Source organism: Gordionus sp. m RMFG-2023, chromosome 1 (genome assembly GCF_954871325.1).
Source record: "Gordionus sp. m RMFG-2023 chromosome 1, tfGorSpeb1-WG-v2, whole genome shotgun sequence".
In the NCBI taxonomy this organism is placed as follows: Eukaryota; Metazoa; Nematomorpha; class Gordioida; order Chordodea; family Parachordodidae; genus Gordionus; species Gordionus sp. m RMFG-2023.
In genome coordinates, this window is record NC_088775.1 from 60,309,069 (window position 1) to 60,381,157 (window position 72,089).

Here is a 72,089-nt window from a genome sequence, read left to right on the forward strand (position 1 = left end):
TAAATTTATATTTACACATGTTATTAATTCTTATTTTAACATATTTTCGTCAAAAAAATTCGAAAAACTTTAAAAATAACGATTATGACAATTGTCACTTTTCATTGGTACATCTTCACTAAATTTGTATTTACACATGTTATTAATACTTATTTTAACATACTTTCTTCAAAAAAATTCAAAAAACTTATAAAAGAACGATTATGACAATTGTCACATTAAAATATTATCCTTAAAAAGATCATATAAAATAACATCAAAAAAGTTTCATAAAATCCACCTCATTTAATAATAAATAGATAATTTTAAAAAAATGATATAAGATTTCACCTAAAAGATTGTTTATTTATCTAATAAAATTTACAATATAATTCCTCAATAAAAGATGTATTTACAAAGAAGATTGTGAAAATCACTAATAAATTATATTTAAAGAATATTATATTTTTACAATATAGCAGCATATTATTTTTTTTTATTAAAAAAACATCAAATAAATAAATTTATTTTCATTTCAAAATATAATAATATAAATAAAAAATATTAAATCATATCATGTTTATTTGTTGATAATAATAAAATATTTACATTAAATATAAATAAAATAAATTATTTTACTAAAATAAATTATTTTACTAAAATAAATAAATAATAATTAATGCTGCTAAGCATCGATGCAGAATTTTGAATAATTTATTTTAGCCAATTTTTAGGCTTAGCCCATTTTTAGGCTTAGCCAATTTTTAGGCTTAGCCTAATTAGGTTTAGCCGATTTTTAGGCTTAGCCTAATTAGGTTTAGCCGATTTTTAGGCTTAGCCTAATTAGGCTTAGCCGATTTTTAGGCTATACCTAATTAGGCTTAGCCGATTTTTCCACCTAAAATCTCGGCTAAGCCGTTTTTAGTCGGCTAAAATTAGCCGATTACGCAACACTAATAAGGAGAATTAAAATTTAGGAAATGAATAAATATATCTATAAAATAAATGGTGGAATGGAAGTTGATAATGGAAGTTGATAATGGAAGTTGATAATGGAAGTTGATAATGGAAGTTGATAATGGAAGTTGATAATGGAAGTTGATAATGGAAGTTGATAATGGAAGTTGATAAAATATGAAGATAGATATTTTTTTAAAAAATAATATTTTAATTCAATTTTCAAAATTTTTATTTTATTTATTGCTTTTTAAGTAAAAAAATAATTTTTAAAAAGATCGGGATCGAATTTTAAACAAAATGATCTCGATCCTCAATTTAAATCAGAATCATAAATCTCGTAAAATTGACAAATTTGCGATCGAATACAGGATCGTCGATCTTTTGATTCGATCTTTTAACAACTCTGAAGTTAATATAGTGAGTCTCATGGGTATGACTGCCCAGCATCTATTATTTGTGTGGGTATGTAATTTAAGATTATTATTACAGCTGCTGAGAGCATATGATTGCATATTTTATAAGCAATAATGGTCAACTGTGTAGTTGTTTATATATCATTAAAAATGGAAGATAATCTTTTAGAAATTTAATATCTCACTTTTTTCTCAATTACTTATCTAGCTTCCATCATTTCATTTAAGAGGAAGCTCTAACCACCATATAGTTTTATGATTTGGATTGTTCGTTTATATTCTCTTCTCCAAGAATTGTTGATTTGGTTAGGCCTATAAATTTTTCCTTATTAGTCCATTTTATAAAACATTGTCTAAATGGTAACAGAGTGTTATATTAGTTTCTTGATTTTCAATGTAAGTTGCTAATTTTATAATATATAGTTTTTAAAAACCATTATCAATTGAGGCATATGTATGAATTAATTAACCTTTTTTTATCACATGTAATTCCTCAGACGCAAATTTTTTTTATATCATCAATCTAAAATATTTTATTCTGTAATAAATAGATTTTGTATTAAAAAATAATATTTTTAGAAATGTCTTATATTGTTTTAATTATTTATATGCTATATTTTTGCATAATATAATAAATTTAGAGTTAGAAAATTTTTAAAAAGTATATTAATATAAAAACCCGGCATAAGGCCCGCAAAATGGGGGGTTTGGGGGGCGAAGCCACCCATAAAATTTTTTTTAGTTGAGCCCTTTGAGATTGTAAATCAGCGACGCCCCTGAAGCTTAAATTTAGGCTACTACATATTCTACAAAGTCATAACGAGTCCGACTCCGGGTCATCCGTCATTACTAAACCAAATATCAGCGGTATAGGGTGTAATCTACCATATCACCCTCAAAGTTAGGCATATCGACTGCTTAGATTCAGATATATAAGATCTTTTGAAAATAAATTAAAAATTTTTGGCAGGGGGTTTCGCCTCCCGTAGCCCCCTTTGCAATAGACTATTGATTATATTGTCTTTAAAAATATTTCTGCATTGCTTAGCAAATTATGTTATATATGAGTATATATATTAATATTATTATTCATTCATTCATGGATTTATCTTATATAAGCCCAACTTGGGCTGGAGAATTGAACCCGCTATATTATATCGAGACACTTAAGGGTGGAAAAATAATAGAAAATATACCTTTTACACAAAAAAAATTATTCTTAATTTTTGGAAGATGTGAGAACTCAGATATAAGACTTGAAAATCCTTCTATATCCAGATATCATGCAATAATTCAATATTGTAACAAGAATGTTGATAATAAATTTCCTGGATATTATATTTATGATTTGAGAAGCACTCATGGAACTTATTTAAATAAAAATAAATTAGAACCACAGAGATATTATCGACTCCATGTAGGTTATGTGATTAAATTTGGTGCTAGTTCAAGATTATATATTTTAAATGTAAAATAGTTAATTATATATCTAATCCTAAATAATTAACAGGGACCAAATGAAGATCAAGAACAAGAATATGATGTAATCATTTTTACTTTTAAAATTAAATTCAATTCTCATACAAAAAAATTTGGTTTAATTAGTTCATTGATTTATCTTAAATATTGAGATACCATGAAACAAAAAATTTTTTTGAGTTATTTTAATTTGAAATATCTTAAACACTTTAAAATATAATCCCAATGATTCTATTTTTAAATTTATGAAGATACTACCAATTATTAATATATTTGTCACTACTATATGTTGGTAAGAGACCTGCAGATGTCAAAATTATTTGCCTATGTTTTAAAAAAAAAATTATTTTCATTATATGAATATTTAAATCATTAAATATATTTTTTTTGGCAAACCAATATATTGAGAGATTATCTCTTTATCAATTTTAAGCAAAATTGAATTTATAAAATTAATTTAAATTACGTGTAAAAATTAGTGTCTGTTAAATGACTCAATTTAGTCAATTTTTAAAATGCCTAGATCAAGATTTTAGCAAAAAATAAATTAATGAGGCATCAAGATTCTGCCAGTAGATGATAATACACTAAATAATATTTAATACTTATTTTGTGAATTATATAAATGTTAATATTTATTTATTTTTTATGATAAAATGTGTTTATTTAATTTTTATTTATAATATTCATTACTTCCTTGTTAACATTTAAAATTGAAATATGATTTAATCATTACTGATTTTATACTAAATTATAAATAAGTTTTAATATGTGTTAGTCCTGAAAATGATTGTTAGAACAAGCACTTACAGGAATTGTTAATAGCATTTTAATAAATTTACTCTGAAAAAATCCAAATAATTTTTATCTAATATAGTTATTGGTTTGTTGAAACAATTTTTTATACTTGCCCTTATATGATCTAAAACTTGATAAAAAATATTCATTAACTGACCCAAAATGATTGTTAATATGAGCCTTCTTCAAATCTTAAAAACGTTTTTCCTTTTCCCCAAAACTTACCTATACTATATCTTGTCTTATTACAAATAGAATTTCGATCAGGATTTCTATTTTATATTTATATTTTGAAAATGTAATGAATAACTTTGAATTTCAATATTTAAAGATTCTACTTTCTCAAATATTGTTATCATTTAAAAAAAAATTCTAATTGAGCTTTATTTGGGGGTATAATAAATTTTTTGCCCTTGCACTATGAAATGTATTTATAATTTCTAATAAAAGTTTTATAATATTTCATAATTCTTTTCTATTGATTTTAGCAATATTATTACATAAACAAGTGTATAGGGTAAACAAAATATCTCCATATGTTTTGGAAAAATTTCCAAGAAAAGATTTTAAAAAATCTTTCATTGATTTATAAAACCTCATTTGCAATAATATTAAATGAATCTTTTGCAACAAGATTTAATGTATGACTTGCAAAATATGGGCATGACTAAAATAATACATGTCCCGGGTCAAACGGGTTTAATTTATATAATATTAATAAAAAATCTTATTTAGCTTTATAAGATGAGTTAAAAAATGTTTTTTATGATTTAAAAAAAAATGATAACTTAGTAAAATTTTTAAAAAATTATTTTTTTACATGAAAAAACTATGCGTCCCTGGTCAAGATACAATTTTTTTTAAAAATAAAAGCAGATTCATATTTAGCTCATTAAATGAATATAGAAAATGTTTTTTATGATTTAAAAAAAAAGTTAACTTAGTAAATTTTTAAAAAATTATTTTTTTAAATGAAAAACTACGCGTCCCCAGTCAAGATACATTTTTTTAAAAAAATAAAAGCAGATTCATATTTAGCTCATTAAATGGATACAGAAAATGTTTTTTTTTATTTAAAAAAAAAGTGGTAACTTAGTAAAATTTTTAAAATACTAATTTTTTACATGAAAAAACTACGCGTCCCCGGTCAAGATATACATTTTTTTTTAAAAATAAAAGCAGATTCATATTTAGCTCATTAAATGGATACAGAAAATGTTTTTTTTTATTTAAAAAAAGTGGTAACTTAGTAAAATTTTGAAAAAACACTTTTTTATTCATTTTTTGACTAAAATACGCGTCCCCGGTCAAGATAGATTATTTTATAAAAATGAATATAGAATCGTGTATAGTTTTTCAAGGAGATTCCGAAAATGGTATTTATAATTTTTTTTTTAAATTAATTTTCGAAAAAATTTTTTTTTGATTAAACTACGCGTCCCCAGTCAAGATACATTTTTTTTTAAAAAAAATAAAAGCAGGTTCATATTTAGCTCATTAAATGGATACAGAAAATGTTTTTTTTTATTTAAAAAAAAGTAGAAACTTAGTAAAATTTTGAAAAAACACTTTTTTTTCATTTTTTGACTAAAATACGCGTTCCCGGTCAAGATAGATTATTTTTATAAAAATGAATAGAGTCGTGTATAGTTTATCATGGAGATTCAGAAAATGGTATTAATAATTTTTTTTTAAAAAAATTTCCAAGCCAGCTTCATACACATAATAATGGTGTTAAAATTTTCTCAAGCCTGCCAAGCGGTAGTGGTAACAAAATTATGTATTAATACTAGTTAAAAAATATTGATTAAATTAAGTTAATTTTAATAAATCAAATATATATGAAGAATTATAACAAAATATAAAGTTAAAGGGGGCTGAATGGTAAGAACGTTTGCCTTCGTATCGTTAGGTCCTATGCCCGAATCCCAGAGTAGGAAAAAAAATATTTAAAAAAAATTTTTAACATTACACTATATAGTCTCCTTAAATTTTAAATACATTAAGGAGATAAGAAAACGTTCATTTCTTGATTACTACGATTATATATATCAGATGTAAATCGTTATCAATCCGCAAGATGGCGTTTATCAATTTAATATAATTTATAAAAATATTCTAATTTTTTTCTCATTCTAAATTATCAGTAAAAAAATAGGTAGGTTGAATAAATTTATTTTATTGTTTTCGAACTATTTAAATAATATATTAAGAAAAAATAATAATTAAAGATTGAATCGATACTTACCTACGAACAAACTTATGTTTTTTTTATCATCCTCAGGTTATTATTGCTATAAAATACACAAATTTCTTATAATTAAGACACTACATCTACTTAATAAATTTTTTACTTTTGCACGGATATTATAAAATCTTAATATATTGGGAATAATGTTTTTCCTCCTTAGTTCTATTTTCAATAACTTTCATAAAATTTTAAAACTAAATTAATTTTTTAAATGGTCAATTAAAACAGACTAATTTAATTTCACCAAATTTATAAAACAAATTATTTTATTATCAGATATATAAACCATTTATTATTTGAATTAAAATATCATTTATTAAATATAATATGATTTTATAACATATTATATTATGGTATAATTTAAAAAAGATATTCTTTCAATAAAGTTGATAATAAAAAAAAATAACTAAGTAAAATAAACAATTATAGTTACATTATATTGTATACATTTATAATATCCTATACATTATAAAGTAAGCATAATATGGTTAAAATTTTTTTGTAAAATAGTATTGGTGTTTCATTCCCGGTTGTCTTTAAAGATTGTTGTTAAAATTTTAATCGTTATCCAATGGATCATATGATTAAGGTTTCGTCTTACGAATGTTTGATAAGTGTATTATGTTTCTTGAATAATTATATAATTATTTTTAAAAATATTTATTCAATAAGAATGATTATTTTGATAATAATATTAAAATTTATAAATAACTATCTAACTTTGTATTAATTAAAGAAATTTTTTCTCTATGATGATTTTAGCCACAAAAAGTTGGAAATTATTTATTTACACATTTTTATGTTTCCGCTCTTAGCCACGTGGAAGCAACCATTTTTAAGAGCTTTTAGGTCTTAGTTTAAAAAACCAAGACCATGGATATATAGCGAGTTTAAAATTTTAAACCTGAAACATAACCATTATATTAGATTTAAAAAATTTAAAATTTATTAATTAAGAAAAAAAATTACTCCCCAAAATCTAATAACTCATCATCTGTATGATGATCATTATTAGACTTGGGATTAATATCTAATCTAAAAACATCCGACGCCAAGTCAACACAGGGTTCCTGGTTACTTGGTGTCGGCACCATTACGGGAATTGGCATTGTGAGTATCGGCGCCGATACGGGGATGGGGATTATGGGGACTCGGCGCCGATACGCGAGAGGGCACCGTGGAAATATCGGGCACGGCCCTCTTGACAAAATCAGACGATATGATCGCCACTGCATCTGTAGCATCCAGATGCACGTCGAGAGCCTCTCGAGGAAGATCCTCTTCCTCCGTACCAATAGATGGTACCATAGCCCCTCCTAGGGCTACGCGACCTGCGAGACCGTCTGTCTCTAACAGGCCTCACTATATTGAGCATTTGCCCATATAGTCGGGAAGCTTCCAGTCTAGCTTCTTCCAACAGGTTATCTGACTCGATCGAGCCATCAATCATGCGGATTGATATCGTTATTACGTTACCGACCCGAAAAGTCGAACTCATCTAAAAATAATAAAATAAAGGGAAGATACAAATTTAATGTTTAAAAATTAATATCCATATGCTTTACTTTAATTTTTTTATATTGCGTTGGGTTTTTAGACCCTCTAGGTTTAACCAACTTTAATTGACCACATGTCGAAACTATATCATCATCATTTAAAATCCGTCCTTTCATCATTGCGATGAGACGATGACGACGTTCTTTATCACTTAATTTATCCCAATTTTTGCCTAAAATAAATTTCTTATAACTTTCAACAACAAAAAATTGGCCCAGTCCAATTACTGCCCGTTCAAGTTCTTTCTCTTGTACCCTATTCTTATTGGATATTTTTTCTATTAAAGTGTGTAATGGGGAGGTCTTTCTATCTACTAAAGACTTTAACATACTATTAAACGATTCACAATCGTTGTTCGACCATAAATTAATAATTATTTTTTTATGTAATGGCTTATAAATATAAGCAAATAAATAAATTATCTTCTAATTTTTTATTTAAATAATTCAGAAATAAATTATATCTTTTTTCGACGCAATATGATTTTTGCCAAAGATATTACGTAAAATTTTTTTGCGATGTTTTACATCAACTCCCTCTTTGTCTCAAATATTTAATAATATTTCTTCTCACATGCACGTAACATAATAAATGATCCGATGTTTTAAAATTATTTCTAATAGCAGCGATCATCGCGAATTCCTCATGGCTACCAAATATTAGATTATCAACATTTATATCTGTGCGGTAAAGAGGTGCTTTAAATGAGAAAAGAAATAATTAAACGTCTCGAAATTAGATTTACCGTGCAAAAATATAGGACCCATATATATCGGATGGTTTCCTCCTTGCTTTTTACAAACTGCTTTATGTTTGTATATAGTTGCCATAACAAATAATTCAGATAAATTGTAGGTTTTATCTACACCTAATATACAAGGTTTAAGTCTATGACACATATATTTCAAATTTTGTATCATAAAAGGTGTGTATAGGATTATGCTTACAACGTCGTTTGGATTTATATTTATATTGTTCACCATCGGATATTTTTTCATATCCTTAAGAATTAATAAAACTTGGTCAGAAAAATTAGCCATATACTCTATTTGATTTTTACATTTAATATTATACTTAATATTTCTAATTTGTTTTATATCTCTAGCAGACTCATTAATGTCTTCATTAAAAATCGAATCTTTATAAATATCTTGAACACCTTTATCTGTAATTTTCTCTTTTATAAGGTTAAGTGTATTTGTCGATGTTTTAGTATATACCTCATCATAATTTTTAACATTACCGTGACGAGTTTTTCCGGGATACACCCCAAAATATTCAACCATAAATATATCCTCAAATTTAATATTATCATTAGGCGACATACTTATCAGGTAAGATATTCTTCTTGCATAATTTTTATCTCGTTTTAAATGAGTATAATATCTATATAATATAATTATATTATCTGATAATGCATCGATATCTGTACTCAGGTTATTTTTATAACTATTATAACTTTTATAAAACTTATTTTCCATTAAAAGATACGGTCCTTTTATCGTATCTTCTATTACAAAATATCACTTGGTAGAAGACGTTTTCTTTCCAGTCCAAGCACCGCAATCATCGTCATATGATGTTTTATTTGTTTTTGTCTTAGTTTTCTTAATCGTAAAAAACACGTTATTTTTTATACCATTAGGTATACAATCCACTATCTTCCCTTTATTTTATTATTTTTAGATGAGTTCGACTTTTCGGGTCGGTAACGTAATAACGATATCAATCCGCATGATTGATGGCTCGATCTAGTCGGATAACCTGTTGGAGGAAGCTAGACTGGAAGCTTCCCGACTATATGGGCAAATGCTCAATATAGTGAGGCCTGTTAGAGACAGACGGTCTCGCAGGTCGCGTAGCCCTAGGAGGGGCTATGGTACCAACTATTGGTACGGAGGAAGAGGATCTTCCTCGAGAGGCTCTCGACGTGCATCTGGATGCTACAGATGCGGTGGCGATCATATCGTCAGATTTTGTCAAGAGGGCCGTACCCGATAATTCCACGGTGCCCTCTCGCGTATCGGCGCCGAGTCCCCATAATCCCCATCCCCGTATCGGAGCCGATACTCACAATGCCCATTCCCGTAATGGCGCCGACACCAAGTAACCAGGAACCCTGTGTTGACTTGGCGTCGGATGTTTTTAGATTAGATATTAATCCCAAGTCTAATAATGATCATCATACAGATGATGAGTTATTAGATTTTGGGGAGTAATTTTTTTTTTAATTAATAAATTTTAAATTTTTTAAATCTAATATAATGGTTATATTTCAGGTTTAAAATTTTAAACCCGCTATATATCCATGGTCTTGGTTTTTTAAACTAAGACCTAAAAGCTCTTAAAAATGGTTGCCTCCTGGCTAAGAGCGGAAACATAAAAATGTGTAAATAAATAATTTCCAACTTTTTATGGCTAAAATCATCATAGAGAAAAAATTTCTTTAATTAATACAAAGTTAGATAGTTATTTATAAATTTTAATATTATTATCAAAATAATCATTCTTATTGAATAAATATTTTTAAAAATAATTATATAATTATTTAAGAAACATAATACACTTATCAAACATTCGTAAAACGAAACCTTAGTCATATGATCCATTGGATAACGATTAAAATTTTAACAACAATCTTTAAAGACAACAGGGAATGAAACACCAATACTATTTTACAAAAAAATTTTAACCATATTATGCTTACTTTATAATGTATAGGATATTATAAATGTTTACAATATAATGTAACTATAATTGTTTATTTTACTTATAGTTATTTTTTTTTATTATCAACTTTATTGAAAGAATTTCTTTTTTAAATTATACCATAATATAATATGTTATAAAATCATATTATATTTAATAAATGATATTTTAATTCAAATAATAAATGGTTTTTTATATATCTGATAAATAAAATTATTTGTTTTATAAATTTGGTGAAATTAAATTAGTCTGTTTTAATTGACCATTTAAAAAATTAATTTAGTTTTAAAATTTTATGAAAGTTATTGAAAATAGAACTAAGGAGGAAAAACATTATTCCCAATATATTAAGATTTTATAATATCCGTGCAAAAGTAAAAAATTTATTAAGTAGATGTAGTGTCTTAAAGTTATAAGAAATTTGTGTATTTTATACCAATAATAACCTGAGGATGATAAAAAAAGCATAGTTTGTTCGTAGGTAAGTATCGATTCAATCTTTAATTATTATTTTTTCTTAATATATTATTTAAATAGTTCGAAAACAATAAAATAAATTTATTCAACCTACCTATTTTTTTACTGATAATTTAGAATGAGAAAAAAATTAGAATATTTTTATAAATTATATTAAATTGATAAACGCCATCTTGCGGATTGATAACGATTTACATCTGATATATATAATCGTAGTAATCAAGAAATGAACGTTTTCTTATCTCCTTAATGTATTTAAAATTTAAGGAGACTATATAGTGTAATGTTAAATTTTTTTTTTAATATTTTTTTTCCTACTCCGGGATTCGGGCATAGGACCTAACGATACGAAGGCAAACGTTCTTACCATTGCCCCCTTTAACTTTATATTTTGTTATAATTCTTCATATATATTTGATTTATTAAAATTAACTTAATTTAATCAATATTTTTTAACTAGTATTAATATCATAATTTTGTTACCCGCTTGGCAGGCTTGAGAAAATTTTACCACCTTTATTATGTGTATGAAGCTCCATGATAAACTATACACGACTCTATATTCATTTTTATAAAAATAATCTATCTTGACCGGGAACGCGTATTTTAGTCAAAAAATGAAAAAAAAAGTGTTTTTTCAAAATTTTACTGTTTCTACTTTTTTTTTAATAAAAATTACATTTTCTGTATCCATTTAATGAGCTAAATATGAATCTGCTTTTATTTTTTAAAAAAATAAATGTATCTTGACTGGGGACGCGTAGTTTAGTCAAAAAAAATTTTTTTCGAAAATTAATTTAAAAAAAATATATAAATACCATTTTCGGAATCTCCTTGAAAAACTATACACTATTCTATATTCATTTTTATAAAAATAATCTATCTTGACCGGGGACGGGTATTTTAGTCAAAAAATGAATAAAAAAAGCGGTATGACTAAATACTGAATTGCTAAAATGAATTGTTAAAAAGCAATTAATCATAATCAATCAAATTTTTATTATGTATTTATTTTATGTAATGAAAATTTTTAAAACTTTTTTTAAAATATACTTAAATTATTTATTTATTAAATGAAGGATACTGATTAAATATCATATAATATATAATTTTATTTTGAGTTAATATTATTATAAAAGAAATATTTTCATAGCTTATTAAAACATAAATAAATTTTTTTCAATTTTAAAAATTAACAAATATATATCCGTAAGAGGGCGTTATATGCGTAAATATGTAAGTATCATTTTAGGAAACCGGAATGATGATTGGATAGCGCTTTTTTTATATTTGGGTATATATACATATGAAAAACCTAAAAATTAAAAAAAAAATTTAGGTTTCATTGATGTTTTATTTATGAGTAGATTTATAATAGTAAAAAAATGGAAATTTTTTAATGTAAATATTGCTGGCGTTATTTATCAAAATCTCTTAATTTTTGTTTTATATGTGTATATTTACGTGCTAAACATTATCCTAAAAAATATTTTGATAATATTATGATTTGACCGAATGCCGAGCTTAAAACCGACCACTTACTAAATATTCGATTGACCAAATTTACTAGTAATATAATTTGAAAAATGTTGATTTTCGTTTTATATATCTATAAATACGTGTAAAACATAATCCCAAAAAATATTTTTAAAATATCGCTATTTGGCGGATAACCTTTTCCTTTAACCTATAATAAAATTTTAAAATATATTATTAAATATATATTTTACCAAAATAAAAACTTTGAGAACAGATCAGACATTTTAATAGCAAAAATATGATTTATAATTATAAAACAATTTTAAATTTTAACGGCTATTATTTAAAAGTATTTATTTATTTATTTGTTTATTATTTTTTATATACTTCTAACTCAAATTTTTTTATTTTTAAAATAATGCCAATTATTTTTAAAATATTCAGGAAAATATAATAATTTCAAATATAAATAATAAAGGAAAATAAAAAAATATTAGAAAGAATATAATCATGGTGATGGGGTTTAAACGCCCCTTTTTTGAATCTCAATTGCTTATCTCTTAGACAATTAAAATTATCTGAAATATTTGCACATAACACATTTTTAGAGAGTATTATAGATTTTATTTATTATATAAAAATAAAAATACTTTAGCATATAGTATTGCATAAATTTTAAGTGTTAATACAAAAATTATATAAATTTATAACTAAGAATTTATAGTAAATTTGGTCAATCGAATATTTAGTAAGTGGTCGGTTTTGAGCTCGGCAATCGGTCAAATCAAATTATTTTCAAAAAATTTTTTAGGATAATGCTTAGCACGTAAATATACACATATAAAACAAAAATTAAGATATTTTGATTTAAAACGCCAGCAATTCAGTATTTAGTCATTGGGTGGGCTACGAGTCGGTTATCCGCCAAATAGAGATATTTTAAAAATATTTTTTGGGATTATGTTTTATACGTATTTATAGATATATAAAACGAAAATCAACATTTTTCAAATTGTATTACTAGTAAATTTGGTCAACCGAATATTTACTAAGTGGTCGGTTTTAAGCTCGGCATTCGGTAAAATCAAATTATTTTCAAAAAATTTTTTAGGATAATGCTTAGCACGTAAATATACACATATAAAACAAAAATTAAGAGATTTTGATAAATAACGCCAGCAATATTTACCTTAGAAAATTTCCATTATTTTACTATTCTAAACCTACTCATAAATTAAACATCAAAGAAACCTAAAATTTTTTTTTAATTTTTAGGTTTTTCATATGTATATATATCCAAATATAAAAAAAGCGCTATCCAATCATCATTCCGGTTTCCTAAAATGATACTTACATATTTACGCATATAACGCCCTCTTACGGATATATATTTGTTAATTTTTAAAATTGAAAAAGATTTATTTATGTTTTAATAAGCTATAAAAATATTTCTTTTATAATAATATTAACTCAAAATATAATTAAAAAATAATATAAGTATATTTTAAAAAAAGTTTTAAAAATTTTCATTAAATAAAATATACATAATAAAATTTTGATTGATTATGATTAATTGCTTTTTAGCAATTCAGTATTTAGTCATACCCTAAAAAAAGCTGTGCATTTGACCGGTCAAATACAATTCGGTCAATTGACCGATATTTGACCGGTCAAATATGGTCAAATACGGTCAAATAGGGTCAAATTCAAATAAATGTTTTTTACACCAATATTAACTTTATTTTGCATTTATATAATATTATAATAAATCTATGTATAATAATAAATATCATAATATTTTATAATTCATTTTATAGTCAATGTTTCACCCTCCGTGGCAGAGTCTTGTTCCGATTCATATTCAATATCATTATTTTCTTTAATATTTTTAATCAATCTTAAACTATGATACACTCTTACTAATTTTCCTGCTGTAGAAGCCTTTAATCTATTTCTGTTTTTCGTGTGAATATTGCCCCAAACCGACCAATTTCTTTCAGAAGAAGAAGTCGAACTAGGAAATGTTAGTAAAATATTAGCGACTTCTCTTAATGGGCAAGGTGGGCAAAATGCATTCAACCAACTTGAGGCCGAAATTTGATTGTTTCTTATGGAAGTTACAACTTTCCACATATTATGGCTATTAAATATACCGCTTTTGCTTCTGAAATTTACTATATTACTCAAAATATTTTGATTATCACCACCTTGTAAAATACCCAATTCTTGTATTATATTACATGCTTCATCAAATTCAGTATTAGTGAGATGCCCCCCTTGATATTGGGGGTCCAATAAATAAGCAGCATTGTGAGCACATGTATTTAGATCAGTTTTTCTCTTTTCAAACATAACCTTAATTTTTTTTTCTTGAGATGGAGAAAATATAGAATCATGGCATGATTGTATTATGTGTTTTTCCAAATTAAGCATCTCGTTGGCCAAAGTACATTTATCCCCTTGCACTTTCAACAATGAGATAGCTAAAGGTTGGAGTATAGCTAAAAATTTTAAATTTTTCGTCCAAAATTCTTCGTTTAATATATTATTGGTAATTTCTATGGGACAAATATCACAAACAGCTTCTTCAACAACTGATGCTTTTAGAGCTTTCTTGCATATTTGAATTTGCTCCATTCATTTTATTGACGATGCCCATCTTGTTTGGCTAATTGTACTTAATGTAGATGGTATGCCATGAAGATTCTTATTACGGGAAAATACTGCAGCTGGTATGTGTTTATTCTTGAAAAATTTAACAATTTTTTTAATTATTGAAATATGGTCACTGAAGGCGTTCAATCGTTCAAAATCGTGAAAGAATAACTGCAATGTATGCGCTGCACAACCATAACATTGTATATGATTATAAATAGATTCAGATTTTAGAATTCTCCAGGCTGCTTTCATGTTAGCGGCATTATCAGTAACTAAAGAATATACTTTTACCGGATTCAATTCATGAATTACATTTTTAAATTGCCGTATGGCGATTTTCCTCAGTATTTAGAAATTTGTAGAACACTGGAACAGGCGTCATCACCATAAAATTAATAATACTCTCGTTTCTAATGTTGCTCCAGCCATCTGATACAATTGATAAGTAAGGAGCTTTATCTATTATATCTGCAACTCTCACCTCCATATCACCTGACGCTTTGTCTAGAAGATATCCAGCCAGCTGCCTTCTCCTGGGTAATGTGTAAATAGGACGTATTTTTTTAAAAAATTCTTGGATGTAGGGATTTTCAGTGATGTGGAAAGGTAAATTGCTCGCATTTACAGCCTTTGCAAACAATTGATCCAGCTCATTTTTTTCTTTGGGATTAATTCTATCTATGAAACCGGTTATACAAGATTGAGATTTATATTTAATCGCCTTGCTTGTAGATTGATTAGAAATAATGGAATCAAATTCTCCTGAGTCACAAGACAAAATATTGTTCATTTGATAATCATTCTCACTAATTTCACCCAATTCTTCATTAGAGTTAGACTTAGAAGTATTACAAATTACATTTGTGATATTTTTTGTAGAGGTTGATATTTTGGAATTTGAATAAAATTTTTCCTTAATTATAAAGGGGCACATAGTACAGCTGCTTAATAAATGTTTGACCATTCTATCAACGTGGGTGATATAGGACATCTTGCAAAACTTGCACACCGCTTTAACTGATTTACCATCGCGTACTTCTTGAAAATGTTTTCAAACATGATGCTTTGGTTTGACCATAATCCCTAATATATTAAAATTTAACAAAAAATGATTTTGATTATTGTAAAGTTAATCAATCTTAACTATTTTATAATTATCGACCAATTATTCCAATAATTTCTTAATATTATAAATATAATATAACATGCTTTTAATGCATACTAGTTAATTATATCAAAATATTTATTCGTCATTAATATTTTAGAGTATTTGACCGTATTTGACCGGTCAATTGACCGACATGCCAACCCTGAAAAAAAGTGTTTTTTAAAAATTTTACTAAGTTACCACTTTTTTTAAAATAAAAAAAAACTTCTGTATCCATTTAATGAGCTAAATATGAATCTGCTTTTATTTAAAAAAAAAATTGTATCTTGACCGGGGAGGCGTACATGTAAAAAATTAGTATTTTAAAAATTTTACTAAGTACCACTTTTTTTTAAATAAAAAAAAAACATTTTCTATATCCATTTAATGAGCTAAATATGAATCTGCTTTTATTTTTTTAAAAAAATGTATCTTGACCGGGGACGCGTAGTTATTAATATTATATAAATTAAACCCATTTGACCGGGGACGCGTATTTTAGTCATGCCCCAAAATATATATAGATTGCTCTAGATTTTAGCATAGCAAAATAGAAATGTACTAGGTTTATTTTTCTCTTTCTTTCATTTTGAGATGAGGTCTTTTTATTTTCATCTATTTTTTATGGTAGTTCATGAGAAGGGAGAGACCATAAAGAATAGCAATATATAAATATGATAATAATAAATTTTTTTCTCTTTGTTTAGCTTTTAGGTGAGATGTAAATTCACTTATGGGGATCCCCGATAGGCGAAAGGGAATAGAAATAAGATAATAATTAATTTCTTCCTCCTTTGTTTCATTTATAGATAATATAAAATTGTACGCAATAGGAAGAGGTATTAATCCTATCCCCACTCCCCCACCAAGAAACCAAGATGCTGACTGGAATACTTTTCAAAAATATTACTGTTTTATAATATTGTAAACGAACGCGAACAAAGTTCGTGAAAAATGATCAACGGCGTTCCTTTTATTTATGACGAACTTTGAACTTGAATGCTTTCCTTTTTTGACGAACGCGTTCGTTTTTTACGTTCGTTCAATTTTGGAAAACTTCTTATTTTTATTCATTTGAAAATAAAAAAATATATCCGAATTTTTTAAGGAAAATGCTATTTTTTAATCAGCTGCTTCCTTTATTACATTTGAATTTTTTTAACCAACCACTATTTTTGTCATATCATATATAGTTTATTCATTTGTATTATTATTAACATTTTATAGATTAGCGTAAGCATCATCTGATTCTTAAAATTTAAAATCAAATGAATTAACATTACTATGGCCCAAATATAATAAATACTTAACAGTAATCATATATTCAATATACTAATTCTATTCTTGCCAAAAATGTGTCTAAAAAGTATAATATCAGTTTCAAAATCTTTAAGTTCTAATTTAAAGGGAAATTTGATAGTAATATTTATTCTTTTATATAATATAACTAAATTTATTTTAGATTATTGTAATTCATAGGCTTATTAAATATGATTATCATAATAGATACATAAAGTAAAAATCATTAAATATTATTTACATAGATATAAAATAACTAGTTAATATACTTCAAAATTTATTTATTTTTAGTGTGATTATTTGAAATTTCGCTATTATTTTTAAATTTTTATCAAGGGTTTTATATTTTAATATGAACACAATTTAAAGTTTTATAAATTTATACATTTTATTAATAAATAAATTTTATATTAAAAATTAATATGAAATTTATAAATAAAAATAATTTTTTATTCACTTAAAACCAGGGTTAAGTCGGTCAATTGACCTAAATGTTAGTGGTTAATAAATATATTGATTTAATTAACTAATATGTATTTAAATCATGTTTATCAATCTAATTAGGTTACAATTTATTTAAAAATATATTTGTATCAACAAGGCATCGGTTTAATTATAACTTTTTATTAAAATAAGATTTTCATACTAAAATATTTGAACTTCATTAAATAAAAATAAAACAATTTTCTTATTTAAATACATATAATAATTTTTTAGCATGTTTTGAGAAAATTATTAATTTCAATTTTTATTACATTGTGTACAAATATCCAAACAAGATGGGCATTGTCAATAAAATGCAAGGAGAAAATACGAATATGTAAGAAAGCTCTGAAAGCAACCGTTAAAGAAGTTGGATATTTGTCCGAAAGAAATTACCAATAATATATTAAATGAAAAAATATTTAGGACGAAAAATTAAGAATTTTAGACTATTCTTTAACATTTTGCTATCTTATTGTTGTAAGTTCAGAGGGATAAATGTACTCTAGCCCGCGTAAAAAACGATATGCTTAATTTGGAAAACACATGATTCAATTTTGCCATGATTTTATAAATTCTCTATCTGAAAAAATAAATCAAAGATATGTTTGAAAAAGAAAAAACAATCCAAATACATGTGCGCACATTGCTGATTATTTATTGGATCCTCAATATAAGGAGGGTATTTTATGATGAAGCATATGATATAATCATTAATTAGGCATTTTACAAGGTGATGATAATCAAAATATTTTTAATGATATCATAAATTTAAGAAGCATAAGCGGCATTATATTTAATAGTCAAAATATTGTGGAAAGCAGTAACTTTCATAAAAACAATCAGATTTCGGCTTCAAGTTGTCGGAATGGGCTTTGCCCACCTTGAATATTAAAGGGTCTAATAACTAGTAATTATTAGTTATAATTCTTTTTCCGAAATAAATTGGTAAGAGTATATCATAACCTAAGATTGATTAAAAATATTAAGAAAGGGTAATGTTGAATATAAATCAGAACAAGATTCTGCCATGGAGAGCGAAATATTAATTATAACTTTTTAAAAAATATAATTTATTATTACATATATTCATTTTTTACTATTATATATAAAACAGGCATGAGAGCCCAAACCCTGAACCCTCTATATTTCGCTGAACCCAAACTCTAACCCTTTTTTTTTAAATTTAGGGTGGGTCCAAGCTTCCTTTTTTAAAAAAAATTATTTTTTTTTATTTTAAATTTCATTTTATTTATTTTAAATTATATGTTAGAAATAATATATAAAAAACATGTAATTTACGATTTTCATTTATAAAAGATTTCCTATTTAAAAAGAGTTCCTATTTAAAACAATTGTTTTTTTATTCAAAAAAAAATATTAATTTAAAAAAAACATTTTTTGATCATTTTTTCGTGGAATCATTTTTGTTATATTTAAGAATAGGCCATTTTTTTCGTAAAAATTTGTACATTTTATCCAGCAAAGCAGATTTTAAAAGTTTTTTTTTTAAATGATGATAATAAGATCTATTTTAGGATATTGTTGTTTGTGGATTATTAAATTGATAGTAAGATAAAGAAAGTACAAAATCACAAATATATTATAATTATGATGATAAATTATTTTTATGGCAATACTAATAAATTTAAAAAAATGATGCTTCTGTTATTTTAACCAATTTTAATAAATCATTATTGGTCTCCGAACCCTGAACTCGAACCGAGTTGAGATTTTTCACTGAACCCAAACCCATTTTTTTTAGAAGGAGGGTTCACATCCCTGTTAAAATAAAGTTAATTGTCTTAAAAAACATTTATTTGAATTTGACCGGTCAAATATCGGTCAATTGACCGAATACATTTTTCAAAAAGGAGTTTATACATTCGGAATAGGTTTTCGATGCTAGCATGCGTGCATCTTTCGGAAGAGATATAATTTACGGTGCCGGTCTCTTGCAGAAGCTTTGTGGAAAAGTGGCTTTGTCTAAGTAATACTGTTCTGGAGAGCGATATAGATTTTTAAACGGGGCAATAGTATCGATATGTCTTGAATTAAATTTGTGAACGTCAGAGCAGTTGGAGGTTCGGAGATAGACGGTCTGTTTAAATGATAGGTTAAGAGAATCGATTTAATTCATTATTTAAAATAAAATAATAATCGGTTTGAATTAGGGCTGTGCCGATCCACATATTTTTCACCGATCCGATCCGATATTTTCCTATATTGCTTCAAACCCGATCCGATATTTATACTGATTTTTAATCACCCCCGTTTGAATCAAATGTAATTAAGAAATCAATATTTTTTATGCAAAAAATCGAATTATGAATTTAATTTAATTTTTTTATTTCTACAATTAAGACTATAATAAAAAAATATATATTTAATAATATATCCCTTTTATGTTGATATGAATCAGAGTTGTTAAAGGATCTAGATACAAGTATCTAGATCCTGTATCTAGATATAAAAATGTGGTATCTGTATCTAGATAGATTTTTGATTAAATAATCTGTATCTAGATATTATTTTAGACGTTGTATCTGTATCTAGATCCATTTAAAAAGTATCTTTTAACAACTCTGGTATGAATTATAAAATTGTAATATTTAATATATAAAATTATAATATATTAGATTTTTTAAATAAATATGAGAGCCTCCAGATTTTCCGGGAATAAGCTTCTACGATATGGACTATCTATTCCTGCCGTACTGAAGGCAGACTCAGATGATTCCGCAGATAACGCATTTTGCAAAATTATCTTTGTCTTTTGTAAAATATTTCCTAATTCAGATACCATATTTAAAAAAATTATTTTATTTAAAGTATAAATAAAAAAATTGGCGTTATTTAAAAAGATTTAAAATAAATTAAACTTTGGGTGTTCCTTTCTATTTTTACAAAAAAAACTTTTAAAATACTATAAATCTGTTTTAAAAAAGAATTAAAATTTAAAAAAATTATTTAGAAAAAATTAAAATAATGTAAAATAAAATAACAAAAAAAGATCGGTTTGGTTTTTAAGGGTATCGGCCCGATCCGATATTTTCGGAAAACGCTAAATATCGGCACCGATCCGATATTTAATATCAGCACAGCCCTAGTTTGATTCATTTCATAATCATGCCAGCATTAGAAAACAGGAAAAATTATAAGTTTCGATTTAGGAATTTAGCAAAAACTTTAATGGTTCTATCAGAACTATAATGAGTTGTTCGGTTTCTTTCTCTGGCTAAATTCACATTTTTTTTTACTTTAAACCTCTACAAAATAAATTGACTATTTTTTTGCGTCTCCCTCTCTCTTTTTTAAGGAAATAACCCTTTCCTCCAATTTTAGGATAACAAGGTCGAAACTGGCCTATAGTTACGAAAATGATATCATGCAACTAAAAATTATTTCTAATATCTTTCTCTCTAAATATTAATTTTAATAAATTTTAAAAATAAAGAGATTTTAAAATCTCTTTACATTGGTTGGTCAAAAAAATTTATTTAATGTCATCACCATAATTTTTCAACCATTTAATATGTATATCTTTTATCCCATTTCATATATTATATATATATAGAATATCGAAGTTGCAAAACTAACTAATGACATGAGTGAAGACGATATTAGTTGGGGAATTAAAGAGAATATAGAGGATGAAATATATGCCCATACTAAAAAAGATATTGATTCGGACTTAATAAATGAAAGCCATTTTGTTAATGACCCCAAAAAATATCTAAAAATTTTTTTTGAAAACCAAGGTTTTTTTGTGTTTTAATATTAATAATATTATAAAAATGAATTTAGGTGAAGAATTTGATTTCGAAATTAAGGAAATAAATACAGATATTAAAAAATTTCAATGCAATTTAATACTTAATTTTGATGATCTAATGTTAGCAACTAATGAATCAGAAAGGTTAATAGAATTCACAAGTTTTTCAAAGAAGGATGCTATTAATATGTGTTGTTTAGCTGCATGTAGATTGTTGAATATGCATGGCATATTAAAAAATCCCAACAAATCAAGTAAATTTTTTAAGTATTATATTCTTACTTAAGGCTACATTTGAAGGCTGATTTACTCTTTATAAGCAATCATGTATAGCGATTTAATTGCCATCATAAAACTCAAGACAATTGCATCTTAATGCATTATTGCTTATGGAAAGTAAACCAGTACCAACTTTGGAAGTAAAAATAAACGTTTGTTTTCTTTTTAGAATATATTTATTCTTAAAATTTTCTGTTACAAAAAAAAATTTTCTTAGGAAAAATAACCGAACGCGAATTAAATGTACGAAAACTCATTAGCGATGATTTTTATGAGAGTGATGAAGACGAATTTAGCGACAGAACAGGTATATTACAATGCAAAAGAGAAATGAGAAGGAAGAGACTAGGTCATTTTAGCACTGAAGATGTAGCAAATTACGGCGTTTTAGTTGAAAATAGTATCGGTACAAATCAGGGCAGTAAAGGTGAGGGTTCTCATACCTATGAATCCCTTAAAACGACAATTAATGAGATTGAGAAGGAATTAAAAGTAACCTCACAATTAATTTTTTAAAATTAAAGTAGTCAGGTCTAACCAAACTTTTAAATAGTAGGTCCCATTGAGGTAAGGGGATATTTTTGCAGGTAGAAACTATATTTCTTTGCCAATTTAAAGGGGGCTCTAAAATTATTATTTTTTATCAGAATTGTTATTTAATCAGCTGGAAATTTTTTTGCAAACTTGCTCCAAATATACACTTTATTTAAACATAAATTGTCACTGAGTTCTTAAAGGCTATATTAATCGCTCAGAATTAAAACTGAAATTCTCAGAAAAAAATAATCTTTAAACGCTCAGAAAAAATACTGAATACTCAGAATTTATTCTTGATGCTCAGATAAAAAACAATTTCCCAGAAAAAAATATTAATTGCTCAGGGATAACACGAAACGCTCCAATTAAAAAATGAATCACTAAGAAAAATATATGAAACCCTCCAAACTAGTTATTAAATTGCGCAGAAATATTTCTTTCTTAGTACTATTGATTTTAACTCCGGTTCCTATATACTTATGTGCCTTCTAATTTCAATGATGAAATTACGTCATACCCCTGGTGGGGGTACTTAGTCCTAGCCTGTTCCTCTAAATATGAATTAGTGGTTACGAGGTCTTATTTTAAAAAGTGATTCTTTTGATTTGTAAATATGGTTTTGGCGAAATAAAAATGAGGTAAATAACATTCAGGAATTTTTCACATGATACTCATGTTTGAAATGTTCCTAAAGATAGTTAGTAAAGATTAAATATTATTAGTAGATCTTTAAATTAGGTTTTATAAGATACCTATATTGAAATAGTATATAATTTTTAACGTCTCCATCCCACCCTTTAAAATAAAGTTATAATTTCCTATAAACACTCACTCTAGGGATGTAGAATAATGAGTATCAATTATCTCCTTATAAGCTTTAATTTGCTACACATATCAATATATTCTGTTAGGATATTTTTAACTCCCAACTATGCTATACCCACTTTGAATAGATAAGTATCAATATAATCAATTGATCTTTTTTAGTCTTTATTTGATGCCTATTTTGAGATATTATAGTATTACATTCTCAACCCCCCCCCCCCACCTTCCTACCCACTTCGAAAACGTAAAGTGATGAGAATAAATTAATCTTCTTATTAGCCTTCATTTGTTACCCATGTTGACATGATGTTAAAAAATTTTAACTACCCCCCCCCCCTCCAACCCACATTAGGAAGATGAGTATTAATGTAATCAATTGATCTTTTTATTCTATTTCATTTGGTGCGCCCGTTGAGATTTTACTATACATCTTTACCCCCCCCCCCCCGAACACCCATCAATTGATTTTTGTATTAATTGGCTTTTAGTTGATGTTCATGTTGACATATTATATTTTTTATTAGTTTTCATTTGATACTCATGGCCTAGACTGGAAAGTGTTTAATAAAACTCAACAAGAGCATAGATTATAAAACTCAACAATTCATATGATTAACTTTACTTGAAAATGATCGCCAAAATTTCTGAGCGATTTAGTATTTTTTCTGAGAAATTACGTAAAGTGATGAGAATAAATTAATCTTCTTATTAGCCTTCATTTGTTACCCATGTTGACATGATGTTAAAAAATTTTAACTACCCCCCCCCCCTCCAACCCACATTAGGAAGATGAGTATTAATGTAATCAATTGATCTTTTTATTCTATTTCATTTGGTGCGCCCGTTGAGATTTTACTATACATCTTTACCCCCCCCCCCCGAACACCCATCAATTGATTTTTGTATTAATTGGCTTTTAGTTGATGTTCATGTTGACATATTATATTTTTTATTAGTTTTCATTTGATACTCATGGCCTAGACTAGAAAGTGTTTAATAAAACTTAACAAGAGCATATCAAAATTTTTACTTTGCAAAATCGTATTTGATTTAAAGAAAAATATTAGGGATGTATCGATATTTTTTTATGGGATCAGGCCGATGCTTTACCTCCATCCGATAAAATGGCGTCTTAATTTTAAAAGAATTTATTTTAAATTTCATAATATATTTGTTTATTACTTATTTCAGATTCATGAAAATAAACTCTAACTGATCATTGTTATATTTAATGACTTAATGATATAATTAAATTATGTTATACTATTAAAAAGTATGAGATGAGTACATGTATAAAAATTAAATTGAATAGTGTGTTTACAGAAACAAAGTCAGATATGATATTGAATTGGTAATCGGCCGATGTCAATTTAATATCAGCAATATCGATTAGTCTCCAAAAAGTAGTATCAGTATATCCCTAAAAATAGTTTTTTTCATCCTGAGCAACTAAAAAAAATTCTGAGCGTTTCAGTTTTTATTCTGTGCGAAATAATATTAGTGGTTCATAAAATTCGTTATAGCCTTTTACTGATAACTGGAAGTTTTTTATTTGATATATATTTTTTGCTCTAATCTGTTAGGTATTTGAATTTTAATACCAATTACTTTTTTTAAAAAATTTTAATTTTATTCCAATTATAAAATTATATTTCAATTTGACTTATCTGAATATGGCTATAAGTTCTCACTTAAAATTATTCATTTTATAAATTGTTTGTGCTATCTTTCTTTATAGCCATAGCTAGTAGTAGGGCGATACGATTCGATATGGACTTAAACCCGATCCGATATTTATATTGATTTTTCACCATCCCCCTTTGAACCAAATGTAATTAAGAAATCAATATTTTTTATGCAAAAAATCGAATTATGCATTTTATTTTATTTCTACAATAATTTTAAAAAAGTTTATAGATATTGGTAGTATTAAATGAATTTTTCATTATTCCTCCCCGTGAAATTAGAATTCCGCAGATAACGCATTTTGCAAAATTATCTTTGTCTTTTGTAAAATATTTCCATAATTCAGATACCATATTTAAAAAAATTCTTTTATTAATTAGCGTTATTTTTTAAAAAGATTTAAAATAAATAAAACTTTGGGTGTTTCTTTCAATGACATATATAATACCTAGACTGACGATTCATTCATTAAAATGCATTTTTAAGCGTCGTTAAAAGCAAATCAGCTGGACCCGCCATTTTGGTAACACATATAGCAATTTTTCTCATGTTAAAAACTACTATTAAATCAATAACTTGCTTCCTTATTATCTCGATGATCCGGTAATTCTTTAATAAAGTTTGCATCAGATATAGGAATAAATTATGCGATAAATATACAACAGCAATATCATTTTATAGCTCGTTTAAAATTTAAATAATGATTAGTGTAATCAAGATGGCATCTCCAGCTGATTTGCATTGATGTACACTTTTAATGAATGAATCGTCAGTCTAGGTATTTTATATGATGTCATTGGTTTCTTTCTATTTTTAGAAAAAAACTTTTAAAATACTATAAATCTATTTAAAAAAATAAATAAAATTTAAGGGTGTTGTGCATTTGCATTGTTTAAAAAAAATATATAGAAAATATTATTAATATAAAATAAATATACATAAAATAACAAAAAAGAGAAAAGTAAAAAGATCAGATCGTTTTTTACAGGTTTCGGCCCGATCCGATATTTTTGGAAAACGACTGATCCGATATTTAATATCGGTACAGCCCTATTTTTGGGTATTCTACCCTGATTTTGGTAGTTACGGTTAACAGATTGTATTATCTCAATTTTTTAATAAGGATTAGTGATTATTTGGGTAGTGGTTGAAATTGTAAGTATCGACCGATCTCTGATATTATGCTATATAAGTATCATATAATGAAATCTCATTAAAATATTTTAGTGTTATATGTTTAGTTAATAAATAGAATATGAAAATAGTTTAAATATACTTCTTTTTTTTAAATATTTGATTAGGAATTAGATATCTTGATAGAAAACATTGAGAACCCTACGAGATTAGAGGATAATATTTTACATGTTGATGTATTTGAAAAAAATAATAACGATCTAATTAAAAACTCAGGAGAATCGGACCCCCTAGACCTTTATATGAATACTATTAAAAAGATTTCGAAAATAGGGCCTAAATTTAACCCCAGCCAATCAATATTGCTTTCACTAACCCAAAAAAAGAACAGTTTACTTAAGTCCAAAGAAATATACGACAAGATGCGTAAGATAGCTGAACCATCCACTAATGTTAAAAAAATGTTTTATGCTAACACGCCAACAACCTTATCTACTGCTGATGATCATGTCGTGACAAAAGAAATTATTAGTGATGGTGAAATGTTATTACATAAGAGGTTAATTTGATGATTATCTCTATTTTTTAAAAAATCTCATCGAATTTTCCAACCAGTCTCGGGTCAGAATTACAAACATTGGCTTAAATTTTTTAAATTTACAAATAATTTCTGATTTTCCAAGGATTTCAATTGTAATCTTTCTTTTGAAGGCATTAGATATAAAAGAAAATTTTTCATGATTTTTTATATAATTTTTCGTAATTTTGATTTAATATATAACTTAATTTTTAATTTTCTTAATTATTAGCCCGAGTTTAGACTCAAGTGCTAAAACGCCCTGTAAGGAAAAAGATCATGATTTCGTGGTGCCTCCAATACCTACCTCAAATACAAAAAGGCAAAGAATGACTAGCAATAGAAAGTCTTTTGAAAGCGAAAACAATAATAATTATATTAGTCTATTAAAAAATGATAAAATAGACATCGTTAAAAAAATTGTCACGGATAATCAAAACCTTGAATCTAAAAAGACCAAAATTTATGTAATTTTTATTAAATCATTTTATTTTGATTACTCATTTATAGGCCTGATTTTGATTTTTAAATTTTTACTTTTGAATAGAAATTATTAGTTTTGATTTATTGAAAAATTAACTAATTTTAAAAGAATAATTGATAATATTGAGGTTTTAATATACTTTACTTATGCGTATTTAAAAATTTATCTTATACAACATTTCGATTGATATTCAAGCTAGAGCCCTGCGTTTGACCTTTCTAAGTGGATCGCCCGATCCGAGAAAATTTTCTAATTCTTTTTACGAATTTCCAAATCTGCTTAAATTTTTTAAAAAATGAGTGGCTCACTAATCAGGATTTCTACGCCTAATCTAGACCCTTCCTCCTTCCACCAAACAAATAAAACGATCTTACGTTTTACCCCCCCCCCTCCCCCGTGGTAGAAGTCCCTGCTCATCAAGATTCATAAATATGTTAGCCTGGTCTAAAGAATTAATTTTATCTTTTTTAAAAGCAGTATTATTTTATTTAAAATAAAAACTATATGTAATATAATGAAAAAAGAGTGTATAAAATTTTAAAAAGTTGTATAATTAAATAAATTTGATCAGAAAGTTATCGTTGAAAAAAGAGAGTATTCCTGAATCCTGAGCATTTATTCTATATATGTTGTATTCCATATAAAATCTAACCTAGGTTTGGACCCGACCCCCTCCAATTTTTTAAAATTTTTTACTGATAGTATACACTATAACTAAGAAATGAATAAAATTTAACCTCCCACACTGCTTATTCACTAAAAGGAGTTTAAAGCGGGGAAAAACGGTACATTTTTGACAAAATGCACCTTATTTATTTTCAAATTTTATCGAGAAATAATTATGCTGGGCAATCATTGATTTTATTATATAGCTTTTAATAATGGTTCTTTAATATAACATATATAAATATCATGGAAATCTGATTAATATCTAAAAATGGATGTATAAATCCGGATTTTTTTTTCTGTAGATAGATATCAGACTGCTTTGTATTTGTACAAAATCCTAGATTGGGATGAACATGGTTCTAGGAATTATGACCCTTTATATGACTAAAATTGATTAAATTTTAATATAAATTATCATCATATTTAAATTTATAAATAGTTAAGTAATAATTTTTATTTTAAAATTATGTTTAAATGTAGCCCTTAGTTATTTAAAAAATTATACGTGGCAAAATAATTCTAAACATATTTATAACTTTATTTAGCTAAATAATCACATGTAATCAATCAAAAATTTATTATATTACATATATTAAATCATCCTAAGAATTTGAATTAATTTTGACTTTCATTTTATTTTCGCCTAGAGAAATAAAAGTAGGGAACTTTTGTGTTCCAGAAATTCGCTTTGCTGTCGAAAATCTGCATTCAAGATTCCATAGTAAGATATTCATTATTGCTCACAAATATATAATTTACTCCATGGATATTATTTCTTGCATAGTTAAATAAATCAATTGTTGTCAATATATGATTATCACATGGACGTAGCAAGCTTGTTCGACCTGCTACGTCCCCTAAGCTGTCGCAGGGACTTTTATGTTTGGGTGCAAAAAAATGTTACTCAACCTTTATCCCAAAATTATTTTCATGATTATAGAGATTAATGAAGTTTTTTAAATTATTTAGTTACTACACCATCAGAAAAAAAATTTTTAGCCACTCTGCCAAATCTTTTTTGTAGAGAAAAAGATCAGTTTTGCGTGAAATAAATAAAATGCACATGCGTTATGCTTTAAACAAACTAATTTAACCACAAATTTTACATGCTTTATTATGTCGTCCTCGCGGTAAAATCATAAAAGTGGATAGTGGCCTGATTATCGGTGCAATGAAATCCTTTCACTACAAACGCTTATTTCTGAAAAATAACTGAATTCGCCAACATTTAAATTGGATTTTAAAGAGTTTTGAAATAATTATTGTTGTGAAAAAAACTTTTTATATTGGCGATAAAAGTTATTTAAATTTTGTGTTGTATTAAAAGATTATATAAAATGAAATAATTAATTTAATATTTTTAAGAATATTTTAATAACCATTAATTTTATTTAATAATGTCTAATACAAGAGCTACCTACACATTAGTGGTTACGAAAACTACATCAAGGTGATTATCGATTAAAAATGATGACATTTAATAAAAATTCAATTTTTATAGATTATTTTATGCTAAAATAATATTTGACCTTATTCTTTAAAGAACGATTTGGCAGAGGAACCAAAATTCTTTATTTTTCTGATGGGAACCCAATATAACATTTAAAACACTTCCTTAACCTTTACAATCATTAAAATGATTTTGGGATAAAGGCAGTGGCATTTCTTTGCAACCACACTGTTAAAAGTCTCAGCCACGGTTTCGGGAGCGTTACTAAACTTATAGCAGTTCTAGAAAACTTACAACATCATATGATCATTATTGACAACAATGGATTTATATAATTATGCAAGAAATAATATCAGAGGGATTAATTATGCAGTTGTGAGCAATGATGAATATCTAAGTGTGCAAAATCATCCTGAAAACAGGTTTTTGACAACAAAACGAATTTCTGGAACACAAAATTTTTATACTTTTCTTGCAGAGAATATAAATTAAAAGTCAAAATTTAGTCAAATTCCTCGGGTGATTTAATATGATATATTTTAAAATTTTTATATAATTATATATTTTTTATTGTATTACATGTAATTATAGAAATTTTAACCAAAGTGTTAAATAAACCACATTGCTTCACATCTCAAATTAATTTTTATACATAATTTTTACATAATAGTCATTAAATTTTAAATGATATTTGATATGTATTAAATTGTTGTTTTTGTTATTTTTTGTAAAATGTTTATTTTTATTATTATATAATTTGATAGGAATTTGAATAATAAATTATGATCATTATTTTGGATACTAAATAAAAAAAATGAAAGAATTCTATGACTACTAAAAATACATTACAAAAGATTTCGATATTTTATTACTACTAAAAATACATTACAAAAATGGCGCAGTCTATAAAAAGTCTAACGGATTCAAACCTGTGTTATAAAGATTGGTACAACTTATTTCAAGAATTTAAAAACACATAACCAAGTTTAACATCATCACAAGAAAAATCTCTGTTATTAACAACAATAGGATGTGATACTTACAAAATACTGGTAAATTTATGTGCACCTGATAGTCCGGGAAACAAAGAAATATTAGAAATACATAATATTTTAATCAAACATTTTCATCCCAAACCTAATATAATAGTAGAGAGATATAATTTTTATCAATATAATCAACAAAATGATTAAAAATTAATAGACTATATACAAAATCTACGAAAATTAGCAACGACTTGTGATTTTGGGGAATATTTAAATAATGCATAGAAATAAATTTATATTCGGAATAAAAAATCCAAAAATTTTACAAAGATTACTATATGAAGACGATATAGACATAAATAAAGCTATTAAGATAACTTCTGCAGTAGAAACCAAAAAATACAAAATGATGAAACTAAAATCGAAAGAGGAACATAATGATAATATAAATAAAATTAAAAAAGTTAATAATGATAATTAATCAGAATCATATAATAATTATAATGCGAGCTACAAAAAAATCCATGTCCGGAAACCACAGAAGGGAAAATTGTCTTTTCGAGAATGCCACTTGTTATAAATGCAACAAAATTGAACACATTGCGCGAGTCTTTAGAAAAGAAATAGTGAATTTTATTAATAATAAAACAAACGAATATAATCCAGAATTTTGGATAGATATAATAATAAGCAACAGCGATATCAGAATGGAATTAGATACTGGAGCTGAGGTAAGCATAATTAACGAAATAGATTGGAAAAATAAAGTTAATTGTCCTGGATTAATAAATTACATGCTAAAACTTAAAAGCTATACAGGAACCAATATACCACTATTAGGTCAAACTGTAGTAAAAGTACAATATAAAGGACGAACATTAGAACTACCTCTCATAATTACAAAAGGATATACCAAAAATTTCATTGGAAGAAATTGGATAACTAAATTTCGTAATAGAGAAAATTAATCATTCACTTTATGCATAACCCATAGTAATTATTCAAAAGAAAGATAAAACATTAAGAATTTGCGGGGATTTTAAAAAGTATAAATCAAAATATTAATATTGATTCATATCCAATACCAAGAATCTAAGATTTATTAGCCAATTTGGGAAAAGGAGAGGAATTTTTAATATTGGATCTCTCAGATGCCTATTTTCAAATTAAAGTGGGGGAAGAGTTTCAAAAATATCTTGTAATCAATACGCATAGAGGATTATTTAAATATACAAGACTACCTTTTTATCGTCTTCTCTAGCAATATTTCAACGAGCCATTGAGAATTTATTAAAAGGTTTTGAAGGAGTAGCTTGTTTATTTAGATGATATTATAATAACCGGGAAAAATAGAGAGAAACACGAAACAAATTTTAAAAAGGTACTAAAATGTCTAGATGAAAATGGAATCAAGCTAAAAATAGAAAATGTAAATTTTTCAAACAAAATGTCGAATACTTAGAACACAATATTTCAAAAAACGGAATTACAACTACCGAAAAAAATACTGAGGCAGTAAAAAAAGCACCAGAACCAACAAATTTGAAACAATTACAGTCATTTCTAGGGTCAGCAACATACTATTCAAAATTTATTTCAAATTTTGCAGCCAAAGCCAAACCATTATACAAATTATTAGAAAAAACAGTTGTTTGGAGATGGACTAATGAATGCAAAGACGCGTAAAAAAAATAAAGTAATAAATAAGTAGTACTCCAATATTACAGCATTATGATCCAAAATTACCCATTATATTAGCAACAGATGCGTCAACCATAGGAATTGGGGGAGTAATATCACATATAGAAGGGGGCAAGGAGAGACCAATTGCATTCGCCTCAAGAACGCTAAATGCAGCTGAAAATTTTTTATAGCCAAATAGAAAGAGAAGCACTTGCCACATATTTGGGGTTACAAAATTCAAAGAATTTATATATGGAAAAAAGTTCACATTACAAACATACCACAAACCATTAATGAGTTTATTTCATCCAAAAAAAGATATACCAACAACATCTACTGCCAGAATACAAAGATGGGCTTTATTATTAGCAGATTACCAATATGAAATAGAAGTCAAAAGTAGTTGACAAATAGCAAATGCTGACATGCTATCTAGATTATCTATAAAGGGAACTCCAATATCAAAAGAAGAAACGCTAGATCAAATACAGGTGGGAGAAACACCTTTAAATGCAAGCGAAATTGAAGAAACAATGCGAGATGATATACTTTCTAAAGTATACAGATATACAATAGATGGATGGCCAATAAACTATGACGCAAAGGAGAGAGGGAATTACAACAGAGAGGGGTTGTTTATTATGGAGAACTAAAATGATAATACCACAACAATACCTAAACAACGTGTTGGACATGATACATCAAGGACATATCGGAATGGTAAAAATGAAGATGAGAGCACTACAATACGCGTGGTGGCCTAATATAAACCAAGATATACAGGAGCAACACAATATGCCTCAAAACAGCAATTCAAAATTGGCAAAACCACCAAAAGCATGGCACCGAGTACATATTAATTATGCTGGACCATTTCAAAATCATGATTGATTGGTAGTGATAGATGCTAGCAATCGCTGACTAGTTCCCGTGACTAGCACTACAACAAGCACAATAAAAATATTAAGAAATATTTTTGCAAGATCCGGATTTCGGATAATCGTTTCTGATAACGGACCCCAATTCAGCAACAAAAATTTTAATGATTTTTGTGAAAAAAACGGGATTCAATTAGTGCACGGAAGTCCTTACCATCCTCAGACAAACGGCATGGCCGAACGTTTAGTTCGAACTTTTAAATAGAGTATGAATAAAAGAAACGAGAGGGATTTAGAAACCAGTCTAGCTATTTTTCTCTACAATTTCAGAAATGCACCAGGGACAGAAACTGAACAATGTCGCGCTGAAATACTACTAAAATTTAAACCTAAAGGATTGTTAGATCAAATATTATTCGAACGGGGTAACAAAAAGGAGAAGTTAGAATACCACAATCAAAAATTCCAGATAAATGAAAAAGTTTGGTCGCGCCTTTACAATAATAAAGAAAAAAATGGGAAGACGCCCTTATTAAAGGCATACTCGGATCACAACGTTATGAAGTATAGCGGGTAATACGATTATACGTCATACGGACCAATTAATGAAAAGAACCTAAAATATATTAATTGAAAAATACGAATTAGAAGAGAGAACTGAAGTAGAAGAGAAAACCGAAGAGTTAAATAAACAAAGAGTGTAATAAAAAATAACAATGAAATGAATCTAAAGAAGAGGGAAGGAGAAGATACAAGTCAAGATCGATATCCCAAAAGGATACGATCGAAACCAGATAGATTGGGGATAAATGATATGTATTAAATTGTTGTTTTTTGTAAAATGTTTATTTTTATTATTATATAATTTGATATGAATTTGAATATAAATGATGATCATTATTTTGGATACTAAATAAAAAAAATGAAAGAATTCTATGACTACTAAATATACATAACAAAAGATTTCGATATTTTATTACTACTAAAAATACATTAAAATATTTATGTTAAATTTGATCAATTTTAACTATATAAAGGGGCATAAACCTAAGGACCAAGCTCATCCCAATCTAGGATACTGTACAAATATAAATCAGTTTGATATCTATCTACAGAAGAAGAAAAATTGAAAAAAAAAACATTTTCCTATGGCTATTTATTGTTTTATACATTCGGTCTTAGATATTAATCAGATTTCCATCATGTTTAATTATGTTATATTAAAGAACTATTATTAAATTATATAATAAAATTTCAATGATTGCTCTAACATAATAAATTCTCGATAAAATTTGAAAATAAATAGGTTCATTTTATCCCCGCTTTAACACATTTTAGAGGGTAAGCATTGTTGGGGATTTTTTATTTCCTAGTTTTAGTGTATACTATCATTATGCAAAATTTTAAAAAAATTAGATGCTTTCGGGTTGAAAATCAACCTTTTTATGTTTGATTTGGAATTCACTATCTATAATATACAGGTATCAATTTTAATTAGATATAAACGATACTTGAGTTTGAATATGCATATATTTTATATCTTATTTAATTAAACTCTAATTTTTTAAGGCAAAAACATTTAGGCAGTCAGAATATTATAAGCACAAAAAAAATAAGATAGAAATAAATAATTTTGATAGGTCCATATTGAAAAAAAGCGACCTATTTTATTTAAATTTTATTCTGACTTCTTGCAGGTCTATGTAGGGCTCTAATTCTATTAACTGGATAATAATTTTTTGTTGGTGAATATTCAAAAAATTGAAAGTCTTAATTTTAAAATTCTTTTATATGGTTAATATTTAGGGATGCGAATGGAATCCCAAACTACTAGAATGATAATTCAAATGTCCGAAATCTATATATAGATTAATTAGCCAAATTCGTTTTAATTAATAAATTATATTTCAACACTTATACATGATGTGAATTTCTATTTATATAAATATAGTTATGATATACAAATTTTGTATTTCGAAATTTAAATAAAAATAGCGGTATGACTAAATACTGCATTGCTAAAATGAATTGCTAAAGAGCAAATAATTATAATCAATCAAAATTTTATTATAAAATCTTATTTATGAATAATTTTCAGAAACAGTTTATTTAATGTACATATATCAATATTTCATTAAATAAAAAATTGAGATTAAATATCAAATAATTTTTAATTCTATTTTTACGTAATATTATTGGAAAAAAATTATATTTACTAGCTTATTACAACTCAAATTCTATTTTTCAATTTTAAAATTTAACAAATATATATCCATAAGAGGGCGTTAAATGAATAAATATGAAAATATATTCTTAAGAAACCAAAATAATTATTGGATAACGCTTTTCATAAAAATTAAAAAAAAAAGAAAGTTTGATATTAATGAGTAGTAGGTTTAGAATCGAAAAATAATATAAAATTTGTAAGGCACATATTGTTGGCGTTATTGATCAAAATCTCTTCATTTTTGGTTTATCCGTGTACATTTAGGTGTTAAGCATTATCCTAAAAAATATTTTGAAAATGATTATTTGAGCGAATGCCGAGCTCAAAACCGACCACTTATTAAATATTCGATAGACCAAATTTGGTATTAATATTAATTCAAAAATGTTCATTTTTGGTTTATTTATCTATAAATACGTGTAAAACATTATCGCAAAAAATATTTTTAAAATATCGCGATTTGGCCGATAACCGATTTGAAACCGGCCCAATGACTAAATGCTGCATTGCTGGCTTTATCCATGGAAAATTCTTTATTCATGGTTTACACGTGTACATTAAAGTGTTAAGCATTATCCCAAAAAATGTTTTGAAAATATTATGACTTGACCGAATGCCGAGCTCAAAACCGACCACTTATTAAATATTCGATCTACCAAATTAGATAGTAATATTAATTGAAAAATGTTCATTTTTGGTTTATTTATCTATAAATACGTGTAAAACATTATCTCAAAAAATATTTTTTAAATATCGTGATTTGACCGATAACCGATTAGAAACCGAAATACTACATTGCTGGCGTTATCCATGGAAAATTCTTCATTTTTGGTTTATACGTGTACATTAACGTGTTAAGCATTATCCCAAAAAATATTATGATTTGACCGAATGCCGAGCCCAAAACCGACCACTTATTAAATATTCGATCGACCAAATTTGGTAGTAATATTATTTGAATAATGTTCATTTTTGGTTTATTTATCTCTAAATACGTGTAAAACATTATCTCTGTTTTTAAGATATCGTGATTAAAGGATTGCGGGCAAGTGCCGAGAAGAGTTTTTGGGAGTATCGGAGGTGGTGTATCTAGGAACACAAGATTATTGGGAGAGGTGAAACCGCTGGATAAAAATATGGCAGGAATAACCAGTATGTTGAGACCGAATAATAAAGTGGAAGTGCAGGCCTTTCTAGGGATGGTAAATTATTATCACCGGTTTGTGAAAGGTTTTGCACAGATAGCGGCGCCATTTTGCGTTTGAGGAACTAAAATGTCGAATTGAGAGAGAACATATTCTAGTATTAATAACGATTTGGAGGTGGTTTTAGTGGTGGATGCGTCTAGTAAATGTGTAGAGGAGGAGCGTTATTACATTTTGTAGACGAGGAGAGACCTGTTTTGTTTTTCTCAAGAATATTTAGGGCGGCGGAAACTATATATTCGGTTATTGAGCAAGAAGCTTTGGCCGTTATTTTCGAATTGACAAAATGTCGAGAGAACTTAATAGGGAGTAGATTCATGGTATATACGGACCACAAACCGCTGGTGCATCTATTTAAGAAGGATAATAGAGAGCTAATGTTGTCGCGTAGACTACAGTTAACTCGTAAAGCATGCATAAAAGGGCGGAAGACATGGCGAGATGGAGACAAAACTTTCAAATATATAGTAAAAAATTTAGCCATAGTAGATGAATGTGTGGTACGAGAAAATAGAGGTGTAGTGCAGCTCAAATTAAGGGATGCTGTGTTGACAATGATTCATGCGGGGCATCAAGGTGTGGAGGATGTAGCAATGGGGCCGAGAATATGTGTGGTGGGTAGGGATGAATAGGGATATCGAAAATATCAGTAAGAGTTGTTTGATGTGCAATAAGTGGGCCAAGATACCCCATAAAGACAAGAAAAGTTTTTGGCCAAGGGCTACTCAGCCGTGGGAGCGGATACACGTTGACTTCTTTAACTTTCAAAATAGTATGAAGAAGTAAGGGGGCTAACGACGCAAGTGATAGCGATAACGTTAAAAAATCTATGGGCCAGGTTTGTAGTAGCAGTTCAAATAGTCAGGTGGAGAGGAAGGTGTCGATTGTCAAAAACTGGTTAAGAAAATAAAAGTATGGAGGTGGGAAAATTTGGATAGCTGTGACATATTACAACAATAGTCGAAAGGGAGAAGAACAGTGTCCGGCAGAGAAGTTTTTGGGGCGACGAACCAGGATATTATTGGATTTATTAAAGCCAAAACCACATCAAGAGGTGGAAAGGGAGATAATGGAGGCGCCTGAGTTTGTAGTGGTGGGCAAGAATATATGGAGGTACAAGAAGGTGAGAATCTGGGGTGATCATGGAAAACATGCAACACAAATTAAATCGAGTGAAATTCATCGATGGAAGAGGGAGTACGGCATCGAGATCAATCAAAAAGGGGCGTGGAACCTGGGAGGTTACGATCGGGATTATAAATAGGAGGATATAATTGATCAAAAATTAATAGTGGAAAAATATTCATCTTAGTATGGTGTTCAACATATCCGAGGAAAATTTGAAGGGGACAGTTACAGAGGTATGCTAACTCAATGCCGGGTGATTGATAATAATAATAAAGGAGAATCAACCATATAAGGGTTAGTGGAATGTGCAAATGATAAATAGAACCAGGTTGAGCTAAGACGTGATTTATATAATCGACAATAGCGGCACACAAAGGGAGGAGACTCAAGGAGCTAACCACTGTTTAAATTCGTGAAAACATCATAAAGGGACGATAATTATGCCGGGTGAGAGGTGAAATGCGAAGTTTGGTTTTCAATTAGTGGAGGCGTGTTATGTGTATCGTTTTTTAGGTATAGTGGAGTTATTTTGTAAAGCATTTTATTTGTGATTAATATTTTTTGCGCATTCACTTTTAATATATTATAAAAATTGGTTATTTTGTATAGCATTTTATTTGTGATTAATATTTTTTTGCGCATTCACTTTTAATATATTATAAAAATTGCTTTTTGGATTAATTATATTATTAATCAATTTATATTTATTTTATAGTAGATATATATATATATATAGATAAAAAAACGAAATAAAAACAGTTGTCGTTTTTCCAGATTTGCTTTATTTTTTGATTATTGTTCTTGACAAGATGTTTTGGGCAAAATAAGAAGTTGAAAGAAAAGTAGAAATGAATTGATTTTTTTAAACCCATCATCAAGATAAAAAAACAATATTTGATTAAAATTTAATAATTAAATATATATATAATTAATAATTTTTTGGAATTAAAAATTTTAATTAAAAAATAAAACTATCCTTGGTTAAAACTTTAAAGTTATTAATTCAAATTTGATAAAAAGTAATTTTATAACCTTGTGTTGCCATTTATATGCGTAGGATTTTATTTTTGCTCAGCCGAGGAGGGTATCCCTAATAAGTTTCTGACCATAAGACAAGGGAAGTCTATCGACTTTACAATGATATAGTGGGGCCTATCACGCTGTATAAAATTAAGTATTTGGGTTTGGCGGCCTATTACCCCCCTATATTATTAACAAAAATATGTGTTCTAATTATCAATTTATGATTGCTATATAATGTATTAGTGTCAAACGGGGGAGGTAAGGCACGTTCCTCGGGGCCAGGGAAGCGTTCCTCGTAGACCAAGAGTTCATCCGATCCTACCGTATTATTGCCTTCGGTTAGATTTAACGTTTCGTCGAATAAAACAAAAATGAGCTTTTCAATTAATATTACTATCAAATTTGATAAGTGGTCGGTTTTGAGCACGGCATTCGGTCAATCATGATATTTTCAAAATATTTTTTGAGATAATGTTTTACACGTATTTATAGATAAATAAACCAAAAAGAACATTTTTCAAATAATATTACTACCAAATTTGGTCGACTGAATATTTAATAACTGGTCGGTTTTGAGCTCGGCATTCTTTCAAATCATAATTTTTTTTAGGATAATGCTTAACACCTAAATGTGCATGGATAAACCAAAAATGAAGAGATTTTGATCAATAACGTTACAATCGATAATTTAAATTAATCGTTTGGTTATAATGTACCTTTTTAAAATTAAATAAGTTTGAACTGTAATACCAAACAATATGTAAATTAATAAAATATAATCATTCTTAAATTCTTATTTTTAAAATTATCAAAAATGAGAAGAAAATAAATTGAGAAAAAGATAAAAAAATAAAGATTAATAACTTAAAGAGATTGAAAAGGTTATAATATATGTAAAAGATTATAATATGTAAAGGATAAAAAATATAAAAAGAATATTGTATGTATGATGAAAAAAATGTAAAGAATTATTAAAAAATAGAGCAAAAAGGTGAAGAAAAATAACGTAAAATTTACTAATTATTTTTAAAAAGACAAAAGAATTACCAAAAATGAGAAGTATAAATTGAGAAAAGATGTAGTAGAAATAAAATAAGAAGGAATAACAAAATAAAAATTTAAGAAAAATTGACATGAAATTTTACAAAATTACTATTTTCCTTTTTTGATTGACACTTTTCCCTTTTGATTGGACCTTTTCCTTTTTAGTTTAGCCCTTTTCCTTTTTAGTTTAGCCCTTTTCCTTTTTTGATTGACCCTTTTTTATCAGACTTTTTATGATTAAAGCTTTTCCTTTCTTGATTGGGACTTTTCCTTTTTTGAATGGGAAACCCTGTAAATTAAAATAGGTTTAATAATACAAAAAGCAGGCAAAAATCAAAAAAAATTTAAAAAGTGGCAAAAATATAATTATGGGCACAGCCCACTTGTTTTTAATATGATGAATTGAGTTTCTTTGTGTACATGAAAAATATTTTTGAAAACTTGTAATGCTAAACAATACTTTAGTAAAAGTATTACTTTAACAGTTTTTTTACATTTCTAACATTTTTATCATATATTATTAATGATTTTACTAAAAAAATAGATGTATATTTAAACTTTGAAATCAAGGAAAATTTTTATCAATACTATTATGTTAATCTTCTTGTGCCTTTTTATCTCCTTTTTTATATTATTACAAATAATTGTTAACACAATAATAATGAAAATAACAATTTATTAAAATAATGCACGACAGCAATTTGAAGTCATAAATGGCATTCATAATCTATGTAATGCTATGAAATTGGAATTTCATTATTAATATAATATCTATAACATTAAATAATATTGTGTTTATAATTATAAGAAAAACTTTTTAGATAATATAGATTTTAATGCAATATTTATCAAGGAAGATGCTTCTAATGATTTGTGCTTAACTCTTTTATAGAAATTTTTGAGTGACCAAGTAAGCTTGTATCATTTTCACTCAAATAAAACTTTTGAAGTTGCTAAAAAAGCTCAATAGAACTAGGTAAATATTTTATCTTATATTGTTTTACATTAAAAAAATATATAAAATAATTTTGAATGAACAAATTTGTTAGATTTTGAAGTCTTCCTAGATTACAAGGCAAACTTAGAATTCTATTGTTGTTCAAATAAAGATGTAAGAGTGTGTCAGAAAGATATATACATAAAGAATTAGGTAGAGATGTTAAACAGTTATGGCTTAGATTCAAATATCTGATGTTATATTCAATACAGAAAAAAAAATCACTTTAATAATTACTTTAATTTGGGTACATGTCTCATATTAAACATCATTGATGGTAGAGTCAATAATAAATTATTTGAAAGATCTAAATAAATTAAATTTGGAACCATTAACTGCATATAACATAGATAAGGGGTTATTGTTTTAACATGACAATGAGACAGAGTCAAATGTGTCAAATATGATAATTTATTAATTTGGTTTAACAATTTTATAATTTGCAAATGTATTATTCTGCGACGGTTTGAATCTTCATTCTTCATAGTATTTGTGGCCATCTTTGGTAATCTTTTTGATAATCAAAATGGGTGCCTACCTATTTTTTAGCGCCTTTTGGTTTAGCGATATAGAACCGATACGTAATATATCCTCTCAATTTAATATAATTTACATATAAAATTTTTTTTTTAGAAAACAAACAAAAATAAAAATTACATAGAATATTTGGGATATCAATATTTACTACATAAATCTGGTAAAGGTGCCATATATTACTATTGCCGCAACAAAAAATGCGGCGGCAGAGCAAAACTCAGCATAAATTGTGACTTTAGTATAACTAAAAGTCATGCAGAGACCTGTAAACCAATCCAAAGTATTTAAATTTAATTACAAATATATATTATTATATTTTTAGATGTTTTACCTTTATCATCTAATATTATCTTAGAACAACTCAATTCAAATTTTCAAGGTATAAATATTTTATCCCATAATTTTTAAACAAAAAACTCAATATATAATAGATGATCCTTTACCAACTACTTCTCAGGCACCTTCACTTAACATTCCAAATCAAGGTTAAATATTATAAACAATCTTAAATAAATATTGTCATTTTAGGTACAACATATTATAATACCATTATCTAAGCACAAATTTTAAAATAGGTGATATTCCAATAGCCAGTACTTCCCAAGGGCAATCACTGAACCTTCCTAATCAAGGTTAAATATTATAAAAAATTTTAAATAAATATTGTCATTTTAAGTATAAATATTTTATCTCATAATTTTCTAAAAAAAACTCAATATTAATAGATGATCCAATACCAACTATCTCAGGCACCTTTACTTAACATTCCAAATCAAGGTTAAATATTATAAACAATCTTAAATAAATATTGTCATTTTAGGTACAACATATTATAATACCATTATCTAAGCACAAATTTTAAAATAGGTGTTACTCCAATAGCCAGTACTTCCCACGTTCAATCACTGAATCTTCCTAATCAAGGTTAAATATTATAAACAATTTTAAATAAATATTGTCATTTTAGGTATAAATATTTTAGCTCATAATTTTTAAACAAAAACTCAATATTAAATAGATGATCCAATACCAACTACTTCTCATGCACCTTCACTTAAAATTTCAAATCAAGGTTAAATATTATAAAAAATCTTAAATAAATATTGTCATTTTAGGTACAACATATTATAATACCATTATCTAAGCACAAATTTTAAAATAGGTGTTACTCCAATAGCCAGTACTTCCCAAGTCCAATCACTGAATCTTCCTAATCAAGGTTAAATATTATAAACAATTTTAAATAAATATTGTCATTTTAGGTATAAATATTTTATCTCATAATTTTTAAACAAAAAACTCAATATTAAATAGATGATACAATACCAACTACTTCTCAGGCACCTTCACTTAACATTCCAAATCAAGGTTTAATATTATAAACAATCTAAATATTGTCATTTTAGGTACAACATATTATAATATCATTATCTAAGCACAAATTTTAAAATAGGTGATACTCCAAGTCTTTACACTTCTCCCCTTTGCTCATATATTTCCACATGTTATCCTGATTTTCAAAGTAACATTTTTATAACAGATAAACTAATTATATAAAATATAGATTCCCCCAACATTAATGATTCATATACATCTCAACTTAATTCAGAAGTGGAAAATATTACATAATTCTTTTAAATGAAAATATCTATCATATTTATTTATAGGTGAATATTATTTAGAAAGCATGATTAATTATGGGATTGCAGAATCTCTTGTAGATTTTCATGAAAATACACGTATTTTTGGTAAATTACTATATAAGCATCTTAAATTTTTTTTATATATTAGAGGAGCCAACTTTTGTTGATAGTCAAAAGTAGTATTGTTAAATAGTTGAGTTTTTACGACTGAACTCAAGTCGGAGTCGCAAAACTCATTTCAAATTGAGCGGCTCAATGAGCCGCATGAGTCGGCTTCAGAGTCGGCTAGTGTTGTTAAATAGTCGAGTTTTTACGACTTTGAACTCAAGTTGGAGTCGCAATACTCATTTCAAATTGAGCGGCTCAATGAGCCGCATGAGTCGACTCGATGAGTCGGCTTCAGAGTCCCTCTATATATTATACTCATTAAAGTTGTTTACTTAAAGCCGACGCATCGAGCCGACTCATCGAGCCGACTCATGCGGCTCATTGAGCCGCTCAAATTGAAATGAGTTTTGCGACTCAAAACTTGAGTAGATTTTAGGCTAAGTCGACTCGACTTAGCCGTTTAACAACACTAGTCAAAAGGGCAAAACATTGCTCTTTTTTGAAAATTTTTTTTACAGATACAATGGCACATATAGGTATACAACCTATTACCGTTGCCTAAAATCCAATTGTAAAGTTACATGTAAATATATTGAAGGATACCCAGTATCCAAAATTCATGAGCATGAGAATCATGCAATATTATTCCGCAAATTAAAGACGTTACAAACACTAAAAGTAACTGTGCAACAAAATCCATTAGATACAAGGATGAATATCTATCTTAATGCGTTGAATCAACAATGTGCTGAAGATCCTGATATATATAATTATCCTGGAGCCCTTCCACCATTTGTCTCAGTTAAAAATACGATAAATCGTGTTTTAAAACAAACTCGGCCAAATATTTCCAATAGCAATGATGCTATTCTATTGACCACTGATCTCGTAACAACATTCAGTAGTCATAATTTTTTAATAAAAAACAATGATAATAAACTCATTGTATTTGAATGTGCAACATTAATCATTTATCCTCATATTCTAAATTTATTTATATGGACGGGACGTTTTACACATGTCCACGTTTATTTACCCAATTATATATAATTCATATATTGTATAATCAAACTATGATCCCCATTATATATGCACTTCTTCCAGATAAAAGAAAGGAGACATATATTGAACTCTTTCAAATTATAGTTGAATATACCACATTAAATGGTATCCATTTTTTGCCAGACATGGCACAAACCGATTTTGAAGCAGGTGCGATATCAGCTCTACAATTTGTATTTCCGAATATTTTAGTAAAGGGTAAAGTTTAAACTATATAGTCATAATATAATTTATTTCTAGGCTGCTTCTTTTATTTTACACAGGCTGTTTGGCGTAAAGTACAACATTTAGGCTTGGTAAAGCAATATAGAGAAGTGTCCTCTGTATACACTATTGTTCGAAGGATGAGCGTACTTCCTCTATGCTAATGAGAAGACATTGAAGTTGTACATGATTCTTGTGTAGATTTGACTGGTAATGACCCGTTAATATTAAGCTTTTTAATATACATATGGATACAACTTGAATAAATTCTGATGCAATGTTTCCTCATCAAATTTGGACAAGGTAATTATGTTTTTATTTACTCCACGCAGTTTATATATCATAAAATTTTTAACATTTATATTTTATATAGGTATAAGATCCAAGGACCCCGTAGCAATAATCATCTAGAGGGATATCACCATTCCCTAAAGCGAATGACAAAAAATGCCCATCCGGACATATATTTGTGTATTCGAATTTTAAAGGATAATCAACGGTTAACTGAACTTAAGGTTGTTCAAATCAATAATGGGGAAAGAATGACCGAGAAAAATAAAAAATATGTTATTATTAATAAAAAAATTATAAATTTTACAGAAATATATGACCTTACTTCTAATTTTTTTTTTATTGACAAAGTATCTGATTTAATTAAATGTTTGTAATATAAAATACATCGCCTACCGACATTTTATCACACGACACTTTATCATGCGACACTTTATCACGACGACAATTTATCACGACGACACTTTATCACGACGACAATTTATCACGACGACAATTTATCACGACGACACTTTATCACGACGACACTTTATCACGACGACACTTTATCACGACGACACTTTATCACGACGACACTTTATCACGACGACACTTTATCACGACGACACTTTATCACGACGACACTTTATCACGACGACACTTTATCACGACGACACTTTATCACGACGACACTTTATCACGACGACACTTTATCACGACGACACTTTATCACGACGACACTTTATCACGACGACACTTTATCACGACGACACTTTATCACGACGACACTTTATCACGACGACACTTTATCACGACGACACTTTATCACTCAGTCATTATAACGCGACACTTTATCACGCGACATTTTATCATGATATACTTAAAACTTAATTTATTATAATTGTAAAATTTTGATAATATCTCATTTTTTGACTTTCATCATGATATACTTAAAACTTAATTTTATATATTTGAAAAGTTAAATTTAGATAATATCTCATTTTTTGGCTTTCATCATGATATACTTAAAACTTAATTTTATATATTTGAAAAGTTAAATTTTGGTAATATCTCATTTTTTGACTTTTCCGTCTAAATTCCAATATTTAAAAAATTTAAATTAATTTTTTATGTTAACGCGACACTTTATCATGATATACTTAAAACTTAATTTAATATATTTGAAAAAATAAAATTTTGATAATATCTCATTTTTTGACTTTTCCGTCTAAATTTCAATATTTAAAAAATTTAAATTAATTTTTTTTGTATTTTTTTTATTGAGAAAAACTCATATTTTAATTTACATAAATATAATCTTTTTTAACTTAATTATCATCTTATATAGGGAAACAGGAGACATAAGCAATAATTTTCTATTTATACTTTTTATTGATAATATATTAAATATAATTTCTAATATTGAAAAGCACCCTTTTGTACAAAGTGTAATACATAAAAAAAATAAAATTACTTCTATTATTCTTTATACACCCTTAATGATAAAAAATATAAAATATATGTGTGCAGAAAATAATCCATCAATCCTTGGTTTCGATCGTACATTTAATCTCAGTGATTTATATGTTATGGCTTCAGTATTTAAGCATAAGTCTATCAAACTTGGGTCTACTAATGACTATCTAATTTTTCTCGGCCCAGTTTGTTTGCATGGGAATGCAGATTATCAAACTTATAATAATTTCTTTTCAGATTTAGAGGGAATTTTTAAAAAAAAATCTAATTAATAAAAACAATATAATTTTTGGGACAGATGATAAAAAAGCTCTACATACCTCCATAAAACAAAATTTTCCGAATTCTGTGCAATCATAATGCACAAGACATATAAAAGAAAATATTAAAAATTATTTGAGAGATAAAGAGGGGGTTCCCGAAGTAATAAGAAATAAAATAATATTTTAAATTTTTGGTAACAATGGCTTGATATATTCCAATTCTGATGAGATTTTTTTTGATAAACTTAATAATTTACGAAAATTTTGCGAAAATAATCACTACTATTTTTTTATAGAATATATTAACATTTATTTAGAAGAGAATTTGTACAATCATGTGTTTATCCCAATAAAAAATAAAATTATAAGTGATTTATGGACTAACAGCAATTGTGAGTCCATGAATCATGTATTTAAAAGTTATACAAATTGGCAATCAAGTAATTTAATTAATTTAATTGATATAATATATAATAAAGTACAAATACAAGAAAAAGATCTCGAAAGAGCTTTGATAGGAAAAGGAGAATATTATTTGGCTGAGGGGTATAAGTCATTTCAGATAGATTTATCAATTTGGGAGAAATTTAGTGAGGAAGATAAAAAAAAAGAGGTAGAAAATTTAATAAAAGGAAGTAAAAAACGGGAAAGAGAAAATGTCATGTCATCATATGGGGAATTAATACTTTTAAAGCCTAAAAATTCTAAAAAACCATGTCAAAAAATTAGAATAAAATAAATAGAACAGTATCAATAAAAAAAATTAAAATTGAAAAATAATAAGGCCCTAAACGTCGTACTCTTTTTCATATATATCAAATCAATTTTTTAATTTTACAATAGATTTTTGTATCGAAACAATGCTTCATCCTAATCATAGTTTAAAAAAAAAATTAATTAATTTTTTGTAACTTTTATTCATTCATATCGTCACAAATACCAAATATTTTTAAAATTTTTTTATTGACATCGCATACAAATATTAATTATTTTTAATTTTTATTCATATCATCACAAATAAAAATTTTTTAAATATATTTTTGTAACTTATATTCATTCATATCGTCACAAATATCAAATTTTTTAAAATTTTTTTTTCGCATACAAATATTAATTTTTTTTTAATTTTTATTCATATCATCACAAATACCAAATTTTTTTAAAATATTTTTTTTTACATCGCATAATTTAATTGATTATTCATAATTTCTTTTTTGTTAAATATTTTTTAAAATATATGAGGAAATGATGATATATATAGATGAAAATATTAGGGATATCTGATCCTCGATATTTATTTTTCGCTTTTGTTTTTGGTATAATTATTGTATCAAATGTCTTTTATCGACATTAATTTAATAAAATTATATTTTATTTTTTGGATTAATATGATATTATATAATAGATAAAAAATAAAATATTTATTTGAATTTTCTATGGATAACGCCAGCAAAGCAGTATTGCGGTTTCAAATCGGTTATCGGTCAAATCACGATATTTTTTAAATATTTTTTGGGATAATGATTTGCACGTATTTATAGATAAATTAACCAAAAATGAACATTTTACAAATAATATTACTACCAAATTTGGTAGATCGAATATTTAGTAAGTGGTCGGTTTTGAGCTCGCCATTCGGTCAAATCATAATATTTTCAAAAAATTAATTAGGATAATGCTTAACACGTTATTGTTCACGTATAAACCAAAAATAAAGAATTTACCATGTATAACGCCAGCAAGACAGTATTTGGGCCGGTTTCAAATCGGTTTTCTGTCAAATCACGATATTTTTAAAATATTTTTTGGGATAATGATTTGCACGTATTTATAGAAAAATAAACCAAAAATGATTATCTTCCAAATAATATTAACACCAAATTTGGTCGATCGAATATTTAGTAATTGGTCGGTTTTAAGCCCGGCATTCGGTCAAATCATAATATTTTCAAAATATTTTTTAGGATAATGTTTAACACCTAAATATACATGTATAAACCAAAAGTAAAGAAATTTTGATCAATAGCGCCAGCAATATGTTCCTTACAAACTTTCTACTATTTTTCGCTTCTAAACCTACTCATTAATTAAATCTCAAAGAAACCTCTATTTTTTAAAATTTTTTTAGGTTTTTCACATGTATTTACACCCAAATACAAAAAAAGCGCTATCCAATATTTATTCTGGTTTCCTAAGAATTTATTTTCATATTCATGTATTTAACGCCCTCTTATGGATATAAATTTGTTAAATTTTGTAATTGAAAAATAAAATATAAGTTGTAATAAGCTAGTAAATATATTTTCTTCCCAATAATATTAAGTAAAAATAGAATTTTAAATTATTTGATATTTAATATCAATTTTTTAATTAATTAAAAATTGATTTATGTAAAATAAAAAAAATATTTTTGAAAAGTTTTTATAAAAGATTTTATATCATCAAATTATGATTAATTGCTTTTTAGCAAGACAGTTTAGCAAGACAGTATTTAGTCACTAGTAGATAGCCCGTCAAAAATGACAGGGAATGAAAATTTTCTTCTCACTTTTATGCATGTTATCTGTTATTTGAAAGTTTTTCCCAATTTTTATTCTTTTTACCCCCTCATCCCTTAAGGCCATTAAAATTAAGTGCTATGGTTTGAGTAAAAATAAATTTAAAGCATTTACTTGATTCAACCAATATTATTTGTTAAATATTACTGATTACTTATCCCTAATATTTAATATTAAAAAAAATTCCCAGACAAAGTCCAAAGCCGTAATTATGAAAAATTCATCCAAGCTAAGATCATAATAATTTTGGTAGTTAAGAACTGAAATAAAATATTTAAATAATCATAATGAATTTAAAAATGCAATCAAAATTCAGATTTTCATGGGCCTTGGTTTTTTGATCAGGTTATGCCCAGGCTTGCAAAAAAATTGTTTTGGGCCAATGTCTGACCTATAATTAATAATAAAAAAATTCTCAAGAGTCCAAGCTCATAATAACTTTGAAAAATTTTCCCCAAATTTATAAAAATATTTTCCAAGCCCCAGCCCAACCCATAATTTTATAAAAAAATTCTCAAACCTGGCCACGATGGTAATTTAAATTTTTTTTTCCAAGCCTGGAGATAGGTAAATCCAGGGATGCGAACCCGACAAAATTTTAGACCGGGTTCGGTTCGGGTTCGGTTCGGGGTATAAAAAAAAAGTTGGGTTCGGTTCGGGTTCGGTTCAGGGAAATATTTTGAACCCGGGTTTGGTTCGGGTTCGGTTCGGGTTCAAGAATTTTTGAGTTGATAAAAAAAATTCTATATTTAAATCATAATAAAAAACTAGACATAAATTTGATATAAAAAATAAATTTTTTATTTTATTTATAGGCAAATATAGTTAAAAATACAAAGCATATAGTCATGTATCAATTTTAAAAATTTTATATAGACGTATTAGCATAATATCTTCCAAGAGTTGTTCACTCATCCTCGATCTATGTGGTGAAAGAATGAATTTCAAATGTGAAAAAGATCTTTCAACGCTAACTTATGTTAAATGTATTTATATGTGAAAATATGAAAAATTAACTTGGGTTGCAGGAACAGCAAATAAGATTTTAGATAAAACATATAATACAGGGTGTTCCAGCTTAGCAGACTCCCAAAAATGCAAAATATTTTCCTTCTTATCTAATCTTATATAATCGCTAAATCCAGTAATTATTGTTCCAATACTTTTCTCAGCAATCGTTGGCCCTCTTTTAAGTATTTTCTCCTGCCTTTCTTTAAGTTGTATCAATTTCTCTAAATCATCTTCTTGTTCAATAACTTCATCGGAACTAATATCATCAGATAAAATTGGCGTTGTTAAGCTTTTAATTCGTCTCCATAAATTGACAAGATGTTTTTTCGCACAAATCTTATCATCATCACTAAGTAATACCTGTAATATTTAAGGATTTATATTGTTTATATTTAAATATTTCATAAAATAACAATTTTAATATAAATCTAAAATAATTAATTTACTAAGCTTTTAATTAACCTTGTATCTTGGGCCCAGGTATATGGCAGCTAAGAGAATTTCGTTCTTTATAAACCTTTCTTCTCTGTTCTTAAGACAAGAATATAGTAATTGAGCAAAATGGTTTGGATTTTTTTCCAGTTCGATGCTGCATCTTAACCATGCTGCATAAAAATCTGTCAGTGTTAACTGTTCAGATTGGAATTGTTTGGTTGCGATTTTTAGCGGTTTTAAAATTTCAACAATCGTTATTATCTCTTTCCAATCTTCAGTCAATAAATAATCAGATTGCTCTGTAAAAAAATCTTCGATATTGGGTTTTAGTAAAATCAGCCTTTCTAACATATCATGGGTTGAATGCCATCTGTGGCAATCTAACACAGGCTTAGGGAGTTTCATATTTTTTAATAACTTTTGGTAAGTGGGATGTCTTAATTTTAAATTTAGGCTCCTAGCTTTTGCAATGGTTTCCACAATAGGTGATAATTTTATAGCATCTTGAAGTGCCAGCTGAAGTGTGTGCACACCGTACACTATAAATCGGATAGGATATAATAGTTGATAAAAAAGTATTTTGTATATCATCAATATCATATTTATATACATTTACATCCATATTTTCCTCATCTGCTGATTCACTCCTTATATCATAATCAGTTTCAGGTTGCAGGAGCTTTATAGCTCTTAAAAAATTACAACCATTATCAGAAGTAATTGTGTATATTTGTTGAATATTAATTTTATATTTTAGTAAAGTTTTTAATATATTCTCTTTTATATATTCTCCTGTACATCTCTCTTTCAGCTCTACAATTCCAAGAGTCCTCAAATTTATAATGGACTTTAATATAAATTGAATATTTACACCAAGAATTGACCTATCTAGTCGTTGAACTGCATCAACTTTTAAACTTATTAATTTTCCTTCTACCTCTCTTGATATTTTGTCTCTAATTGATTGGGCTGTTTTATTAATAGTTCTGGATAAATTTTCTTTGTTTATAACTAAATTGCGCCCAGATAGGAGTGGATTTATAATTCTTTGAAATCCCGAATCTTCAATAATTGATAAAGGCCGGCCATTTACAGTAACAAGTTCTAGTATAGAACTCATCAAATCATTAGATGATATATTTATACTTATATGCTTTTTTGGAAAAAAGGTTTCTATATTAATTTTAGGTTTTTTTGCCAATAACAATTCCTGATATTTGGTTTTTTCATTGAAATAATTTATATATTCATTGTTGTGATTTCTTTCCAGGTGTCTTTCGAAATTTGACAAGTGATTACCAGACATTTTTACTTTGCAATATGAACATATTGATTTTTTTTTCTATTTTATTAAGGGTAAAATGCTTATCAAATATGACTTTATCTTTAATCTTAAATCTATAAAAAGAGAACAATTTTTTTAAATAGCAATGACTTCAGAATTAAAAAAGAGATATTTATAAATTTAATTTCATTTATAATATGCACTTCATTAATATCTTGTAAAAATTAAACTGAACCAAAAATAAATGATTAGCATATATAAATTTTAAAATCATTTTAATAAGTTCACAAAAACTGCCCTACATTTAACAATTTTTAAGTTAGATGTTTAGAATTTTTTAAATTAACAATATAATAATTTTTACTTTGATTTGTTAACCATTTTCTTCTAATTAATAATCTTTAAGAATAATAAGATAAAAATTTAAAAATAAATGGCGTAAATTAATTCAATTGTTTAAAATTTTTTAACACTCCAATAGGAATCGAGAATAAATTTAAAAATGGCATAAATGAATTAAATTGTTTAAAATTTATTAAGACTTCATTTAATTGGAAATTTGAAAATATAATATTTGTATTTACATATATTAGTATATGATTTTAAATAATACACTGAACCCGATTGAACCCGGGTTCAAATAAAATTCTTGGGTTCGGTTCGGGGTTTTGGAAATTTTATAAATGGGGTTCAGGTTCGGTTCGGGTTCAGAGTTTTTTTCTAAAAACCCGGGTTCACTTCTCCGGGTTCGGGTTCGGTTCGAATCCCTGGGTAAATCTCTGAAAACTATATCTATTTTTTAGTCTATTTTAACCCAGCTCACCCCAACCAAGGCCAACCCATTAAGACTAAGAGTGAATACTATTTTTTTGAATAAAAATATATTTAAATTAGATTTTACCTGAGGGCCATATAAATATTCTGTGTTAAATATTACACATGCCTAATATTTCAAACCCATAAAAGACCATAATAATTTTGATAGTTGAGGACTGAAATAAAATATATAAAAAGCCACAATGCATTTATAAATACAATCAGAATATGAAAGTTACATGGGCCTAGTTTTTGATCTGGCCTTGTCATGTCTTCAAAAGAAATTTTCAGGCCAATTTCTAGCCCATATTTAAAATTAAAATATTTACAGGAATTTTAGACTATAATAATTATGAAAAATGTTTCTCAATCTATGTCCAAGTCCATATTAATGGTGAAAAATATTTCCCAAGCCCAGGAAACCCTATGTAAGGGGTTTATAAGAATTAAATTACAGTATACATTGCAACAATTTTATCTCTTTTACTCTTAAATTTATATAAAATTTATTAATAAAGTATATTTAATACCATACACACAAACTAAATAATTATCCTTCAACCCATGGTTTTTTGATCAGGTCTGACTATGTCTGCAAAAAAAAATTCAGACCAATCTATGACCCATATTTAAAAGCACCTCTATTTTAAATTTTATATATAATTTATTAATAAAGTATATTTAATACCATACACAACTAAATAATTACCCTTCAACATCTATATAATTAATATTTTAAATTTAATTATATTCAAGTTGGTGCATGCGTGAAACTTTAATATATATATAATTATTATTTTAAATTTATTTATATTCAAGTAGATGCGGTAAAGCAAAAGCAAATATAATTTATTAAACAATGTTCCCTTCTCAAAAATATATAAAAAATTATATTTAAAATTAAATAGAATATCATAAGTTATGTATAAAACACTTATTTATTTCTAATGTAGAATAAATTATTAAGAGTAAAATTTTACTTAATTTTAAAATATGTATAAACCACTTTAACGTGTATTATTTTTGGGTCAATTGAAACAACTACTTTATTAGTGAAGTATATAATATGCGCGAAAACTATTATTTGTAAATTTATACTTTATAATAACATAATATAAAACAAAAGGTAATGCAAATAAAATATACAATATATTGCAAAATATTTATAAAATGAATGTAAATAAACGCGAGTTAAGATTGAAATTTGATTAAATAAGATATATTATTTAAAAAATGAAATACATCCATATCTCGTTCATAAAGGGAATATAAATTATCTATTAAAATATTAAATTGAATATATTTACGATTTTTTCTATTTACATTCAACCCGCTATTAATTAGAATATATTTAAGCTCACTCGCATGTTGGTATTAATTTGAATATATTTAAGCTCACTCGCATGTTGATGTCTTTTTAAAATATTTATTAAAGAATATATATTAGGATGCGCGCAAAGTGTTTTTCGTTTTAAGCTATGATGATAGCCCTCTAAATGATTATTCGTCCTAAGTCCATTAACTTGATATCTAAATTATAAATATATTTAGTATATATATATATATTACACTTTTTAATACCTAGTTCATATGCTATAAGGAAATAAAGCATATACTGCATAAAATTAATTAGCAAAGGATTTTCTTGCGACATAGCAAGACACGAGGCTCTAACTTGAGAGATATCTTCCTCACGACAAAGGGCAAAGTTGTGGACTACTTTGTGAACAGTAGAATTGTCTCTATATTCTACTGTTAACCCTAATGCCTGACATTTTGGCCATATGGCTTGGGAAAAATGGAAGAAACAGCCTATAAAAAATTATAATAAATATATGTAATAAATAAACCATTAATGACGATTGCAGGGAAAACAAATCTTAGGGCAGATATTGCAGCGGCCTCATAATCTGTCTGTCTATATCTAGGATTAAATAATATTATTTTCTCCACAGTATCTTAGAATTATTTGAAATAATTCTATATACGTGGCTCTGGACTTATCAGGAAGGAGTGAATATGCTAAAGGTAGCATAGTCTGCTGATATAAAACATGAATGGTATATAACTGGTAATAAAGTCGTGGTACAACATAAAATGTACCATCCATATATATTGTATCATTATCACATGTTTCAATAAGTTTTAGCATGCTACATGTACCAAATACCAATATATTATTATTATCATTATTAATTAAAAATATATGCCCCCTATTTGTGGTAATATATTCGGGCGATAGAACAATTCCTCGATTGATTGCTGCAAAGAAGGCCGATTTTTTTGTAATAGTCTATCTATTATGCTCTTTATCGAAATATATGAGTGTATCGCCTCCGGATACAAATTTATATTTGGAGTTTCTAAAAATCTTTTGTTTAGAACTTTTTTTATAAATACTATGCCTGGTTTCTAAAGGATTTTCGGCAACAATATCCTCTAGAACCTGGTGAGTTCTAAGCTTTTCAAATATATGGATTTCATTTTGATGCAAATCATATATTAATAAGGAGATCGAATATTTATGAAAAGATCAGACAGAACCTGATACTTAAAAAAAAATAGAACAAATAAATAACTAATTATTTTACAAGAGATGTGTTAATATTTTTTAATTATTCTAGGGTCACACCTAAAAATAATTAAAAAATAGCCTAGCTATATTAAACATCAAGGGTTATTATAATATATGACATTCTGTATTTAAATTTTTTTAAAAATAAATTTAAAAAAAATAGCCTTATAAACATTTTTACCACTAATATTTTGATGTAAATCTATTAACACATTGGCTACTTCTAAAGGGAGATCACCATTACCTAAAAATATAATTTAGTAATTGTCAATTTGTGTATTGGATATTTTCAATTCCAACATCTGAATTAATAACTTAAAAAGCACCTGAATTATTTTGATTTGAGATAAAAGTTTGAAAGGCTATGGCAAAACCAGAAGTTTGAGGAGCTAATGTAAAATTTGTAATTTGTATTTATAAGTTAATCTTATAAATAAATCATAAATACCTATATTTGAAGTAACATTTTGATGGGCTATGGCATCAGAACTGGAAGTTAGAGGGGAAGTAAAATTTGTAATTTGTTGAGCTAATAAATATAAGTTAATCTTATAAATAAAAACATCATAAATACCTTGATTTAAAGTAAAATTTTGATGGGCTACGGCATCAAGAGGGGAAGTAAAATTTGTAATTTGTTGAGCTAATAAATATAAGTCAATCTTATAAATAAAAACATCATAAATACCTTGATTTGAAGTAACATTTTGATGGGCTATAGCATCATAACTGGAAGTTAGAGGGGAAGTAAAATTTGTAATTTGTTGAGCTAATTAATATAAGTTAATCTTATAAATAAAAACATCATAAATACCTTGATTTGAAGTAACATTTTGATGGGCTATAGCATCATAACTGGAAGTTAGAGGAGAAGTAAAATTTGTAATTTGTTGAGCTAATAAATATAAGTTAATCTTATAAATAAAAACATCATAAATACCTTGATTTGAAGTAAAATTTTGATGGGCTACGGCATCAAGAGGGGAAGTAAAATTTGTAATTTGTTGAGCTAATAAATATAAGTTAATCTTATAAATAAAAACATCATAAATACCTTGATTTGAAGTAACATTTTGATGGGCTATAGCATCATAACTGGAAGTTAGAGGGGAAGTAAAATTTGTAATTTGTCGAGCTAATTAATATAAATTAATCTTATAAATAAAAACATCATAAATACCTTGATTTGAAGTAACATTTTGATGGGCTATAGCATCAGAACTGGAAGTTAGAGGTGAAGTATAATTTGTAATTTGTGAAGCTAATAAAAATAAGTTAATCTTATAAATAAAAACATCATAAATACCTAGATTTAAAGTAACACTTTGATGTAGAAACATCATAAATACCTTGATTTGATGTAACATTTTGATGGGCTATAGCATCAGAACTGGAAGTTAGAGGTGAAGTAAAATTTGTAATTTGTGGAGCTAATAAAAATAAGTTAATCTTATAAATAAAAATAATATAAATAAAAATAAGTTAATCTTATAAATAAAAACATCATAAATACCTAGATTTTAGGTAACATTTTGATGGGCTATGACATCAGAACTGGAAGTTAGAGGTGAAGTAAAATTTGTAATTTGTGAAGCTAATAAATATAAGTTAATCTTATAAATAAAAACATAATAAATACCTTGATTTGAAGTAACATTTTGATGGGCTATAGCATCAGAACTTAAAGTTAGAGGGGAAGTAAAATTTGTAATTTGTGGAGCTAATAAATATAAGTTAATTTTATAAATAAAAAACATCATAAATACCTTGATTTGAAGTAACATTTTGATGGGCTATGGCATCAGAACTGGAAGTTAGAGGGGCTAATGTTAAACATTGATTCAATGATTAAATATTTATATAAAAATAATTACCATGATTAGCATTAGAAGTTTGAGCAGCTACTAAGTTTTGACAGTCTAAGGAATTTTGGGTTTTTTTTTTGTAATGATATGGTTATAGAGTAATATGTTATGGTTTTTATGGAAGTGATTTGTGAATAAAGGTATTAGTTTTCACGTTGATTACCATTGATCAAATTTGCTATAATCATTTTGATTGGACAAATAATATTTAAAAGAAAACTATTGGCTAAATTTGATTGACATTTTTTCAGGATTATATATATAGATACCCATAATCACCAGATGATTTGGGTTTATAATACAATTTGGAAATATTAATTACAAATTGAAAACATAATCAATTTCAATTAAATAATAAATTATGATTTATTATGATATTATTTTTAATTTCATGTTTATAGTTACATTAATTATTGTAGTAAAGAAGTAACCTATTGTAATATTTTATCATATTATATATTATATTTGACAGTTCGATATGATTATATATATATATATTTACGATTAATATAATAGGTGTTGTTTAACTTCCTAATGTATTATGTTCACATCAATCTCTTAACGTGTAATTATATATCGCCATTTGTAATTAAGTTGCACCTTATGTTTAATTATACTGAATAAAATGTCAATGAAAACTGATACCTATTAAATGAGTTATAGAAATAAATAAATATAAATAATGTTTCTACTTTCGTTAAAGTGGCGACTACGTGGATTCTAATATTCTAATTAAAACAAGTAAGAAAATAGTTATTAATTTTCTAAATTATGCCTCAGTCCAAAAATACTAGTATTATTGATAAGTTAGAAAAATATCAAATTAATGGGTCTATACAACGTTGGTTCCAATTTTGGGACGCAACGTTAAGACTAAAGAACTGGACACCGACCGATCAAGAAAATAAGGACCTGTTCATGGTGAGTTTTGGCGCTGAGGGCATTGACATTCTCGAACACTATTTATTTCCTGAAACCATTCTAACAACTAAATTTGATAAGATAAGGAGTGTCTCGCTACATATTTTTGATAAGAATAAAACCATTTTCGGTAGTAGATTAGACTTCATAAGGTTAATTAGGAATGAGTATGAACCAATTGGAGAGTTCGCTAATAGAATCAAAATAACTGCGAAAGTGTGTTGTTTTACGCCGTCAGAAGTTGACGGCCGGTTAAGAGATCCATTAGTTGCGGGTATAGATCTACCAGGTCTTGAAGTTGAACTTAGGAATAAATATCCTTTAGCATTGGATGTGAACAAAAAGCCCCTGACGTTCCAGTTCGTGCTAGATATGGCCACGGCAACAGAAAATGCTCAAAACGAAATGACTATCAAGAAAGACTTGGTAAATAGAGTCAGACCGCAAGATTGCAAACATAAAATGCCTAATTCACAAGAGTGTGTTAAGAGAGACATTAATTATAGGAAGCCTAATAACAAGTTTTACGATAATAAATATGAGAATTGTGCCGGCTGGCATGAAAGATATTTATGCCCAGCTAAAGACAAAACATGTTTTAAGTGCCAAAGAACAGGACATTTCGCAGCATGTTGTCGTAGTAAGCCTGTATATCGCAATCTAAACTCAGTGAAACCACATTTTCACTCAAGTGATTCAATTAATAATCTCTGGACAAGGATATTAAATAAAAGGGCAAAGATCACAGCCAAAATAAATGGACAGTGTAACTTTTGATTATGATACACGAGCATAAGCCTCTATTATAGGATTAAATATTTGGGAGAAAATTGGCAAACCACTAACATCTTCCACAAACCCATTAGCAGCCTATGGAGATAAACTTTTGGATCTTATGGGTGAAGCCATGGTTCGTGTGCAAGTGGGGAAGGAAATTCGCAATTTATCAGTTATTATAATAAAGTCAAATGACCTACCTCTGTTTGGGTTGCCATGGATTTTAGCATGGGTTTGAGTTACCGAGACAGGTAAGCATACAACAGGTTCTCAAAACGAATAGAAAAACAATAACTTCAAGTTGCCACCAAACCAATGATGACCAGATGGGCCGCTCGAATACAATCGGTGCCCCCGCGGGCTGAAGCCCCGATGGGCCGTTCGAATACAATCGATGCTCACACGGATCGAGGATGTCACCAACGGAAGACGTAATGGGGCATTTGTTAGCTAAACAGTTTAAAGCTGTTTTTTACAGCAAACCGGGGTTGATACGTAATTTCGCTGTGCGACTCCAATTAAAAGATACGGCTATTCCAAAATCGTTTCCAGCTCGTCGAGTGCCATTTCCATTACGCAGAGCGGTTGAACTAGTATTTGATCGCCTTGTGGCTGCGGAGATTTTGGAGCCCATCGATTCCTCTATAACTAGGGTGCCATGGGCAACCCCAACAGTAAATGTCAGGAAAAACAATGGCGAGATTCGTATTTGCTCAGATTTCAAGGTGAGTTTAAATCCCCATCTATTATATGATCATCACGTTATTCCTACGCTGGATGACTTATTGGTTAAGATTCAAGGGGGAACCGTTTTACGGTGATAGATTTAAAGGACGTATCTACAAATGGCCGTTGAGCCAGAGTCCCAAGATTATTTGGTCATCTCAACACATAAAGGATATTTTCGATACCGAAGGATGCCGTTTGGGCTTTCGTGCACACCAACTATTTTCCAGCGTTACATGGACAATGTTTTGAAAGATGCCCGATGACTGGAGTGTATTTGGACGATGTAATTATCTCCGGCAAAAATGACGCTGAACATCTGGCTAATTTAAAAATAGTACTCGATAGGCTGCAGGAAGCAGGTCTCAAAGCTAAATTTGAAAAAGTTTAATTTCTACGGGAATCTGTTTCGTTTTTAGGTATCGTTATCGACAAAAATGGGGTACATCCAAGCGAAGATAAAGTTAAAGCAATCCAGGCCGCACCTAACCCCAAGAATGTTTATCAGTTACGTTCATTTCTTGGGCTTGTCACGTATCATGAACGGTTCATTCCCAATCTTCATAGTGAAGCAGCTGTGTTACATCGATTGACTAGTGTAAAAGTACCATGGTGTTGGACTAATGTAGAGCAGGAGGCTTTCGATAAAGTTAAGACATTGTTATCAACAGAAGAAACCTTAACGCCATATAATGCTAAATTACCGTTGATTATGGAGTGTGACGCGTCAGATACAGGACTGGGGGCTGTTTTACTTCATAAGGTTTCACAAAACGGAGAAAAACCCATAGCATTCGCGTCTCGGACGTTGTTACAGTCGGAGAAACATTATGCGCCTATCGATAAAGAAGCGAGGGCATTGTTATTTGGAATAGAAAAATTCCACAACTTTATCTACGGTCGAAAATTTATACTTCGGACAGACTATAAACCCTTGGAACGGTTGTTCGGGGAAAAGAGGGATCTGCCAAAGATATCGAACAATCGTCTGACACGTTGGGCCTGGAAGATGGTCGCTTACGACTTTAGCGTGGAATATAGATCTGGTCGGGAAAATGTTATAGCAGACGCCTTATCCAGGCTACCGCTCCACGATATCATACCTAATCGGGATACCAAGCATGCATTGGCGATTCGGAACGTAAACTTAGAGGATATGCAGGTCTCGGAGGGAAACCTGCGCAAGAATTCAATTAAAGATCCAATACTAAAGCGAGTAGCACAACATATTGAGCAAGGGTGGAGACAGCGTCTACATGGCAGAAAATTTTATGGAGGCAAACCCCCCTAAAAAATCATTCCATACCCCCCCCCCCAAAAAAAAAATAACTTTCAGCTACCTTCGGCCACCATATTCGCTAAACCCCTATGCTATAGTGATTTTGATAAAAAGAATCTTATGTTTAGCTACCACTTATAATTTGACAACAAAATTTTATTTACATCCTTTCAGGCCTATTTAGGCTAAACCCCAATTAATTTTTTGTTGGTTATAATCAGTGTCGTTAAAGTAATATAGCGTGTTTTTTCAGTAGCGATAGCTAAATCGTGCTACTTTAGAAAAAAATAATAGCTATAGAAGTAGGTGGCTACTAATATGAAAAGTAGCGAATACACATAAAAATTAATGAAATATATTTATGTAATTCTATAATCATATTCTTTTTATATAATATAATTTTTTTTTGAATAATATATTTAAAAATCTCAATTATAAATCTAGTTTTCAAAAGAGATTAATATTGAAAAAATTTGGGTACAGATCATATCGACAAAGTAATTTCCCTGGAAAATGATGATGATATAGAATTTTCTTTTCCTGATCTCGCAAAATATTTTAATCTCGATAAAAAAATTAACATAGGGTATAAATTTGTGGTATACCGAAGGTTTTATCACAAATATGACTACTAGTAGCATCAACGAGATGAAAGTAATATCAAACAAATTTAATATCGATTTGTAAAGCTCAATCTTTAATTTTAAAATAAAATTTGAATCAAGCTGTATCTTTAATATTTGAGAAAGATGAGTTTATTTGAAAATATTTTTAGGCCTAGTTCAAACATATAAGATATTAATCAAGAACTATAGTATAAATTAAAAATTACAATAAATAATTAATATTAAATTTTCATTTTATCATCAGACTCAATATTTTATAAATTATTACCTGGATGTTAAACGTGTTTAAAATTAACCATATCTATTAATAGATTTTGTAAAAACATTCTAAAAAAATACTTATTGAAATTATTTTCAGATTTTAAACAATTTTAGTGAAATAGATAAAATGTTAAAGGATGTTGACCTGGCCAGTCAGCAAACATAGCCATTTATGGCACTTATCCCCTACATAATTTTTATTTTAACCATTACTATTATAATTTTAGACACATTAAAAAGGGATGATTTTTTTGGAATAAATAGTATTATTTAAAATCTTTTAGACGCATTTTTTTAAATCTATAAAATCAAATGACAATTTTTGATGATTTTATTTTTCTTATATAAAAAATATATGTTAAATTTAATATTGCATTGCCCTCAAGTGCTAGGGTTGAACGATTATTTGATTATAGATTATATTTTCTGATCGACGCGCTCTAGGAAAGATGACAATATGGAAATGTTATTATTTTTGGGATGCGATGAAAAATAAATAAATTATATATATTTTAAATTTTAGTCATTTTTATTTGTAGAAAAAGAGATGCGCAAAAAATATTTTAAAAAAATTCAAGGAAGAGTTGCTTGGGTCTCTCCATTGGGATTGATCATTAAATGAGAAGAAAATATAATCTAGGAATAGTCAATAACTTTGGATGTTTGCTAATTATTAAATAAAGAATATAGTTAAAATTTGTTTACCTACTGAAAATCTTATTTTTAATAATAATATTTAAAGTATTTTGCTAAAATTTTAAATGATTTATTATATCCTTAACTGATATATAGAAACTGAAATATATTATTTAAAATATAATATATATTATTAACCTCCATACTTTTAGAAAATTATCAAATAAGCATAATATTAATATTATAAGTGTGAAATTGCAAAATAATATGGTAAATAAATAAATAAAGAGGCTTAAAATTCAAAAAGAAAAAATTGTTGATAAATAGATAACTATTTAATTCATTTGTCAGAATAAGATCTACGATAAACATAGTGTTGTTAATTTGCTTGGTCGTAAAATATACGACCCAAATTTGTGCTAATACTTGCTATGAGCACGAACCCCGAGCACAGACCCGGGGTTTGTGCTCGGGGTTCAGACCCGGGGTTTGTGCTCGGGGTTCAGACCCGAGGATTTTTTAGTCCTGCTCCTGCAAAAGCTAGTTAGCTTCGGGATAAAAAAATTTATCTCGGGTCGTTTAATTATAATTCCATATATTTTATAATTCCCCATTATTGGTCCTAATAAATTAGTCAGAGACCTGCTGGTCCGGCTCAGCCCGACCTGAGTACACTGGCCCCTATTTTAATTTTTTTAAATTAACCCAGGCCGGGCCTGAAAATTTATTTTAAAAATAATCCGAGGCGGACCGTATATTTTAAAACCAAATATTTTAAATCGCCATTATTAGCTATATAAATCTAATATAAGTATAATATTTTTAAAAAAATCTGGGCCTGGTCTGAAAATATATTTTTTAAAATAGAGTCAGGCCTGAAAATTTATTTTAAAAAAGCTGAAACGGGACAGGCCTTTTCGAAAAAAAATTTGAGAAAAAATCCAGGCCGGGCCGTGCAAATGGCACCTCTGCAGGTCTATGAAATTAGTGCCGGAAGTTTTTAAAAAGTAATGTTTCTGGCCAGCGGCCCAGAGGGCCTAATATCATATTATCTAGCTGTCATAAGTTTTTAAAACGTTTTTAATAAGCTTTGGCTTACAATTATTAAATTTAGAATATTTAAAACAAAAAAATATTGCCTTTTTTCCTAATAATAAATTTCAGTATTGTAAACAAAACGATTGCCTAAATATATTTAAATATTGTTTATTTTCATTAAATAAAATCGCAAAAAAAAAATTTTTTGTTTATTTATTTTAAAATATGGGAAAAAATTTTTTGATAAAGTAAAAAATAAAATGATGGATAAATAAAAAATTTAAAGAATAAAAATTTTTGCTAAGTATTATTTTAAATTTTCCAACCCTCCTCCCCCCACCCCACCCTAATTTCTCTTGTTTTCTTGTTCTTTAATATTATTATTTTTTTAAATTTACCAACCCCCCTAATTTCGATTGTTCATAATTATACTTCTCTTTTTTTTTAAATTTTGAACTTTTTTCCCCCCATTTTTCTTGTTATAATTTTATCTAACTTTTTATGAGCCATATTAAGCTAAAATAATGGGGGGGGGGGGGAGAAATTTGTTTATAAAAGAAAATATTTCTTTACATAATTACTAAAAATAAATACTTCCGATTTTTTATAAAATTATTATATGAATATTTCTAAATATAATATTTATGTAATGTGTTATTTGAATAAATATAATTATTTAAATGAAATTCGTTAAATCGATCACGATTTGGCCGACCCCTTTTCAACAGGGTTTCGAACTATTAAGTATAGAGGTTCGGTTCGTTACGGTTTTTAGTTTAAAATTTTATAAAGGTTTTGTTCCATTTCGGTTTTTTTTGAAAAAAATTAAATCGGTTCGGTTTATAATTTATAACGGTTCTTTTCGGTTTGTTCCGGTTCTTATAAATTTGATTTAAAAAAAATTTAATAATAAACCATATATATTAATATTAGAGAAAAATCTTTTTATAATTTCTTATTTAATTTAACCATGATAATCTAATAGATATTTTTATTAAACTTAGTAAATATAAATTAGACAAATCAATTTTTTTTATTTTATATATAAATAAGATAAACACAAACATGCGCAAATACAATGAGGAATAAAATAACACATAAATATAATGAAATTTATATTATTTATTTTTAAAAAGAGAATTAGAACGGATAACTAAAATATTTTCTAATATTTCAGGATTTAATTTAGTTCTCTGCGCAGAGAGTATAAACTTAAGGCTAGAAAATGCTCTTTCTACGGATACCTGCATAGCTGGAACTGTTAGCACAGTTATAGCTAACTTATAAAGTTCTGGCATACTATTCTTTACATTTTCCCAATAATTCAAAAGATTTGTATCTTTTTCTAATCTCTCTATATTATCAAATGACCGAATTCTATATTCTCTTTCTATACATTTATTATAATTTTCTATGCCCTGCTGAGAACCGAAGCTAACTAGCTTTTGCAGGAGCAGGACTAATAATTAAAAAATCCTCGGGTCTGAACCCAGAGCACAAACCCCGGGTCTGTGCTCGGGGTTCGTGTTCAGAGCTGGTTTAGTCGATATTTTAGACCCAAACCCCGGGTCTGAGCACTACACAACCAACCATTTAACAACACTAGATAAACATCATATCATATAAGTTATTGGATTCAAAAAGAATATAAATCAAGTGATAGACTACCCCTCAAAAATAAATACCTATCCCCCATAATTAATGCCTACCCCTAAAAAATTAATATCAACCCCCAAAATTAATACCAACCCCCAAAAATGCCAATATATTTTGGAAGCATTTGTCTCCTACCCACCCCGGCCATGTAGACACTGGGTGGAGAGGCTTTAATCGGAAAGAAGAACCGGAGCTAGTAATCCTTCACACCCAACGAGAGGAATTAACAGTAGACAGGGGAATAGTTGAACGAAATGGTAGATTGATAATGCCTACGAAGCTTAGGAATTCAGTGTTGAAAACACTACATAGGGGACATCCGGGAATGAACGCGATGAAATCTATTTTTCGATTGTATTGTTGGTGGCCGAAATGCGAAGAGGACATAGAACGGTATATAAAGCTGTGTGTTGGATGTCAGAAAAATCGACCGAACGTAATGGAGTTACCACTATACTCATGGAATTGTACCAAAGAGCCATGGGAACGTATACATCTAGATTTTGCGGGACCGGTGACTCTTTATATTGGCTAGTGGGAGTAGATTCATACTCAAAATGGGCTGAGGTAGACCTGATGAGAAACACATCGGCGAAGGAGATGATAACGAGATTAAAGAAGTGGTTTGCTACCTTTGGGGTACCTAAAAGCATTGTAACGGATAATGGACCTCAATTCATATCAATAGAATTTAAGCGATTTTGTGAAGAAAACAACATTTGCCACATTCGCTCAACTCCGTACCACCCGAAGACTAATGGGCAGGCGGAACGAACCATTCGAACCTTAAAAGGGATGTATTATGCCAGTCGAGAATCAATTAATGACCCGCAAGAGGCGATAACTCAAACGGTAGCAGCATATAGGCTGGGAGAACATAGTTCGACGGGTAGGTCACCAGCGAAGATTATGTTTAGTCGTCAAATAAGAACTAATCTAGACTGGGCTAGACCAGAGGTGGGAAAGGAGATTGATAAAACCAATGATAAACAAAATCAAGAACATGAAACACATTCCAATTTTAGGGAATTTGACGTTGGTCAGCATGTGTGGGTAAGGAATGAAACCGCTAAGGGTTGGAGAGAAGGGGTGATTCAGGATAGAAAGGGATTATATTCCTATGTAGTCAAGACCCCAGATCGTGTAATACGGAAACATGCTGACCAGCTAAGAGACCGTTTGATATCAGATACGACGGAGCGCGTGATCGCTGACAGGGATCAGAGAGAGTGTGAGACCAAGGCGAGGGCGAACACATAAGCCCCCGAAACGAATGATTGAAGAGATATAGACATCTCTCTATTAACGTAGGGGGGAAATGTAGTAAAGAAGTAATCTATTGTAATATTTTATCATATTATATATTATATTTGACAGTTAGATATGATTATATATATATTTACGATTAATATAATAGGTGTTGTTTAACTTCCTAATGTATTATGTACACATCAATCTCTTAACGTGTAATTATATATCGCCATTTGTAATTAAGTTGCACCTTATGTTTAATTATACTGAATAAAATGTCAATGAAAACTGATACCTATTAAATGAGTTATAGAAATAAATAAATATAAATAATGGTTCTACTTTCGTTAAATTTATATTTTTGGAAAGTAGCTAAGTAGAGCGCTACTTAGCTACTTTCAAAAAAAGGAGGGCGCTAAAAAAATAAATAATTGGACTTTAGCAACTCTGATATTTATATATTAAAGCTTCTTATTTGATAGTTTTTACCTAAAATTTTATAGTTGTATGCATCTATTTATATAACATTCCCTAAAATATAAAAAGATACAGCAGGTCTGGTCGATTATATAAAAAGTGGGTTGTCTGTCACCACTTATCTTTTATATGTAACATAAAAATTTTGTTTTATATAGCATATTATATAAAATAAATGACAGTATTTTTTATTTTAAAATGTCAAAAACAAATTTCATTCATGCTAAATATTTTAATTTTATATAACTTTAATATTTTTAAAAAAAATTTCAACCGTTTGACAATAAATAGTTTTGGGTAGATTTAAAAAAAAGGCCCGATTAAGATTTTAACCAAAATAATATTATGCAAGCCTGAAGATTTAGTTTATAGGTAGCAGAAAATTTTAGTCCTCTATATTTACCAAATTTTGGGCTTAGATAATATTATTTTGACTAAATTTTTAAATCCGACGTTTAACAACACTAATGATTTTATAGGACTAATATTTATTTCAATTAATGTTTAATTTTTTTTTATCTAATATACACACAACTGCCAAAAGCATAATTTTCTTGCTTAAGAATATTATCACAGACAATTTTAAAAACATTTAGATCTTAAGAGATACTACTAATTAGGGAATTCTATATTTATAAAATCCCCTCACCCCTTCCCTCATTTGTTTTTGGATATTATATATTTTTAATTTAAAAAAGATACCTTTACAATTTTTCATTTATCGTAATTAGGTTTTTTTTAAATTTTATTAATTAAAATTTACAAATATACCTATCTTATTTTCTTAGATAATAATTAAATACAAATTTTTATACACAAATTGAGTAACAAAATGAAAAAATAACATATTATGTAAAATATTCCTTACGCAAATTTAGAACTTTAGCATCCCATGAATTCACATATAAGCATTTTAACGTTGTCCAGACATACAATTCCCTTTTTTGTTATAGTAAATGACATTTTTGCATATATATTCTCTATTAATTTTAAAAGTTCTTGACCTAATATATTATAAACGTATGGTGTCTACTTTTTATTATGTGGGATAAATATTTATATCAACTCAAATAACAATTATAATTCTTGTTTAATTGAAGCAAATATTAATAGTTAGGACGTATTACCATGAGTGTGCTATAATATTTATAGCTCATTTAAATATTAACAGACATTAAATTAGTTGATTATTCTCCTCCTTTTCTAAATCAATAGATTTAAAAGTAGAGTAATTATCAAATATTTTCCAAATTTATACTAACCAAAAATATTTAAGAATATTAGTAAAAAAAAAGTTTTCGTAATTCTTGGGTCAAGAAATGAGCAAGCATAGTTTGCGAAAGTAGTTATATGATCACACATTTTTCCATTCATTTATGAACGACATTTTTTATAATGCTATTCTCATGTGACAGTACATGGAGCTTTAAATAATTCCCACAGGGGCGTCGCTAGCCTTAACAATCTCAGGGGGGTTTAACTAAAAAAAATTTATGGGGGGCTTTGCTCCCATACCCCCCCCCCCCAATTTGGATTAAAAATTTACTAACTCTGAACAATTATTCTAATTTCAAATTTTGTCATTTATTATATTATGCCTACAAAATAAACTAAGCCTATAAATAATTAAAACAATACAAGACATTTCTAAAAATAATATTTTTATACAAAATCTATTTATTACAGTATAAAATATTTTCGATTGCTGATATAAAAAAAATTTTACGTCTAAAGAATTACAAGTGATAAAAAAGGTTAATTAATTCATACATATGCCTTAATTGATAATGGTTTTTTTAAAAACCACATAATATAATATAATTCTTGGCAACCTACATTGACAAAAGGTTATGTACTAACTCTTGTTACCATTTTAGAAAATGTTTTATAGAATGGACTAATAAGGAAAAATTTATAGGCCTAACCAAATCAACAATTCTTGAAGAAAATAATATAAACGCCTAATTCAAATCATAAAACTATGTAGTGGTTAGAGCTTCCTCTTAGATGACATGATGGAAGTTAGATAAGTAATCGAGAAAATTATTGTGAGATAATAAATTTCTAAAAGATTATCTTCCATTTTTAATGGTATATAAACGACTACTAGGGGCGTCGCTAGCCTTTACAATCTCAGGGGGTTCAACTAAAAAAATTTTTATGGGGGGCGCCAAATTTGCGGGTTGTTAAATCTGAACAATTATTCTGAATTTCATATTTTGTCATTTATTATCTATATTATAATTTTCCGATGTCCTCACTACGTCATTGTGACGTCATGTCATCGCTACGTCATATCATCTCTACGTATTTATTTATTTTTTATAAAAGCAAGACTCAAATAAAAAGCAACTATTATATCCTGGTAAATAATATTTATAATTTATAAAAATTTTTATTTATTTATTTTTTTATAGGTGAAATATTTTGAGAAGAAAATCGAAGAAAGCAAGACTCAAATAAAAAGCAACTATAATCCTGGTAAATAATATTTTTAATTTATGATATCAAAAATTAAATATCATTCAATTATTAATTCAACCCATATTGATTCTGAGAAGAAAGGGTAAATAATATTTTTTATTTATAAAAATGAGTTTTTACAAATCAAACAATCACCCTTATTTTCCAAAAAATGAGTTTTTACAAGGGCTAATAACAAAAAATAAATATCATTCAATTCTTTCAAGTAAATTATATTATAAATTCTTATATTTTTTTTACATTTAGAATACATCAATTTTAGCTTCTGATGATAATCCCATTCTTTCTAGAGAGTTGAACCTAATATTGATTCCTCTTCAGGTTTAATACATTAATATTTTTAAAATTATTCTTATGTTTTTATTTTAGATAACAAGCCCTGTCTTAATCTCTCTTAATGATTGTACAGATGCTGATTAAGCAACTATTATCCTGGTAAATTATTATATTTTATTTATTAAAATGAGTTTTTACAAAGGTTGATATCAAAAAATATATATCATTCAATTATTAATTCAGCCCATATTTATTTTGAAAAGAAAAACAAAATAAGGGTAAATAATATTTTTAATTTATAAAAATGAGTTTTTACAAATCAAACAATCATCATACACCCTTAGTTTACAAAAAGTATAACATCAATAATTTAAACTTTCCCATTCCAGCTACACACATTCAAAATTATTATAAATATTTATGAAAATTGTTTAAAACACAAAAGATTATAAACAAAAATGTGGTATAAAGCAAGGATGCCCCCCCCCCATTTTCAATGTGGCATCACAAATACCAGTAACCTACAAAATGTAGACTGGCTATTATGCTACGCCGACAACATATAAATATCATTATTGAAGATGTCACTAACATTAATTATTTTAACAATAGTCTCAAATAATATGTGAAAAATCAGCCTGATAAAAAATTTAAAAAAACTATTCTATTTTCCTTTCCTTCCCTTTTAATTTCTTTTATTATCTTCACCTTTCTTAAACTTTTTAATTTCCTATTTCTTTCTCTTTAGCTTCCTTTCCCTTTTAATTTCCCTATTTTCTTTCCATTTACAATACTTAGTATGATATTTTTTATAATTTAAATAAATTTATATATCTATTTTAAACATCCTACGTATTTTTAAAGCTATCCATTTTGTCGGGCCGCACAATATGCCCCTTTATCGCTGATAAATATTTTGTCTAACTAACAGAAAAATATCCAAAGTACATTATTTTTAGTATTTAACAAAATTAATATATCAATTTTTAAGTATCTTACTTTTTAAAATTGCCTTTTGTCAGATCCACGATTGCTCTATTCTCCATGCTGATTATTTTGTATAACTCACCAAAAAATAAGTACATTATTTTTATCAGAGACTTGCAGGCCCGGCCCTAAGTCCGGCCTGTCCCGGCAAGGCCCGGTCCGGATACTAAGGCCGGGCCGTATTTTAAATTATTAAAATATACCCGGGCCGGGCCTGAAAATTTTTTTTTAAAAATACCCGGGCCGGGCCGTATTTTTAAAAAAAATTTATACAACATAAATTATTATATTCGTCAATTAGATATGGTTATAATGATTATATATAGTTATGATTAATATAATGTTTGGTGAAAGTTAACACTAGCTAACACTCTAGTATCTATTAAATAATAAAATTATAATTTTCCTGCCATGGAATAAATACGCAAAGATTATTATATAATATATGCATATTTTTTATTAATTAAAATATCATTTTTATTTTTCTTATAAATACTTAGTATATTCTCAAAATATTATTTACACAAATTTTTTATAGTATCAATTTGTAATATACAAAATATCTGTTTAGAATATGAAAAAATTTGAGCCGATTTTTAAAAACGGCTAACTCACTGTTTTATCCAGAAAAATATTATGCAAGCCTGAAAATTTTGCTCATAGAAGGAGCAAAGGTCTAGACATATAGTATCGAAATTTCGAGGCTTAGTCAATATTTTTCTGGCGAAAATATTGAGTTAGCCGTTTAACAACATTAGCTAATATACTTGCTTATTAAATAATAATATCGCCGAAAAATATGATAAAATACGAAATAATGAATTTTTTGTATATACCAGGTCAAATATAATTTTAAAAAATTCCGAGCGGGCCTAAAAAAATTTTTTTTGAAATCCAGGCCGGGCCCCCCAAATTTTTTAAATATTCGGGCCGGGCCTAAAATATTTAAAGCCGGGCCGGGCCGTGAAAATTTTTTAATCTGGGCCGGACCGTGCAGATGGTACCAGATCTCTGATTTTTATTATTTATATAAAATTTTAAATCTATCCAAAAAATCAATATATCTATTAAAATATTTTTTTTATTCAATTAAAATTATATATTTATTCTTAAGGATCCTACCTTTTTAACAATACTCCTTTTTATTCTTACTAATTTTTTTGTATAGCTTAATAAAAAAGACAAAACGGGGTTTTATATCTTTAGGATTTTACATTTATTCCAAAACAAAATACATATTACGGTATTTATATTATTTAAATTATTCTATATCTATTCACAAGGTTCCTATTTTTTTTTGCCAATTGGACTCTCCGAATGGTATTTTATTTTAATCCTACCTTATAAAATTAACGTGAGAATTGTTTTGTTTTACTTTAGTTAACTATCCCCATTTTATTTCCTCTTTATAATTGTTCAAATATTGATATCAGTCATTAATAATGAACAAATGCAAAATAAACCTTTAGAAGAACATGATAGGCTTGATAAGTCCCCCCAAATATTTTTTTGATTATAGCCCCCAACTAAGAAATATACTTCTAATATTGACTCCTCTACAGGTTTACAGTATATTAATGTTTGTTTAATTTCAACAATAGTTTATTTATATTTGTGGCTGATTTCTTTATTTGTCTAGGCTAACCCTATCTTAATCCCTCACATTGTTACAAAACATGATGAATAAGATAAGCAAAGAAAAAAATGGCGATTCAACAAACGCCTTGCCCGTTATAGAGTTACAGGTGGCCAAGAAAATAAGGAACTGTGAACTCCTATGGAGGTTTATCTTGTTTTTATCTAATGTTTTATATCTATATGTTTATTTTATATTCACCCAGTTGCCTCCAAATGATATTTCTATCACTTCTACCACAATCCCTATGCACCTTTGCCTAATTTTTAACAAATATAAGCATTTAATTCCAATATCATTCACCTCACTAGGAGTTAATATAAATAATACTTTATCCGATTCCCTGAGGAACTTTCATGAATATTTAGAGGGGTGTTCAAACGTGAATGTGTAGTGCGGCCAATTTCATTAACAATATTAATGGGAAAATATGCGGTAGTTTTGTCATGGCCTTTATAACAATACTTACAACCGTTTTATGGTTGAGTTGACGATGTCGTTCATGATTCTATTTTAGGGGGGGGGGGTACCAAAACTGACACTTTGGTAGAAATATCATTTTGCGTTCTTCTTTTACCAGTAGCCCAAGGCCTCAGCTTTATCAGGACGCAATGGGTGTTGTACACTGCTTTGGCAATCCGTCATTATTCATTACTTTCACCTACAACCCTAAA

General features: G+C 27.5%; 2 protein-coding genes across 3 annotated transcripts; both read left to right on the forward strand.

Annotated features, from left to right (window-relative positions):
* The first annotated feature begins 2,384 nt into the window (after positions 1-2,384).
* Positions 2,385-36,061, forward strand: LOC135931909 (kanadaptin-like). 2 transcript variants are annotated; one of them, XM_065469227.1, is made up of 8 exons: positions 2,385-2,820; positions 2,863-2,895; positions 21,267-21,450; positions 21,497-21,718; positions 21,961-22,235; positions 26,093-26,484; positions 26,735-26,969; positions 35,902-36,061. In XM_065469227.1, the coding sequence occupies exons 1-8, from the start codon at positions 2,407-2,409 to the stop codon at positions 35,908-35,910; spliced, it is 1,764 nt and encodes a 587-aa protein (XP_065325299.1). In that variant the 5' UTR covers positions 2,385-2,406; the 3' UTR covers positions 35,911-36,061. The 2 variants fall into 2 exon arrangements, with proteins under 2 accessions (XP_065325299.1, XP_065325298.1); XM_065469226.1 differs by lacking the exon at positions 35,902-36,061 and adding an exon at positions 34,459-34,637.
* A 22,455-nt stretch (positions 36,062-58,516) lies between these two features.
* On the forward strand, positions 58,517-65,564 carry LOC135928107 (uncharacterized). Its single transcript, XM_065464461.1, has 5 exons — positions 58,517-58,899; positions 58,980-59,170; positions 59,228-60,024; positions 60,673-60,741; positions 64,617-65,564. Exons 1-5 carry the CDS (start codon positions 58,517-58,519, stop codon positions 65,562-65,564), a joined length of 2,388 nt encoding a protein of 795 aa, XP_065320533.1.
* Positions 65,565-72,089: the final 6,525 nt, after the last annotated feature.

Bases quoted from the DNA above. Each gene is read 5' to 3' on its own strand.
- LOC135931909 (XM_065469226.1), top strand. From the start codon at position 2,407: ATGTTATATATGAGTATATATATTAATATTATTATTCATTCATTCATG. The intron at 22,236-26,092 runs GTAACCTCACAA...ATATTTGATTAG, and splicing joins AGATTGAGAAGGAATTAAAA to GAATTAGATATCTTGATAGA. The intron at 26,970-34,458 runs GTAATTTTTATT...GTTAATATTTAG, and splicing joins CTAAAAAGACCAAAATTTAT to GGATGCGAATGGAATCCCAA.
- LOC135928107 (XM_065464461.1), top strand. From the start codon at position 58,517: ATGGGGCATTTGTTAGCTAAACAGTTTAAAGCTGTTTTTTACAGCAAA. The intron at 59,171-59,227 runs GTCTCAAAGCTA...TTTCGTTTTTAG, and splicing joins CGATAGGCTGCAGGAAGCAG to GTATCGTTATCGACAAAAAT. The intron at 60,025-60,672 runs GTAGCACAACAT...AAATTAACATAG, and splicing joins AAGATCCAATACTAAAGCGA to GGTATAAATTTGTGGTATAC.